Below are 63,580 nucleotides of genomic sequence, written 5' to 3'. Positions count from 1 at the left end.
CTTTTACAGCGAAGCTGTTAAAGGTTACTTTCCCCGCCATCGTGTCCGCGCGCAGGAAAAAAAAAATACCGAAAAATACCGAAGATAGTGCAATGCCTGGCCGACCCGCGGCGGAGATGGCGCAGGCGTTAAGCACTGCCCATACGTGCGCCGATCCAGAAGATAGTGCAATGCCGGGCCGACCCGTGGCGGAGTTCGCCATTAAGAGGCCCACGTATACAGCTTCGAGCAAAGCCTTGGGAGCTATGCAAAGGGGGAAGGCAGCTGGAGGGATCAGGTAACAGAAGATTTGTTGAAGGTTGGTGGGCAGATTGTTCTAGAGAAACTGGCCACCCTGTATACGCAATGCCTCATAACCTCGAGCGTACCGGAATCTTGGAAGAACGCTAACATAATCCTAATCCATAAGAAAGGGGACGCCAAAGACTTGAAAAATTATAGACCGATCAGCTTACTGTCCGTCGCCTACAAAGTATTTACTAAGGTAATCGCAAATAGAATCAGGAACACCTTAGACTTCTGTCAACCAAAGGACCAGGCAGGATTCCGTAAAGGCTACTCAACAATAGACCATATTCACACTATCAATCAGGTGATAGAAAAATGTGCAGAATATAACCAACCCTTATATATAGCTTTCATTGATTACGAGAAAGCGTTTGATTCAGTCAAAACCTCAGCAGTCATGGAGGCATTACGGAATCAGGGTGTAGATGAGCCATACGTAAAAATACTGGAAGATATCTATAGCGGCTCCACAGCCACCGTAGTCCTCCATAAAGAAAGCAACAAAATCCCATAAAGAAAGGCGTCAGGCAGGGAGATACGATCTCTCCAATGCTATTCACAGCGTGTTTAGAGGAGGTATTCAGAGACCTGGATTGGGAAGAATTGGGGATGAGAGTTAATGGAGAATACCTTAGTAACTTGCGATTCGCTGATGGTATTGCCTTGCTTAGTAACTCAGGGGACCAATTGCAATGCATGCTCACTGACCTGGAGAGGCAAAGCAGAAGAGTGGGTCTAAAATTAATCTGCAGAAAACTAAAGTAATGTTTAACAGTCTCGGAATAAAACATCAATTTACAATAGGTAGCGAGGCACTGGAAGTGGTAAGCGAATACATCTGCTTAGGGCAGGTAGTGACCGCGGATCCAGATCATGAGACGGAAATAATCAGAAGAATAAGAATGGGCTGGGGTGCGTTTGGCAGGCATTCTCAAATCATGAACAGCAGGTTGCCACTATCCCTCAAAAGGAAAGTGTATAACAGCTGTGTGTTACCAGTACTCACATATGGGGCAGAAACCTGGAGGCTTACGAAAAGGGTTCTGCTGAAATTGAGGACGACGCAACGAGCTATGGAAAGAAGAATGATCGGTGTAACGTTAAGGGATAAGAAAAGAGCAGATTGGGTGAGGCAACAAACGCGGGTAAATGACATCTTAGTTGAAATCAAGAAAAAGAAATGGGCATGGGCCGGACATGTAATGAGGAGGGAAGATAACCGATGGTCATTAAGGGTTACGGACTGGATTCCAAGGGAAGGGAAGCGTAACAGGGGGCGGCAGAAAGATAGGTGGGCGGATGAGATTAAGAAGTTTGCAGGGACGACATGGCCAGAATTGTACATGACCGGGGTAGTTGGAGAAGTATGGGAGAGGCTTTTGCCCTGCAGTGGGCGTAATAATTATGATGATGATGATGATGTTTACAGCTTCGCTGGTCTCCCTTCTTCACAGAGTAGAAGGGCACTGGGTGTTTTCTTTCTTTATTTATATTTTTTTCAGGAGCGATTAGTTAGCTAATTTGCCAAGTGCAATTACGCAAATGTTTAAATATTCCTTTTAAGGCATAACCGTGATCGTAAAAGATGTAGAACGTGCTCAATTGCACCCAATGAAATTGCTTTCGTTGTGTTATCATTTACCTGGGTCTTCGTTCCGGGCTCTGAAGAATACCTGAGAAACATGGGAAAAAAAGTATTACTGTGAGCTTGCTTGTCTAGTTTGCGCCACCCTCCGTCGTGTTTCCAAGCAACGAAGGTCACGTGTTCCTTTGTAAAAAAGAACGCCCCGGCATCAAGGCAGCCACGTCGGCGCGGTCCAAAATTATAAGTGATAGGCCTGCCCAGAAAGCGGCTCAAATACCCCCATCGGCCACACTTAAAGCACGAGGGCGTCGTTCTTTGGAAAAACCGTTGAGAACTTTCTTGAGAGTCCGTGAAAAAAAGAACGCGGAAAAGACACTGTTGCCGAATAAATTTCATTGGGTGTTTCTGAACACGCTCTGCAACTTTTACAATGACACTTATGCCCTAAAATTAACATTCAATTGAACATAGTTAAATAGCTTGCTAATCTCACGTCAAGATATCACCGTTGGTCTCAATCGCCTAAGGTGTACGATTTTATTTATTCTTAATCCTGGCTCCAGTAGCACGAAACACTCGCTATATGCATATATTTTCACTAGCACTGGTACCCCGGCACTCGTAGTAAACAAATGCCACGTCTTTCTTATTTTTTTATTTTTTTTTGCCCCAGCGAATATTTGTACACTGTGAACGTAAACTCTTCGAAACGGAAGCGATTCTATTAGCCAAGGGTATTTAATTTTAATTGAAAATATTAATTATTCACTGATCAAATAAAACATGGGCCGCATATTATTATACACAGCGCTGCCAAGCCTCTGCCCCTAATTCAAATGATCATAGGATTTCCAGTGTTCTTACTGTGCAAGGCAGACCTGTTTCAAGGTAAATACCGCTCTACATGTTGGCCTTCCGAACAGCTTGTATTTAGCATGAAATCCACCAGGTTAATACTGTCAGTACAAACTGTTAAGAATCTAATCGGACGTTCATTTTTTTTTCGTAACGTTAACGAAAGTAATGTTAACGAGATGGCTTGTGCAAATCCGGATTACCCTGCGCTCGGTTAACATAACGGTACTATTTCAATCCTGTTCCTTTTCTCGCTTCGTTAGTGGTTCGAGCGGCGCTCCGCCTACGTTATCACCACAATCGGCCGGCCTTGAAGGGTAGATGATGACGAATAAAATAGAGTGAAAGGAATCCTTACATTATACCAGCCCTGTACTCCGTTACGGTGACCTCGATGACGTGTTTGGATATATACGCTCCACAAAAGTTGGAGAGACAAAAAAAGTTTACGTCGAAGCGCGGCCTGTAGAGGCCTGAATTTAATCCGATTTCTGTCACAGTCCCGCGTTTTGTCTCTGCCCGATCTTTCAGTGCTTCTTCTTCTTCTTCTTCTTTTTCTTCTTCTTCTTGCCGTCCGGTGAGCCTTTCTTCTTCTTTTTCTTCTTCTTCTTTTTCTTTTTCTTCTTGCCTCCTTCGTCCGGCGACGGAGAAGCGTTCGGGTCCACGGGCGGAGGCGGAGGAGGTGGCGGAGGAGGCGGTGGCGGCGGCGGCGACTTGGGCATCTCCACAACCACCTTGGTCTCTTCCTTTTTCTTGGACAACGAGTCCGATGAGCCGGACGAAGCGGAGCTCGACGAGGTGAAGCTCGTGCACGTACACTCGGGAGACTCGATGCTGATGCGCATCATACCCGGATACATGCCAGGCCCTGGGAACTGCTGCTGCTGCATCATCTGGCCCCCCATCATGGGCGGCGGCGGCGGCGGCGGCATGGGCGGCATCATCGGCATGACCGGCATCGGATACATGGGAGGCATGGGACTCGACGGTGGGCTGTACGAGGAAATGGTGGTCGAAGTGAACGACGACGCCGGCGTGATGCTTCGGCGCGGGCTGATCACCTTGTAGCTCTCCTGCTTGAAGCTCTCCTTCTTGAAGCGGCGCATGTCGCGCGCCACGTCGTTCTCCGCGCTGATCAAGCGCCGCAGCTTGTCCTCCGTCTGCGCCAGCGTCGCGAGGAAGTCGGGGTCGCGCACGCGCCCCGAGTTTCGGTAGTTCGCGATCTCGTTGGCCAGCTGGCTCTCCAGGCTCATGAGGTTGTGCAGCCTGTTCTCGGCCGAGTACACGCGGCTCAGGGGCGCCGGACGGCGGTACCGCAGCCGGTCTCGGGCGCGGCCCACGCGGCGCGACTCGCGCATCACCTGGTCGGTCAGGTCGCGGATGCGGGACGTGATGTTGACGGTGGCCATCGGCTGCGCCCCCGAGGTCGTCTGTTGCACGTGCGATATGGTCTGCGGTTGCGGCATCATGGACGTCTGCGGCGGGGACACCTGGACCGGTCCGACGGACGGGATGGTGATCTGCTGCGTCGTCATTCGCTGACCAGTTGGAGGCAGCGTTATCGTCGCCATGGGGGACGCCGCCAGGTTGGTGGCGCTGCTTCCGCGACGAACGATGATGTTCCCCGGGCTGCCCGGCGAGCACTCGTTGAGGATTATGGTGGTCTGTGCGACCATCGATGCGTTGCCGAGGAAGTCATCCTCGTCCATTGATCCGCAGCCTATCGCCCTCACCGACGGCTCGCGCCGCGGGGGAGCCGGAAATTTGATGTCGTACTCGTTCTCGAGAGTGACGACCGCGCGTTGCGCCTCGCCGACCGCCGCAGTCTCGACCACGGGAGGCGGCGTAACGATCCTGAAGTTGTGCGTCGGGGCAACGGTCGACTCGTGGACGATGCTGTTCTGCCGCTGCCTCTGCATCGAAGCCGGCATATAGATGGGTGTGAACGGGATGCCGGTGATGTTATTAGCAGTATCGACGGTCTGAGTCTCCAAGGAGGCCCTGAAATGAACCGGACACTCGGTTTGGACGCTGCGACTGAATCTCTGAGCGGCCTCAGCTGCCGACGCGCGGCGATATCCACCCGGTATCACCGGTGGCGGGCACAGTGTCGCTGGCGGAGGTATGGGCCTGTTGAAAGGCACGAGAGCATGCGCAGGCACTGGCCGCACACGGAGGCAGTGCCGGTGGACCTGCGGCGGCGGAGTTGGGGGTCGTGCCTCGACGACGAGCGTCTCGACATTGGGCTTAATGGGGTACGTCTCCCTCTTTTGGCTGATGACGATGCCGTCCGGAGTCACATGCCTCTTGGTGGTGACTTCAGGTTTGCCCGTGCTCTTCCCGACGTCAATGGTTAGTGGCGGCTTGATGAATACGTTCGGGGTGATGTCGATGGGCGTGGCCGCTGGCTTACCCTGTTCGCCTGGTGGGTAGTACGCCGCGGTTACCTTTGCGGCCTGATCTGACATCGGAGCCTACATGGTGAAAATTTCGTTCGGCCTAATCCTGCGGACCGGCCTGACCCGCGCCCGACGCTGCGCTCGAAGCCGTCGCGCGAGCGGCTCTCGAGCGCTGTGCGCGTGTACACGCCGCTTCGTCTTCCTCTCCTCGAACCAAGGACATACACAACCACGACGATTCAACAAAGGCTACCTTATAAAAAAAATACAAAAAACAAGCGGTAGACGTGGCGCTGTATTCTTCTCCCTACAACACTAAGGACACAATGCATGCATACGTCGTCTGAAGGCAATTAACAGGGGAACGACAGCATTATCCCTTGGTTCCGCCAGTTCTGGAGCCAGATTCACAGGAAACTTGGTTATACGATGACGAAGACGTGCTTTCTTTTTTTTTTTCGTTTTTATTCTCTGCTGTCAGTATAGGACATTTCTCTCTCTCTCTCTTACCAATGTCGTAGATTCTAATTCGATTTTGACACTCCTTATGATTTCTATGAGCACGCCAGGGACGTCACCAGATTCTTAGCCGACTCCTAAGAGAGTAGTACGGCTACTTACTGTACCAGAGGGCAATGATTATCATCATGTTGAGAAGACACAGAAAGTCGGTGCAACAGCATATACGCCTACTTAAAGAACGTTGTGAAACGTGAGTACAGCCAATAACCTCTACCTATATGGACTCCACATCTACGGCATTCTAAAGGAGGGCGGCGTTGCTCTGCGAATTGGAGATATTGCGAAAAGCCCCTCTCCAACCTTGCGCGGGGAACCCTAATCCAGCAAGGTGAGGAGTAGCGTCACACAAATGGTAAATCCTGGAGGCTGTGGCTGCAGGATGCTGCAGTGTCGCCGATTTGTTCTGCAAGGCGCTGGGAGTGCTATTCTGCACACTATCAAATTCCGCAATGTTGTCAAATTTTGCAGTGGCGGGATTTAGTGGTATTCAATGTAAACAAAGAGCAGACAGTCGCAATACAGAACCGGGAAATACCTCTGGTAAAGTGTACAAATAACTTGGTGTACGGTGTTGGATCTGGAGGACAATCCCAATTGCTGTCCCCCAGATTTTGGACCTTGCCGTTGGGTGCGGGAGTTGGCCGAGGTTGAGGAGGACTTTGAGAAGAAAACTGGAGATTTATTTACGTTATTTACAGTGAGGGTACAAAGAACTTAACAGTCATAAAGTCATTACTGGCCGGCAGCAACTCGGCCCGTGGCAAGAAGCTCGAAAGAGATGAATGAAGGAATGCTCTCTTGCTGCTCCCGGTCTCTGGCTTTTAACCCCTTCGGTGTCTCGAAGCCACGTGACGTTCGGCCAATAGGCGAGCCCGCTCAGGTGGCGTCATTTTCGACCAATGGCAGGCGCCCGTGCGAATGTAAGTCACACCCGGCGCAGAGGGTCGCTCCTTGGGCTCCAATTGTCCGAGGGATTACTTGTCTGCGGTATTGCCTTCCTGGTCTGCAACTGCCGTCACAATAGGCGGATGGGGGGAGACGGGTTGTCTTCGAGCGACCTTTCAGAGCTGCAAAGCAGCTTGGCTCGGGACCCACGTTACCTAGAACCGTGCCAGGCTCCCGCTACACTTTAGGGAAGAGTCAAGCAGTGGGACAACACCTCCACATGCGGCGCACGAGGTGGGGGACGCCAACTTGTTTGGACGTGCCGCGCCTCGGGAACGTGGTAGATGTGCTTCTGCGCTCCTTAATTAGGGTGTGACGCGATTCGATGTGGTCTGGTGAACTCGAAGTAGGCTCAGGAAAAGGTCCCGTATCTAACAACGGATAAACGAAGGCAATATATATATGGAAACACAGGAAAACACAATAACAGCAAAGAGGAAGCGAATTGCGGCCACAATGAAACACAGAGCGCTATGGCGATACAACAGGTGCGAAGTGCTTCCAGGTGTGAGGAGAGGTGCAATGGTTCCAGTACTTAGATTTGGAAATGTGGTTGTTTGCTTAAAGTCAGAGGCACAATCTGGACTCGATGGCAACGAAAGGACAGTGGAATGCATTGCATTGGGTGCCCACGGGAAGACTACACACGAAGCTGTGCATGGTGATATAGGCTCGACAAATAATGAAGTGAGGGAAGTTCAGAGTAAAATTGGTCTTAAAAGACGACTGAGGAATGTGAAAGAAAGTAAATGGGTTGCGAGAGTGTTCAGGTATGTGTACAAAAAAAAAACAGACTCAGAGTGGAGGAAAAGAACTAGGAAGCTTACCAGCAAGTAAGCAACCGGTGTGGTAAGCAACACGAAAACAAAGAACGGCAAACGCAAAGTCAGAGAGGCTGATACGATCTCATGGGTTGTGGCAATGGAAAAGAAACCTGCTGAGAGTAACTACCTAAGAGAAAAAAAACGAAATCGGAAAAGAAACAATTTATGATCATTCAAAGGCAGGCTCCTTTTCGAAGCGAGATCAGGAGGCTTTAGAACGCGTATTTATAAAGTGAGGTACACCAAGGAAGAGGAGCATTTGCTCTGGCCTCCTTGAATCGCTTGGGTTCTAGGACAGCAGGGGGAAAGTAATCATCTCCGCAACAGAGATCAGTAAAAGGCAATTGGAGGTTTCGTGGCAGAAAAGAAGGGAGACCACAAACAACGGCGGCGTACAAAAAAAGGTTCCCCGTATAGTGTATATAGTGTCACGGTGTTTCACTGCGCACAGTAATCACTTCCTTCCTCTTTTCTTCTTTCTATTCCCCCTTTCCCTCACCCCCAGTGCAGGGCAGCAAACCGGACGCTCGTCTGGTTGACCTCCCTGCCTTTCCTCTCTTTGCTCTCTCTCTTTCTTACTCTGATCAGAAAGTGTGTGTGTGCGTGTTTTACAATTAACGGCGATGCGTTCAATTTGCTTTACTTCCATTCTGGGTAACGGGTAATGTCATCCAATCTTTATAGGTTTCTCCACTACAAAGGTCAAAACTTCATTGTCTTGAAATTTTTGTAATGTTTATGCAGTACATCGCTCGCAAGTTATGCCGAAATGCATATACTGCAGTTCAGGCGGATGCACAACGCGAGACGTACACGCAGCGATCGATGTCACAAGGATGAATATCAATGTATGGTGCTTCTCGAAGGAAGAATAGTGATGACAGGTGTGCGCGCAGAAAAGTGCGACCCGTATCAAGCAAGCAACAGTTAGGGATTATGTACCTGTTGTGTCACAGTGGGACGTACCCATTTTGAAGGAGTGGCCAAGAGTGGACACACCCCCCAGGACATACCAAATGGCTAAATCACATGAAATTGAGTCAATCAAACATTCCCTGGAGTATAACTCACCATTTTATTAACGTATCGGCGTGTTTGAGAGATACATTTTAGAGGGAGCTAACTTTTTGTTACGCAGAACAGAGGGGCGCACACCTGGTCCACCATACAGCAGGGTATTACATGCCAGTTCGCTGGTACTTTCATTCGTGCTCACGTATAACCTTTGTATACATATCCTGAAATATATCCGTCGAGATACTGACCGACCAAACAGCTACCAGCAGCCAGGCAGCCATGGTTAAACACGGGAAATTAAACAAAGAGAGCTTCGCTTTAAAACAATGGACGGCGCGCTTGGGTAAGATTCGTGTCTGCTTTGGGCTGCTTTACCAGGAAACCAATAAACACCAGTGCAATCCAGAAACAATCCAGAAACAATCCAGAGGGCCTCGCCTCCCCGAAACGCCCGGTCGACCTACGCGCTGCGCATGTTCGACACGTAAAAAGGCGAGACGGCTGATAAACGCGCCCGAGTTCACAGCGCAGTAAATATGAAAGATTGCGTGTGCTTCGCAGGATGTGCACCGGGACGTGGCTTTGCTGGTGCGCCACAACCGGTGGTCGCTCATCGTGGGGCTTATATATCAATGATCAGTAACGAGTGAACATAGACAAATGACGAGGAAAACCAATTAGCAGAGCAGGAAGAAACGATTCACATATCGCCGATTAGAGAGACTCCACATATACCAGGTGTTCTTTTTTTAAAATATTTTTTAAGATGCACCAAATTTCTTAAAATTGCTTCTGGTATATAGCAAAATATTGTAACCCTTGAGCTAAATTGCTCAATGAGGCGACCATTTCATCTGCAATCGAAATGCCTGATCGAATAATTAACATAATTGCACTAATTAATTTATTTAATTATTTACTTTGCGGCACATATTTTAATGTACGAATCAATTGTAGCCGGTGGGTTCGCAGGGCGTATCCACTTGAAACTAATCCGCAGGACTATACCAGTTTCCGTATATTAATTTTCAGTGTCCGACGAAATGCATTGGTGTTCCAATTGCTTTTGTGCTTCAATGCACAAAACAGCGTTTTCCTAAGAAAGCAAGTGGAACAGCGCGTCTTTACCGCAAGTTTGACGGCGCATATCTCAAAACCGTTCCAAGTGGATATATCTTGTGATTTTACTAACTACAATTCGTGGAATGAAATATGCGTTATAAATTAATTAATTGAAACGCAATTCGTGTAATTACGTTAATTAGTCCGTTAAGCGTTTTTGCTTCTTCAGAAATAATGCTCACCTCATCGAGTAATTTAGGTCAATGATTAGAATCGTGCTATTTACCACAGGACACTTTTAAAAATTTTGGCGCTGCTAAAAAAAATTATGACACTCTGTATATGCTTTCGCATATCTCAAAATGTAGCATCAGGAGCGCCCAAAATTTTCAGCCTTTTAATGGAGGGATTTGCATATTGTTCAAGTACACTTATGAGCAGTCAACAATGATGCGCAAACCTGTAAATATTGTGACGCAGCAGTATATATATATATATATATATATATATATATATATATATATATATATATATATATATATATATATATATATATATATATATATATATATATATATATATATATATATAACCCAACAAACAAACCTGAAAGGAATGGTTCGACGATAGAAGAATTACTCCGAAACTATGCATGGTATTGAGAAACTGCTGAGGTGAACTATCGTCACAAAGACGATTACATAGTTTAGGATACTGGAGGGAGGGATACATAGGGCTACACATCAATAAAGGGAGGGCTACAACGCCGTAATAGCATTGAGAGTATTTCAAACAAACAAACAATAAACAAACATACACACATGCACGCACACACATGCACGCACACACACGCACGTTCATGCATTTGCATGAATGGCGGTTGGGTGCTCAAGAATTCATATTCGACCGTGTGCAACACAGAAGCTTCACGTTTATGCGTGATTCTCTGTTCTTTGTGATAAAATACGCTTCCAATGCAAGCATTGGAGCTTTTTATCGCTGCTACCCATGGCACAAATAATTAAGGTAAGACGTTAATGGTAGCATTTAAGAAGTACTGTGTCGCACACTGCATTTAGTGTAGAAATTATTTAATTACTCTAAGCTGCATTGGGCACAGGTCACGAAAAGGGGGGCTTCATTTTTGGGCCATTCCACGTCGACATGCTTTAAAACGGAAGGATTTAGCAAAATGAGACGGCTATTTATTTATTTTGTCTTTCCTCAGGAAACACAGCGTTTAAACGTGTGCTATTTTCGAAGTCGCTCATCAGAAACAATTGACCACACGCTTCTCGCATTTATGCAAGTGATGACATTTAGCAATTAAGACAATTTAAATTTTTACGCTGAGAAATGTCTCGAAATGCCATATCTGGCATCATCAACGCTGTGTTAACATGTGACAACGACACGATATAAAAAAAAAAAAATGTTAGTCGTCGTGAAGCAATAAAACCAGGCACGACGACCCTGTCCATAAAAAAGGCAAACGAAAGTTCTGTATGCATTTCTTCCGGCTTCTTTCGCACGTGACAGCCGTGATGATTAATTTGTAGAAACAAGTATTATAGTAAATTATTGTGGTGCTCTAACCATCTAATGCAGTATTTTTTTCTTCCCAGGGTATGATGGCCAGGTGGAGAAAAAAAGTTTTTTAGCCATACATTATGAAAAGCTTGCACATTTTTGGGCTTATCTTGTCTCCAAACGTGACATGGTATTATTAACAGGAAAGTAGCGAGCCTGGAGTTTTGAAGAAAGGAAATGTATCTGAGCTTCTGAGGATATATGCGAGATTCCTGTTTATTTCTGTAGGAAACTCCGTGTACGATATGACAGATTTCGCAATGCCGCAATGCCACGCAGTATTGATGGAGGAGTGCGCGAAAACAGACATCTCGAGCGAAATATGCGTGTGCCTGTTGCCTGATAAATCCATTAAATCGCGAGTCGATTACCTAAGGTGAATCACAAACCATGAGCAACCAACGACCTCCTATGTGTTGTCTCTACCATGATCAACGTTTACCATGAGTGCACTAACAAAATTTAGCGGTTACTCGTTCGCAAGCTGGCAACCACTTTCAACATGGCGCCTCCCTGAGTAGGGAAGTTCCCTACGAGAAAAGTGCATAAGAAAATGTGATACCTAGTTTATTCAGCGAGAAACAGTTGTACAAAAACGCGTAAAACATGGCAATTATAGCGCGAGTCATCTGCTACAAGCTATTTAAGGGCGGGAGTGGTAAGCTGAGCTGTGACACTTGTGTGCTTTGTACAATCGCGCTATGATGCGGTTTCATTTTCAGGTGCTCACTTGCGTCTGAAGCTCGTTCTTGCCATCTCCGTGCTGTACTTACTTTTTAGACCCTGGATATCCTGGAAAGGTAAGCCTTCTCAAATGTTGCTGAATATTAGTACAGATACCGAAGTTGCCTTTTTGTTCCCTCAGGTTATAGCGGCGGTAACGGTGATTATGCACTGGGGTTGAACTCCACTGGTGAGTTGCCAACTATCGCCGTTTTATTTCCATCTCTGTAAAGTACAGGCGAATAAACTGTACAAATATTCTCAAATAACTTATTCTTATCTGTAAGCTGCCCTTTGTTTCGCTTTACGTGACTTGTTATGCAAAAGCACGTAAGCGTATCACTTTTAGCTGGCTTACCTGCACATCACGGCTGCCGTGTGGCATAACCAACCAAGTCGCGCCTGTGTTTGTAAGGAAGTTTGTGCGCTGGAGAGGTTGGTAAGAGCAGGCGCCGGACGATTGTGGCAGCTAATACATTTTTAGCAAATCCGGCCAGCCAGTAATAAACAGTTCTTAGCTATGAAATGTTTTCTGAGCTCAAGTCTCGAAATCTCTGTTTGTGCTTGCTTTCCATGCATGGTTGCTGCAAATTATGAAAACATCTTTGAGGTATGCTGTTATCTTGAGCTCAATGTTATTGAGTGTTCGTAGGAGCAGTAATCTTATGGGTTGTTTCCGACCTAATTCAACGTATAAAATCAAATTGATCGGTGAGGCTCTGACTTAACTTCTGATTTGCACGTTTTTCAGCAGGTTCTGTCTACGAGGACATACACATGAGTATGACGAGCTTAACAGGATTCTTGAATGCATTGAAGGTGGACACGGAATCGGAGTAAGTTGCCCTCTACATGAGCACTTACTTCCTTTGCTTAACTGACACAGCATGTGGAAAGTAGCACTACCAACTGAACTAATATCTTGTCATGTATGACATTACATATAGATTCGTGAAATAAAATGGCACAGAAAGGTTCTTCAAATGTTATTTTCCCTCAGTTATTGATTGTACGTCTGATATGCATATTCATAGTTTCTTGGTGAATCTATAATGTGCGTACTCATTATTTTATTGAAGCTGGTTTTTTCTCACTTGTAATTTTTGTATATTTTGTGATCCCCCTCTGCTGTAATGCCTTAAGGTTCCCCAGATATGGTAAATAAATAAATAAATTTTTCTTTTGCGCTTTTGGCATATTCACCCAGTACCCGTGTTTTCTCTCATTCACAACTTCACTTTCACAAAGATGCCTGCATTTTCAGTTAGGATTCATATCTGTCTTACCACTCAGTCTTCTTAAAAGCCAATTTTGTGTATCTTCTTCTTCACAATATTTATTTACAGTTAGTAGTTCTCTCATCATCAGTTGAATGCATTGGTCAGATCAGCAAAATAGCTTTCATTTTTCCACTTTGTAACTAACATGCTGTTGTATTTAGTGGCTCAGTGACCGTTTTACACTTGTACAAGTAACTGTGTATTTAATAGCTAAACTTCCATTTATAACCTTTATGACATCAGTGTGTGCTTTTAGATTAAGTTGTCAGTGAGGGCTGAATTTCAATGCCTCTAAATTGGACTCCTGCAGATTTAGTTTATGTTTGTTTCATTAGCACTTTTATACATGAGCTCAGTTATTGTACTGTTGATCTTCAACTTTTCCCATGCCACTGTTATCATCTTTGCTTCCACTGCACTGTTTAGTGCTCAGTCTGTGCTCTTGAGCCAGAGGTGCTTCTGATATCCGGTTATTGTGTCAAGAATGTTACAGCTTTCAGAATAACAGTGGCGTATGCAACACATTCAAAGCATGGTGAAATTGTTGCTACAACCACCACTGACTTGGTCAAACTACATTTCAATTTGGTAAGCCACAATAGTGTTCGAATAAACAGTTTTGTTCTTCAATGTAAAATATAAATGGAACTGAAAATTTCAACATGTCCAAAGCATATATCTATGAATAAAAAAATTTTGCTTAGTCGATGGTTCTCCATGTGACTTACACATTTATTACCCATATATCCCCAGATGTACCTATTGCATTCTTTTGGAGTTTTGATGAGCTGATTGGGTTTATAATAAATGCAAATGACATACTTTTCACATTTTAAGATAGTCCATAGGAGGAAAAGAAAAAGAAAGAAGGAAGGAAAGAAAGAAAGAACTATGGGTCTATACAAACTTGCTTTCAACCTCTTGTTCTCTTCAGGATCATACATGTTGTACCAGCAGTACTAATCGGTGAGCGTGTTCCCAACTGTGGTTTACCCGAACCATGCGCCAATGACTCCTTTGCGGTCCACATCTTTACTGGCAAGGACCACCATGACCAGCCAAGGTTGTGCATCGATGGAAAATAGTATGAAAACTTGGAGATTTCCTTATGACTTTGGAAGACAGAGTGGGATCATTGTCACAGTTATACATGCCATTAGCATACAGTTTCTGTGTACCTATTTTTTCAAGAGCCACGGAGAGGTATTAGAAAATATGAAGAGTTTTTGGTCTTGGAAGCTTCGAATAAGTTGTAAACAATAATGACAAGTGCTCAATTCCTAGTCTCCTTTTCTTTTTTGATATATCTAATGAGTAGCATTGTTTTGCTCGACGGAGAATATGCAGTAACACATCACTGTTTGTATTTTATCTGAAACTACACCTACTTTATGTGTAAGTGGATTGCAATGTGGTCATTGTGCTCACACTGTAATTTATAACCTACGAGCGTGATATCATTGCTTGTGGGCTTACGATCCTTGTGGGCAGATATTGTTCTCTATATCTGAAGAGTAGTATATAAACTTTTCAAAAACCTTAGCAATAGAGTTCTTTACTAGTTTGCTTGCTCTTTTTTTTCTTCTTGTTGTAATACTAATATTTCTGCATGGCAGCATCCTTGGAGCCAACCTAAACAGTGGTGGACGTGGCATGAATGTGGCAGTCATCGATAGCATCACACGATTTGTGCAGCATGTCAGCCATTTTGACACTTACGAAGAAGGTATGATTCCCAATGTTCCTCTTTGCAGTGCATAGGTGTTCAATGTGCTGAATTCTTTGAAGCCAGCCTTCAGTCAGTGTAGCGGCATAATGGGCTGTGCTTATTTCACCACAGCAGGTTTAAAGCCAGCAGGTTCGCTGAGCAGCATAGCCTCCCATCGCTCGGGCGTAGTGATTCTGAATGTAGGACTGGTGCTGTGTTTAGGGGAGTGATGAAAGTCTGAGGGAGCCAAACCTGGCGAGTAGGGAAAATCTGGAGGCAGTTTGAAGCCACACAACTCTGTGACAGGCATTGCAATGATGGACTTGTGCAGCGGTGCGGTGTGGAAAAGGACACACTTCTTCAACGTGCCAATCCATTTCGCCTTGATGGCCTCTCGAAAGTGCTTCACTATGGCAGCGTAATGTGCTGCTTTCACTGTCTTACCCTTTTTGGGGTACTCAGTCAGGATGACACCTCTCGCATCTGAAAAAACAAGGACCATCACCTTGCCAGCTGATGGGACTGATTGAAATTTATGTAGGGTTGGGGAGGAGAGGTATTTAAACTGCTTTAGTTGCACTTTGGACTGTGACTGAAAGTGGCGTACACATGCTTCTTGCTTGGTCATAAAAAGTTTGAGAAAAGTCGCAGGATCTGCCTCAAGGAGGGTCAAGTTTGCGGCAGACATGGTGTGCCTCAGGTGTTTGTTTTCAGATGTCAATATCTTGAGGACCAACAGACTTTACACCTTGTGTGTGTTGAGTACAACTGTTAAGATGTGTCCAACCTGTTCCTGGGACATTCCCACTTTCTCTGCGATGAAACATTCTGTCGAGCACTTGTCTGCCGTTACAATATCGTGGATTGCTGTGATGTTTTCTTTTGTGCCGGCAGTTGCTGGTCTTTCACTGCAAGGGGCTTTTTGGACTGAGTAATGAATTCAGCCACACACTTTTTCACAATGGAATAAGATGAGGCATACTCCCCGTATGCTTCCATCCTATCCTTGTGAATGTCCTGGTCAGTCATGCACTCTTTCAACAGGTATTCAATAACTGCACATTCTCTCACATTATCGATCTTTCAGACAGTGATCACCTTCTGCCCCTCTTTCAATATCTGAAACAAAGAATAAGCTATTAGTGAGAAATTTTATATGGGGCCTTGCAAGGACATCTACTTACTATGAGTTGCAAGACTAACTTTCAGCTGAGGCAAATGTATCATGGTTAGGTTGAGAAGTCACCTCTTGTATAGTAGAAATTACTTCCAGAGGTTTGTCATTCAAGATGAAATCTTACGTACATGTGTTGCAGCATGGTCTACTTTCATTGAAAAGCTGGTTTCTATTACATTATGGGACCATTGAAACGTACAAATCGCAACCATGTTCTTTTGTGCACTTTACACTGCAAGTACTTCATGTTTAGTTGAAGGTTTTTGGTTAAATATTGTAATTCCAGACTCATCTCAACTTGAGACACTCCTTCTAAACCTGAGGCAAGGAGATATCCTGATTCTTCTCACGTTTGATGAACCCACGCGCAAGTGAGTTGATTCTGTTGAAGTGTCGTTTGCTGTCACATGCTAAAAGGATAATTTTGTACTTGAATTTATATTTTTGGTAACCATTGAAGGCGCACTGCTTAAGTCACTGATGACTCAATAAGCCTATAGCTTCCTGTACTTTCATGACCCCCCATCCATGCCAGTACTGCAGGGCACCGGCCATTGCGCCTAGTGCCGGCACTTGTCGGCAATGCCAGCCCAGAATAGGACAGACAATGCAATAGCATGATGCACGCTGTAGCTGTACTTTTTTTCTGCACAGATTTTATTGCTTGATGAATCTAAGGGCCAGTAACATGTGCACTGACACAAACAAACAGTCTGCTGCAAATAATGTGTGTCTACGAGAAATGAACAAGCCTAAGAAATTGCTCTAATTTATTTGAACATGCTTCCTTGTGCTTTTGTTTATAATTGAAGATGTATTGCATGCTAGTGTAACAAAAGAAAGCGATGTAGAGTTTTAAAAGTACAACATAAACATATTTATTGCCGTCATTTGCAGCTAAAGTTTGTGGACCATCCACAGTGGCTTCTGTTCAAAAGGTTTAGCAATGCTCCATCTCATAAGTAGTTATCAGCGCTATGGAAGCTGCAGGCCTCCTTTACAATAGGAAGAATGCCCCTTATGATGTGTTCAGCTGCACCGTGCCATCTGCTCAGCAGCTGCTGAATTCACGATATACAACGTGCATGTGCAAAGGTCCCAATATGTAATGTGTCGCAGTGACATATCATGTACCAAGCAAAAAAAAAATAAATCCTGTATTGGTGTCATTAATGAGGCAGTTATACATGAAACTATATTCCACTGTACAAGGATATTGCCTGTGTATGCGTCATACCTTCAGCAGCGACGCAAATTACTTGCGAGATATGAAGTACAGTAGGCATCATAGGTGAAATGCAAGGAGGTCTAGTGAGGAGGTTTAACGGCATTGCTGGATGGATTGTGTGGGCACGAAAGTATATAGGAACCTATGGAATGAGTCAAGCATGTTATGGTCATGGTTTGGACTATTTGGTATGAACTGATTAAATGTGAGAAAGGTGGCCACCGATTCGCATTTCATGAAACCAGTGTAAACCGAATGAGGCCTACTATTTTCAGTGCAACCAAAAGTTAAGAAAGATGGCCAGAGAAATGCAGGATTAATGCTAGCACTATAGAAGATGCACTGAAGCTAGCCCTTCCTGCCTGCATAAGTTAAAGCTACCAGTTGCTTGTGTCATTGTCTGTTAGTAATGTGGAATCAAGCTTTTCGCAAATCAGAGTTATAAACGGAAAACACGACTGCTGTTTGTATGATGAAAAATCTTGAGATGTTCACTTGCATGTAGAGCAACAACCTCAAGCTGAATGGTTTCGCTTGCTTCATTCATCTGTGCCTTCATGTGGTTGTGACTTAGAGAAAATGGAACCCCTTGGATTCTCTTATTCTTCAAGTAGGATTTTAGTTATTTCCAGAAGTAAGCATCGATGAGGCACTGTTACCTATGCACATGTGCCTTTCTGTATTATGTACTGAGCAGCATACCTTAAGATTGAGACACACTGTCAAACACTGTCAAAGCCCTGTCAAAGCACTTCAAACATTGCAGAACTGGTATTGTTCAGTGGTTCATGTTGCACTTATAAACTTAAGCACTTGACTGTACTATTTACCTACTGATGTCTCATCTCTGCGCCACGTAGTGAAAGACGTTCTGCAAGTCACCATATATTATAATGATTGCATTTGTTGTATCATCATCTGTGCGCAATAGCACCTCAGGCGTGACAGTTCCCTTTTGCCGATTACAGGCTTTCGCAGATTGCCAGGCTGCTCCTTCATGAGCTTGGCAGTGCAATGGCACAGAACCTGCATTACCGCTCCTCGTGGTACTTCATCACTCAGAAAGGCATATCCGGGTTCTCACCTTACGAAGATGTAAGTGTGGTTGCAAGCGGTTTGTGCCTCAAAGCAGAATTCAAACTAGTTCACATCATAAAGACTATCATGTTTTCCGAACTGTAGTCAGTGGACTGTAGGTGTTGAAGTTGAAATTTTGCGTGATGCTAACCATCTATGGGCACTGACTATACACAGTTAATTTTTTTAAAGATCATAGGTGCACGCAAAAAAAAAAAATACCCAACTGCGCCTGCAGCCTTTTATTGTGCTAAATAACAGTGAAATTGGCTGTACAGATTGCAGACACTATAAAAAAAAAAACTTATTTTTAGACCGAATTTGCACCTGCGGACTGGACACCTAGTGTGGACTATTTACTGGAAAATATAGTAGTTAATCTAAAAAAAAACACATTTATGGAAAAAAATTTTACCATGTTTGTGTACATTCACAGCTGATGAATGTACACTGATATTTCTTGCCTGATTGTGAGCACTGCTTGCTCACAATCATGGTAACTTGGCTAATTTTCTCTTATGGTTTGGTCAAACAGGTTTGATATTTTGAATGGTCAGCTTCATCTGGTGTATTGTTATGTCATGAAATTCATTCAGCACTTTCAGTTGATTTTTCTGAAAACGTTTACTGCTTTGTGCAGTTGATTGTCCAGACACCAAATCCTGCATGGTCAAATTCACCTCAACACAGAAACTTAGAGCAATGCTTAATCAGAATATGGCCATTCTTAATACTCAAATGTGAAAGGTTATTTGAAAGCGTAAGGAAAATGGCAGTTGGAGCCACAATTCCACAGTCAAGACTGGCCATGTCGTCAAGGTGACAATGTAGTTTGGCATCACAGTGGCTGCCAGACCTGCATACATTACCCCATCAAAACTAGCCATTTGATCTTCTATTTGTGACCTGGCGTAATATGCCCTCCGAAAAATGATCAAGCACTCTCTGTGAACGCGAAAGTGGCCTCTATAGCCAAAGTTGAAGTATGCTGCTGTGGAGAAGAGTACAGTGTCACTGGATTAGTAAATAAGGTATCATCATATGCATGCTCCTTTGATGATAAAGGATAAAAAATAAACACCGATAGCTTTTGGGGACAGCTATGACGTCTGCTTTGTTTGCATGTCTGCTCATACACCAACTCAAGGATTTGTGTTGTTGCAAGCATCATTTGGTTTCTAATAACTCAAACATTTGGTGATTTAGATAAAATTCTTTGTCACTGGGAAGTTTAAGTTCATATTTTATGTGCACAAGCTTATGTGTGATCTTTTGTTTGATTGTCATTCCAGATCTGTTTGCTTTGTGGGTAGTAGCTGTGCCTAGGTTTGTATGTTGAGTTGTTTTTGCATGAAGCATGCGAAAATTGTGTTTCTCTTATGTTGCATGCCGTTACACCCTCATTAGATGACGATGGCACAAAATGTTGTGCATTTTACAGCCTCTTGGACACAATCTCGCTTTTCTCCCTCACAACTATCTTTCTTTTCTTTCTATTTGTCACCTACCTACTGAAAAACATTCTTAGTTTAATACATTATCTTAATTCAGTTACAAAAAACCAACAAGCATGACACAGTGCACAAGTACAAACTAGGATTCATTTTTATCTACAGCCTCATTGCCGATAAGTATTTAATTTGCACTACATAATGCAAAGAAATTGAGGATAGGCATTCTAGTTACTTGGAAAGTCATGCTTATTCTTTGCAAACAATATAAGAGATGTAGGTTTTAAAGTTTCACTCGCTCACTGGTACCTTTTGACTTATGACTTCTATGGTACCATACCCTCCTCAATTTGGTTTTTTGCTTAGGTAGTTTCGTAGTGGAAGGGTGGTGACTGAGTGTGTATTTGCCACTCTGTTGTTTAACATTCAACCACTCAATGCACTACCTTGACTTCCAAGAGTGGAGAGAGCTGCTCACTTGAGTAATCCTGCTGTGATTCTTGCACTGAGAAATTGCTTCAGAAAAACCTCTCCACTGCCTTTGAGTAGGTGTTAAAAGTACCTGCTTTAAAATTGTAGCCCAGAAATCAGTGAGAAGTTTTCCTGAAGTGTAGTGACTACTTCAATCGACAGATCACCCTACCCTTCTCCACTCAGTGGAGTTGAGTTTGTAGTAGCATGAAGGTGAGGTTGATTTGTAAATATGGGTCTCGATCTATTGTGCTGTTTGATGCTGTGAAACTTGTTATGTGCAATCAGGTTAACGGCTGCATTGTACTTTGGAAGTCACAAAAAGTTTAATTCCTCCTTTTCTCCCTTGTAACTACAATAGATAGGTAGATGTCAGTGCCAAGAGTGAGAAATTATCACAGACATTGAGCTGGTCTGCAAACATCCACAGTCAATGCAGATTGTCTTTCAAAGTGCTTGCATTACAGTCTCCTATCAGACAGACCATTGTGATTTCACACTTAAATTATGGGGTTTTACCTGCTAAAACCATGATATGATTATGAGTCATGCCGTAGTGAGGAACTCCAGATTAATTTTGACCGACTGAGGTTCTTTAACGTGCACCTAAATCTAAATACTAGGGTGAATCAGAAAGTCCTTGCCCCTATTTTTTATTAGCCAAAATAAGGTATATACAGGCAGTTACAAGTATGCGTGCTATTCTACGTACCTTACACTATTCTTCCACATAGTGCCCACAACGGTTCAGACATTTGCCCCATTGCAGCACTAAATTTGGAAAATGTTGTCACCAGTCAGCGACACACGTCGCCTCCCCGAACACTCCCTCTCATGCAAGCCTTCACGGCCCTTTGCAAACTCACAACACCACCACGTGACACTTTTCAAGGCAAGACACCTCTCCCCATATGCGGGCTGCATTTCCTTGTGGATTTCGATGGGCATTCGTCCCTTGCTCCATAGAAAACGGGTCACACTTTGTTGCTTGTAGGCCATGGACGTGTGAAGCACAACGGCTATCAACAACTGACAGCGGTGCTGTGCTGCAGGGCTACCAGCAGATAATGCTGGGCCGGTCCAAGAGAAGTCCACTCCTGGGAATGGATATGTTGACTTTGCATTTACAGACATAATTTCGCTAAAGAAAAGATATGGACAAAGACTTTCTGATTTTCCCTTATACATGAATGTTTTTGGATGTTGCCCCCACTGAAATGTGGCTGCCGCAGCAGGGAATCAAGCCCGCGACCTCACGCTTAGCAGTGAAATGCCATAGTCACTAATCACTATGCCACCGTATGCATTTGTTGCATCTTCTGGCTTTTGATGAGGTGAATGAAGTGTTGCTAGACTTTTCTTGTATATCTTTTGCATGACATCTCTTGTGCAAGTGTCATTAGACCATTGCCAAGGCAACCGTCTCATTTTCACACTGCATGATCACTATCATAAACAGTGAGTGTAAGAATGCTGACCATTGAACCAGCACTCTTAGCACTCTTACATAAAAAAAAAGGTTTTTGTGGAGTCTGGCTTTGGTTTTTTGTCTGGGAACTTGCGATGACACACAGGTTACCTGCAATGTTCAATTGTGTTGAAATGGTATTTTTTGCTCCTTGTAAGCACTTGAACTGCTAGGGGTAACGTCAAAGAACTTGAAACAGGCCGAGTTAGGTGCCGAACACTTGCCCTCGATTCCAAGTCCTGTTCCCATCGGCTCATAGACAGTCCAAAGCCACTAACCACTCTGCTCAGATAATTTTCATTTGAGAGAATGGCACGTTTAATTCTTTCTTTGCTGACAGTGCCCATGTACCCTACTATGTGTTTGTGGTAGATACAAACTAATTTTTGCATGTTCAGGTGAGCAAGACTTGAAGTAACAGTACATTTGGTGTATTCTCTCCTGACAGCTACACTTTGTAGAAGCGAAAGGCTGGGCCATCCCCCATGACATTCGTTTCTGCATACCGTTTCAGAGTGAGTATATATCAAATCAATGCATAAGTGCTTGTCAGTGTTGCATATGAATGCGAATTGTTGTTTGAACGCCCACATGCTAATATCAATTCTCTGAAGTGTCAGGGAGAAGCATTCACCCTGACCCCAGGCCTCAGGAGAACTTGGCAAGAAGACATTTTTGTAAAAAGTACCAACACTTCCCTTCGTTCTGTTCAGGTGTGTAATTCCGTGTCGCTCATGTTCTGTTAGTACACAACCGTTTACATTTTGATGAAGGGGAAATGCAACAAGCTTCATGGACCGTATCTACTTGCATAATGATCGCACTCGTGTAATGATCGCACCCCTGAATTGTCATTAAAATTCAATCTTTTTTCTTTCCCGTATCATGATTGCACCGCGACCTTGCCACAGCAATATGTCGTGTGCCAAGTCTAGCTAATGATGATTGCACTTACGATCTGTCAAATGCTGCCGAATGCTGTGCAAACGACACTTCAAGACATACCAAGCAGCCTGCACCAAACATTCCTAACATTCTTAAGCAGATGCCCCTTTTCATTCCTTTCATCACTTTCTGCACTTCCATGAAAAAAAAGAAACTACAACCAAACTTGCCTTGGCTTTATTACTTGTAGGCCTTAGAATGGTTGTGGTCAACAAGAACAACAAAAAAGGCGCCTTTCGATTCTTCTCTTCTGCACTCTAGGCACACAACAAATCGCGGGCGGCAACGACAGTAGCCGCATTTACACTGATACGTGAGAAGTGTACCTTATTCATACGCCGGTACTTGTAACACAGCTAAGATATTCGCCCACCCTAAGCGGAAACAGGCCATATTAGGATAGTAGTGAAGACAAATGCTACAGTTTCCACAGCATGCCTGCCATGTGTTTCTATGTCACTGGCAGCTCCGTTTCCGTCCCCTCACAGTGGACATGGCCACGTTACTGCCGCAAACTTGCCGATATTAACAATATTATTCATTACAGAAGAAACTGTTTAAATGCCCATAATTTACTCATAGAAAAGAAGAAAAAAATCTCGTTCGGCGCATTCGGTTTGCCCCGCCGGCCGCCATTTTTGTTTTGGTGTCCTACACTGTTACAGCGGCAGCCACCTGTTTGTTGACCTGTTGTCATCCTGCAGCGAACGCGGAATGAAAAATTTTTTGTTTCTTTTCGTGGGAAATTTAACCCACGTAATGATCTCACCCCGGAATTTGTGTCAATATTTTTGACGAAAAAGTGCGATCATTATGCGAAAAAATACAGTATTTAGATTTAGGTACATGTCAAAGTATCCCAGATGGTAAAAGTTAACCCAAAGTCCTCTACCATGGTGTGCCTCATTATCGTATCCTGGTTTTGGCATGTAATGCCAAAAAGTTAAATATTCAAATTCTTTTTCCTTTTTATCCCACATATTTAGGAGACGTAGTGGACAACCCCCTTTCTCCCAATCCTAGTGTGAGGTCCCCAAGCAGCAAGATCTTTTCGACACCTGTCATTGTAATGAGTGGTGCGTTGCTCACTTAACAGCCTTTCATTAAAGTGTCTTTCTTTTTTCTCTCAGATCATTATTTGACTGTCCTACTGCTGTCGACTCTATACAAGTCTTTCTTCCCTCTACCTTTTAGGAGAAGACATTCGTCACTTGCCGTTAACGCTAGAGACTCTTGTGATGCAGCCTGGGATAAATCCACATCGTGTCGTGGTAAGTGATGTGAACAATATTTTAATCAATTGGTGGGGCCTTCTACAGTTCGTTTAAAGAAACACTGTAAGGAAAAATGTTTACTTGAGCTGAATTGGTAAACTGGATTTCTGGAATATCAGACCTTCCTGGAATACAAGGTATTTTCGGAATACGAGAAATGTCACTATATACGAGTAATGCCAAACCACCAGAATACCACAAATGTTGGTTTCTGGAACACCAGAAATGTCAGCCTTATGGCTGGCAGAGTGCCAGACCAGAAATAATGTAAAAGTGGAAAGATTGGCTCGAAGTTGTCAAACTAGTTCCTTGTGATGTCATGAGATTTGGACAGCATTTGCTTGGGATTGGTTTGTAGTTTCTTTACAAACAAGAATAATATTGCAGTCTAAAAGCTCTGCCCATAGAGTTTCTCATTATATCACCTACAGGGAAATCTGGTGCCACTGTCTATGGGAGTTTTCTAACGAGTGATGTGCCATCTTGGGAATGACGGTGTATAGGTGTGCGAGGCTTGTGTTGGCTGGTGTTTTGCGAGGCTTCGTCTAAAACAGGGATGTGGCTACACAGATAATGCATTAGTGAAATAAAATCTTGATAAAAGGTTTTAATTCACCCATATTACATTTTTCAATAAGGTTTACTCACCTAAAATGCATAATCAACTGAAAAAAAGCAAGAATAGACGACAAACTGTTCAAAAGCAAGCGTAGATCTTGTTGTCTGTCCTCAAACTTTAGTCACCTGCTGATGCTTTTTGCATTTGATACACCGTATTTACTCGCATAATGATCGCACTTTTTTGTCAAAAAAATTGACGCAAATTCAGGGGCGCAATCATTGCGCGTGTTAAATTTCCCACAAAAATAAACATTTTCTTTTTTCATCCTGCATTTTCTGCGGGATGACAAGCAGGTGGCTGCCGCTGTCAGTGCGGCATACCAAAACAAAAATGGCGGCAGGAGGTGCAAGCCAAACGTGCCGAACGCAATTATCTTTTTTTCTCGGGAGTACATTACGCGCATTGAAACAGTTTCTTCCGCATCAGTAATGAATATTATCGTTAATATTGGCAAGTGTGCGACAATAACATAGCCATGTCCACTTTGAGGAGACGGAAACAGAGATGGGCACGCTTAGCTGCAAGTGACATAGAAACACATGGCGGGCATGCTGCGGAAACTGCGGCATTTGTTTTCACTGCTATCCTAATGTGGCATGTTTCCGCTAAGGGTGAGTGAATATCTTAGCTGCGTTACAAGCGTCGGCGTATGAATAGGGTACACTTCTAATGTATTGGTGTAAACGTGGCCACTATTGTTGCCGATTGCAATTTATTGCATGCCTACGAGTGCAGACGAGAAGAATCGAAAGGCGCCCTTTATGCTGTTGTTGTTGACCAAAACCATTATGAAGCCTACAAATAATAAAGCTGAGGCAAGTTTGGTTGTAGCTTTTTTTTTATGGAAGTGCAGAAGGAGATGAAAGGAATGAAATGGGGCATATGCTTAAGAATGTTGGGTGCGTGCAGACCGCTTGGTATGTGTTCAAGAGTCATTCGTATAGCATTTGACAGATGGTAAGTGCGATCATCATTAGCTAGACTTGGCACACAACATATTGCTGCGACAAGTGCATGGTGCGATCATTACACGGGAAGGAGGAAAAATATCGAATTTTGACGACAAAATTCAGGGGTGCAATCATTATGTGAGTGCAATCATTATGCAAGTAAATACGGTATTTGTACATCCAATCATATGTCCTCATAATTAAAAAAGCATGGTTTTGTTTAATAATAAAGCTAAAACAGCTCTTTACATGCTGTTTTAGTAGGAAATGAATCATTGTGACAGACAGAACGGCACTAGCCTGTCTGGTCTTCAATGTGTCCTGGCTTTCCGAGAACGATGCCAATCTGAAGTCATCATGTACCGTCATCCCCATGCATACAAAAGCACGACAATGCCAGATTTCCCTCTAGGTAATATAGTGAGAAACTCTATGGCTCCACCTAATGAGTCCTAAGGCCTTTTTCTGAAGAAAAATGACCAAAACTTGCAAGAATACTTGGAAATTCAGGACATCACACTAGCATACCAGTGCTCTGCTTTGGGCACCAATTAATTTCTCAGTTTCTTCGATTTCTTTGCTAACAACCATTCTATTTTATGCCAAATCGAGTCTTGAAGAAATACTTCACCAGACTGAACCAAACTAACTGAATCTCGCTCCTTAGTGTCTCTTTAACACAGTAATTAATGAGAGAACAAAAGAGAGAAAGAAGTAACATTATTTAATGTCTAGTGGTTTAGGGCGCTAAGTCCCCCCCTAAACGGCGGCCAGTAGCCCTTCCATGAAAAAGAGTTGGGGAAAATCAATTTGAGGTGTATTAGTAATTTACCCGGCAATACCTAAAAAGCGTTTATTACCTTGAGAAGAGATCTGCTAAGCCAGAAAAGACACAAAAGGGAAAGATGAGTGGCACTGCTGCATTGATGTTCCCGCACCAGCTTGCCACAATGTTGCCGATTTGGCAATGTCTGCTCAGGCCTAGCTAAGCATTTGTCAACAAAGACGGACTACATTATATTCCAAAAGAGCCAAAAGCTGTACTCAGAAAGTTCCAAGAACTTTCTGAGTACAGCTTTTGCAGTTCTCGGAACTCAAGTTCCAAGTTCCACGTTGGCCCAAATTAACGAAATACCCAAGTTTTGAAAGAATACCAGTTTAATCTGATTTTGTGTTTCTCTTGGGTGTCTCTTTAAAATGAAGGACACACAGCCGAGACAAGGATAGAAAGCTTTATGTAATATATGTTAGTAAGTGATCAGGCACCTTAGTCCAGAGGGTCGCTGTCTACTCGCACCATTGCTGATTCGACGTAAGCAGCCAGACAGTGTTGATGGGCAGTGGATGCGGCCTGAGTCAGCCATTTGGCAGAGTGAGATATTCTGAGCTCTGTTACCAAGGGGAGTGACGGCGATTGGGCTCATGTTCCCATAAAATGCATGCTAAACACTGCAATTGTAACCCTTATAAAGACTAAAAGGGATTGACAGAATGCCTATGTCCATCTTGCTTCCTTGTCCCATTTGTATGAGCTGTTTCTTCATTTTAATGAGTGCATATCAGCTAGCCCAACATTAGTGTCCTGCGTTGCTTGACCTAGGCTGTGACTCAGGTATTTGGCAAATTTTTCGCCGGAATAATTTGAAATTCAGGTTGTAAAATGTAGTAATGTACATTTGAGACTATAAAATTGAATTTCTTTCTACTTTAAGATATGTATATGAAGATGTGTCTAGGTTTTAATTGCTTTTTCAGTGAGAACGCAGTGCCGTAATTATGTGGAAACGCAGGATCCCGAATAAATGCATGTCTTGCCAGCTGTTGAAGGAGCATGATGATGAAAAGTTCACAATAGCTGAAGTTCGTGACACGTGATGCAGAATTTCTAATGGTGTATTGTGTGCCTTACACAACAAAAATGTTTACACATTATCCTACAAGGCTCATAATGCCAATAGATCGCCGCATCTAAAGCAGAAGATCAAGTGTGCATATTTTCTCCTGGTAGTGTTAAGGTTTTCTTTTCTTTTCGAAAGTACACAACACAAAGAAAAGATTTTTTTTAAACATGCATTTGAATTATTTGCTTTGTTTTGCAATTTACAGGTGTTCTACCTTCCTGAGAACCCAGAAGTGAAAGAACTCTGTGATCTGTTTGAGTTTGCAGCAGAGCAGATAGATACTGCCAAAATCGGCAAACCATGCGGTGTGTGGCTTTATAGTACTTACTTTTATGCACATTTGAACAAGTGACATTCATCAAGGTTAGCCTTTTTAAGACTTTGTCTTGTAGCACAGTGAACTTCTAGGTTCTACGCATCTTGTGTGAGCACAGTGTTTCATTACTTAATTTGTCCTCAATCAATTTTTACCCTTGCTAAGCACAGCTGTTCACTGTCTCACTAGTAAAAAGAAAGTTTTGTTTGATGGAGACTACCCTTAATGGCCCAAGGTCAAAGGAAAAAAAAAACAAAGGAAACCTCATTAAAGCGACATGATGTACAACGAACATGTAGACATAACGAGGCATAATAATTCTTGTAATTCCCATAGAAATGCATGCACTTATCTTGCTTCAACAAGCAAAAAATTTTCTATAAATCGATGTAGTAATTCCAGTAAGGTAGAAGCACTGGCCAGTTGGCGTAGCATGGTTGAAATTCTAGAAGACCAGCGTTCACACTCTCGCTCCTTTCTCTGTACTTTGTCTGAGAGCTGGTCCTCCAGAATTTCAAGATATAGGCAACCTTTTCTTAGTTCATATAAAGATTTAGTGATCATTTTGGGTCGATTCGAAAAGTGGCAGCACGCGACGCTGCTGGTAACTCATCTGATGCAGCAGTTCAATACTCCCCCGAGCTGGTAGCCGCGTACGAGGTGCCAAACTGGGCATGCTGTTGTATCATTGGCCAAGCCCATGCCCTTCTGCTGCTACTGCGCCACTGCAATTTACTAATGCCACCGACTCACTCATTCTCCCGCTCTCTGTGCCCATAACATGCTGCACATTGATCGAGCATTGCGTAATGACAAAGACAGAACAAAGCAAATATAATGTGTTGTGGCAGCTTAGTCACCCAAATTAAGATGTTTTCATCTGCCATCTTTAAGAAAGATCGGCAATTATGCTATGCCCTCACATAATTTGTCTTTCCATTTTTCTTTTATAGATCAGTTCACTGAAGCATTCGAGTTTGCAAAGCACCAGTTTTCAGATGCCGTAAGTGAGCACTTGTAGTGTTAAACCGTGCACAAACTTTCCTGCTAAAAATCGGTTACGTTTGTTGTTCTTGGGTTGATCATGTTCAAAGAACAAACATCAGGTGCAGTAGCAAGGCCTCGTTTACTACTTTCAGGCACATTTTGTGGTGATTGAAGAAGGTGTTTTGCTGGGACCTGACTTTCTGGCTTACCTCGGTCAGCTTCTTCCACTGCTGGATATGGATTCTACCATAAGCAGCATTTCAGCGTGGAATGACAACGGTAAGACACCTTAAGTATTGTGTTATAGAAAAGCTGATTTTGCTCAACTGAAACCTTGGCCATGTTACATGCAGCACGACCCTTATATTTAGGAAGGTGTATTTGCTCTTGTTAAGAGACAGGAAGAGAGTAGTGTGGATCAGAGAGCTAACTGGGATAGCCAATATTCTAATTAACATTAAAGGAAAAAAAAAATGGAGCTGGGCAGGCCATGTCATGCGTAGGATGTATAACCGGTCGACCATTAGAGTTACATAATGGGTGCCAAGAGAAGGGAAGCACAGTTGAGGACGGCAGAAAACTAGGGGGGGGGGGTGATGAAATCATGAAATTTGCAGGCGCAAGTTGGAGTCGGTTGGCACTGGACAGGGGTAATTAGAGATCGCAGGGAGGGCCTTCGCCCTGCAGAGGACGTAAAAGTAGGCCGAGGATTATTATTTTTTTATTCTTTACTTCTTTGTTAGTATTACGATGATTATGATGATAATGATTTGCTCCAGTATGTTATAATGCGCAAACTTTTTACTTCATCTGCACATGTTTGATAGAGGAGAAGAATATTGAGAGCTGACCAGCTGGGTTTGCTCACTCTCAGTGGCTGTGGTGTTCTACTGTTGAACACAATGTCACAGCTTCGATTCCTGGCCAGCACTATGGCATTTTGATGGGGGTGAAATGCTAAAATGCTTTTTTACTTAGATTTAGCCTCCAACTACAGCATCATTCATAACACCACTGTTGCTTTGGAGTGTCAACCCAATCAATCAATCAATCAATCAATCAATCAATCAATCAATCAATCAATCAATCAATCAATCAATCAATCAATCAATCAGTGAGGTCAACATTTAGAAGTACAGACACACCTAGCCCTGCAAAGATGTTCATGCTTAAGTCTTATTGCACTGTGATACAACTACATTACCAACATCCTGATGCATTCATTCATTCATTCTGCTTGGCTTTCAGGTTTTCAGGGTGTGTCTGCAAATAACAAAAGACTGTTTCGCATTGAGAGTCTGACCGGCATGGGCTTCCTAGTGCGAAGAGGCTTTACTGCCCAGACTTGGTGTGAGCGGCGCTTTGTGCCCGACGGGTCACCGAGCGGCGGCGATACAATTTCACCAGACGTCTCCAGAGTGATGCGAATCTCGGATCTCATTTATGATGATGAGACTCCATTCTCAGAAGCAATTGGAGCCCTGCTGTCACGTGAGAGAGTCACAGATATGTGAGGGTCTTTTCGTTCATGGTCTCACTTTTTTTGCATTATTGTGGCATGCAATGTGATGCGTGCATGATATTGTCGCAGTTCACTGAGAATGGGAGCATTAATTGCAAGAGGTCATCCTGTCGCACTATATTGGCACACCCGAGTATAGGGAACGCAGTCTTCTTCTATTGAGCTTGCGCGCACTCTCGAGCAGATCGTCTTTGTCGTCACCATCGTGGCTCAATGTAGACTGGTGTAAAGCATTGGCCTCTCTCCAGAGCGAGTGTTGTCCCGATGCACGGCAAATGGTAGTCAGTGCACAAATGCAGACTGCCCATGTCACTCGGAGAGATAAGGCTTCATGCGAGCAACATGGGGTATCAGGAACGATAAGGCTTCAATATGCTTCTTAACAGGGCACATTTAAGCTCTGTATGCTTCCAGTAATGGCGCAAACATGCACTTCCCTTGGAATGCTGTAATGCAGCTAAATATTAAAGAATGACAAATTCTAGGCATTTGAAGGACATACATAAATTGAAGAAATCGTGGAATATCACGTGTGAAAATCTTCAACAAGGAAACCAAGGAAAACATAGAGGAAATTGTGTTTTTAGTTAAAGTGTCAAATTAATAATTCACAGCAAAGCCAACTAAAGCTGGAAACTGAGTTTATTGTGTCTGCCTGTCTTACCTTTACATTGAACCATCATCGCCATGCAGCCAACACATTGTGGTGTTGTCATCATCATGCATGGAGGAAAAAAAATAAGAACTACGACAGAGCATAAAATCAGGCAGACTGGCTTCCAGAGTTGCCAGTGCTGATTGTTTTCGCTCACCACATTTAATGTATTTAGTTCTTGTCCTTGACACCTTGTTGCTTTGAAGCATTGTTGCAGTTGCAATGGCAACACTAGCTCTGGAGCATCCACACAATTAGGCACTCATTACAACTTTCAAGCGGCTGCACAAGCGTTGCAGCAGACAAGCAGACGATAAACCCAGCGCAGCTACATGGGGTGACTAAAATGTGCCGATTCCCATCACATGCTTGGGTACTTTTCCCATGATTCCTCCTTTTTATTTATTTTTATGACTAGGCTTGAAGATTGCTATGTGATGCTCCTCCTATTTTAAAAACCAATTTTTTTCTTCCTCTATGTCATCAAGCCACCTCTTCTTCCTAAGCCTCACCCTCACCAAATGGCAAATAAAAACAAAAGTTTGCTGGCTGTCACCATTGGGGATCAAGCTCATGTCCCTGTGGCAATCTTCATTTTGGAGTCAGATGCACTAACCACTGAGCTATTGCACAACATTCACGCTTTGCAGTTTGTGTGGGGCTTTTGCATCATGCAGAATACTCTGAGCAGTGGCATCTGTTCACGTATTTCGGAGACCAGAGCAGGCAATACTGTAGCGTTCAAAGATGCCAAAGTGTCCATTGCAGTGAAGTTTTTCTTGAGCGAATGATGGTGTCTACTGCGAGAGCGTGTTGCTGTCACAGTAGATAAGCTTATAGATGGAGGGAGTGCTGAAATCTGCTGATTTTTTTAGAACCATCGCCAGTAATGTCATTCATAGATAATGCAGAACTTCAGGAACAAGTCACGCATTAAGCAATTAATGCTATGGCACTGTGGTGTTTGTTGTGTTAGATAGCACTCAAGTTCTCTAGTCACTCAGATTATGCATGTACAGTGCTCATGAACTGAAAGTATCAAATCAGGGTCAACTAATGCGTGCAGTTTCACTTCCACCATTTGCAGTTTGTGTGACATTGGCACAATTTTGGCTTGTTCACTTAGACCACAGTCCGCATCACCTTTAGTGACCTGATTCATAGCAACACAACATGGCACTCCCAAGTATAATTGCATATATGAAGTGTTCTGCACTCCATTTCACACGTAGCAGGCAGCACTAGGAAGGCTTCTCTAACTGTTCGCATCTGCAACCAAAAAGTAGTGTGTCACGTGTGAAAGAAAGGTATTAAGTATGACGTAATAGTTCTGTGGAAACCCTCAAGGTGGAGTGGAGTAACTAATTAAGGTATTAGGTACACACCATGTAGTTGGATGTAAAATTAAGTCTTGTACTTGTACCCTGCTAAATATGGCGTGCTTATTACACAAAAGGTGTCGTAGCCATAAGCCTATTTCCCACCAAATGAGCAGAGTACATAACCTGTTTTTGCGACCAGCGGCTACGGCGCATCACTTGCACTTACAACCAAGTATATGTGGTATGTTGCCTATTAGAAGTGCAAATATGCACAAGTAATGTATGATTTGAGGTGAACTTGCATCCACAAGTAGCAGTTGTAAATTGTGACATAGCTATTCAACAATAAACATTGCAGATGAAGAACAACTGTATTGCGAAATGTGCAGAGTGATATTTCTATGGCCGCACTACTAGTGTAGCCTCTACAGTGTTGCCTGCTAAGTATGAACCAGAGTACACTTAAAGCTTACCTGCCACATTTCATTCCACGAGCACTGTGCACCATATACAAACAAGACAAAGGAGTCATAGAACGATGGAGACTTCAGGGAATCAACAGCGGATGCACAACACTTATATTGTTGGGGGGGCTTGTCTTCTCAGAGAAGTACTGACACGAAAATTTTGTTTCCTACTCTTTACTTTTTTTTTAGCTAGCTGTAGACTCCATAATTACAATATGAAACCTCAATTCCTTGAGAGTGCCACAAACAATGACAAATTACAGCACCTTTCAGGCAAACCATTCAGAATGCATGCCAAGTGCAGCATAACTTGAAACATGAGAAAGGAGAATATTCACGCCACCCAAAAGCAAAGGACGCGCTCATGGGGTATCACAAGCAAATCAAGAGTGCGCCAGCCGGTATGGTGCAGTGGCTGAAGGTAATGCGATGGCCATGTCACCGAAGGCTCCAGATTAACCTTTCTAATTGTGAACTTCTCTTGGAAATGCAGGGGGACTCGCTCTCCCCTCTTGTCCCATCAAGTGCTGAATGGGCTCAGCTTTCGGCAGCATGGTCTTAATTTGTGTGTATGCGTCACTGGCTTCCAATACCATGAGAATGCCGCAACAGGTTTCGGTGACGTTAACAGTCTCCTCTTTAACGTCTGAAGCTATGCTGCACGTGGTGCATGTTTTGAACTGGTCACATTAAAAGGTAATGTAAATCATTATTTTTTGTGCTCTCAAGGAATTGAGGCTCCATGGCGTAATTACAGAATCTACAGCTGTCCAATAAAGAAGTAAAAATAGACAGAAATTTTTTGTCAGTACTCCTTAAAGATGAAGATCTGTTTTCTTTTCAGAACATTGGCTCTCTGTTGATCCCTACGTAGTATGGAGTGACATTAGGAATTGCTAGTGTAATATTGTAACACTCATCGTGGAACTCCTGTTGTACAGTATGCAGCAATCCATAATGTGCATGTTATGTTTCTAACATCTCTGATGTTTAGGGAGCTTGGAGTTACCATTGAAGGCGTGGAGACTCTTGAGCGTTCACACTACGAGAAGGTCGTGCATAATATGCTGAGCACCAGTGAGACGTGGGCACTCATCCAGCGATACCTTGCACTCTGCAGTGCTGGATCATGGCTTCCACACCTGTCTAGCTCAACGGCATCAAACAGGTACTTGTTTCTTAAACACGTGCATTTCAAAGCTGTAGTGATTTTCTTTCCTTTCTGCTTCTGAGGTGCTGTGAGCATTTTATTAGAACAGTAGCAATATGAGGCAACAGACAATGTTTGAAACATGGTAGCCATGTTTTTTCTACCAGCATCTGCAGTATGCAAAAGCATGGTCATTGAGATTGATGTATGTTAGGCCACATTTACATTGGCGATCGAGTCAAAGACGTCACACTACTAAGTTAGTCTCAAATGGTCACTTTTTTACTAAAGTGACCATTTTGGGACACTCGCTGTCCAGTCTTTCAGCTCTGCAAATCTCATTGCAAAGCTGTTAAACAAATAAGCTGCACAGGAGCAGGACATCGGTGCAACTCACATTTGCTGGTGGGAACATTAGTCACCATGAGTTGCTCTTTGGTCGTCAGTCACAGTCATCCACGTGACCTCTGTCAATTCCTGGTGTGAATGCAACCTTACTCTAAAGGGGCCATTGCTGGAGGCTGCCGTGTGGGCACCATCTTTAGTAAAAAGATGTTTATTTCAAAATTTAAGAGAAAAGTACTCAAAGGTCATTGCTGCAAAAATATATATGCATATGTGTATGTAAGAAAAGAAAATCTTCAAAGAACTTATTGGAGAATACGTTGGAAACTCAGCCTCACCTATTCAGTCGATGCTAACTGCGGTAGTTTCCGTCACCTACAAAAGTGTGAAATTAGCCATCAACAGATGTCATAACAAAGAGAAGAGTGATAGCCTTGTACCCATACACTCTAAAGAAAGTTTGAGTCTTTTGTGGCTTACCTTGTCCCCAAGCAATAATCGTCGTCTGTCTGGCATACCTCTTCTTTTTTTAGTGCTGCACACCCGGTATTTTAAAGTCACGAAGGGGGTGTGCGTAATCAGCATGACATTCATGACAGTAAGAAGCGAGTGCAGTTTTCAAGAAAGGAAACACAAGCAAAGCAGATTGCGATTATTGTTTAGCAACACGATATGTCTCAAAGGGTGTAAAAATTTTTAAAGTGTAGCTGTGGTAATGTTAATTTTACCAGCTTTCTATTTTCTTAAATAATAAATATATGCAACATTTTTTGCATGTTGCTCTAGCCCATGTCAATGAATTTGATATTGAAATGTTTCAAGAAAATCAAAGATAGGCTTTGTTATTAAATTCATTTTTTTTTTTTCAATGAGGAATATTCAGCAACATGTCTGCATTTGAGTGCACAGGTAAGCACAGGGATCACGGGCAAGATTTTTTCTCACCAGAATAAGATTGGCTATATTGTTCAGGCATTCAGTCAGGAAATGCAATTTTTTATTAAAATCAAGAAAATTCACACACCCAGTACAAGTTATTTCAGCGCTTTAGCAAAAACTTATAGCTGCATTTCAATTTATGTTTTGAGAAATTAGTTGGTTGCTGGAATTCAGTCTAGATTGCCTGTAACATTTGCCAACTGCATCCTTTCCAGGCCTGCAATCAGCATCTTCTTCTACCAAGCATCAAAAGATGACTTTGAAACTTTGCGTGCGCTTTGCTCTTGTTTTGGCCTTTACCATCATCCAAAATTTTCGCCAAGGGGACTGTATCGTGGAATGCTGAGGTACGCACCAAAAATTTTAAAAGTATCAATAATATATCGATGCTATTGTTTCATTGCTTTTCTTCTAAACACTTTGTATGCCATTTTCAGGTTCACTTGGAAGGGGCGTGACATGTTCCTAATTGGACGTTACTCACCATACTACAAGTACAAGCCAAAAAATATGAGCCCTGTATCACTGCGCATTGCTACCTCGGGATAATATACTGTTTGTGAAGCCTGTTGAATGGATGATGTATGAAACAAAGAATGTTTCACTGAAAATAAAATTTATATGATTATTATACACCTTTGTCTTTGTCTCATCTGCATAGGTCATTGCGAGTTCTATTCAGTTTGTTATACCAGTTTTGCATACTACAGCTGTAGCCTTGTTGAGTATCCACCTTGGCTGCAGGAGGATGTGGGTTGAAAGCCGCACTGCCGCCAGTTATTTAGAAGTTATTCAAATAGCCACAGGTGTCCCTCGACGTGACACTCGGCTTTCTATAGGGGTGAACTGATCTAGCCAGGGAATTAACCGGCACCATGTGAATCTTGTTGCACCCAGTGGACGCAATAAAATCACTGTAAGAGGTTACTCTGGGCTACTTATATGGCAGCGCTTTCCCATGTGGTATCCCAAAGCATGATAGAATGCATAAGCATGGCTGAACGAAGACGTACAAAGAAAGAGATACACAAAATCGGTGCGTCCTCGTTCAGTCGCGCTTACGCATTCTATCATGGATTCTAACCAACTAGCCCACCGTGTTTTAATCCCAAAGCACATATATTAGGTGGGGATGCCTTCAGGTTGGAAAGCTGCTCTTCCCAGCACTAAGGTCTCATAATGACTGAGCAGCTGGCCGGGGCAAGCATGCGGCTCACGGCTGTCCTACTTCATGCAGGTGTCACGTTTTTTCTCACTGTAAAACTTGTACCACTTGTACCTGCTTTGGCTCTAGTCTGCCTTCCCACAGCTGTGATGGATGCATTGGGATGCTTGAATATCAATAAGTTGTCTGTGGTGAAGTGCAATTTTACCTCTTTAGCTAGAGTGCACATGTGACTCAAACAATTCTTGCAACAAATTTTCTGGTGCAACTACAGCTAAGAAGGTTCTGCCATATTACCTGTTATTAAACTTATAATCAATTACTTCAGGACAAATGTTTCAGCAGTGAAACTGAAGCCAATCAGCTGTTGCTTTAAGGACCAGCTTAATGTGCTTGCCTTCCTAGTCATTTAGGCAACAGCGCTTAATTAAGAAAGTCTATTGAGAAAATAAAGTGAGAGCTGAGTCGGTTGGCACTTTCGTGCATGGCTTGATAATAGAAAAAAAAAGAAACAGCAGCAGCAACAACAATAACAAAAATCAATTTGGATCATTTGCAAAGTGCTGTAAGTCTGCTTTACTATATATATATGGCTATCTTTCAAAAAAAAAAAAAAAACTCTCTTTCACAGATTGCATTACTTGCGCTGGTGCGGTTCTCTAAGGAAAAAAGTTCAACCACGAAGGCTTTTCGTATTCTGAAAATTTAATAGCGATCACAGTTCGCGCAAATGTGTTCCCCACATGTGTTCCCCGTCGAGTCTCATGAATCGGGAATCCATTTTTACTTTTTTATGTGTTACTTTTACTACCAACATCACCCAGATAATCGAAAATACTGACATCCACCTGCTCCATGCCTAATTTGTATAGTTCATAACGCAACAGGGACAACAGGGAACAGAGGATCAAACTGCTCTGATTTACGTAATACATCCGAAATAAAACAAACAAGAAATGCTTTCAGCCGTTTAGTTAAGTTGTATTAGTGATAAGCTGGCAGTTTAGTGTGAGAGAATTTACATTTTTTCGAAAATAGCTTCGTTTTTTACATGCCGAAACCGAAACTTTTCCAAGCGTCACGCGCGTTTTCGTCGTTGAGAGGCGCTAGATGTCTCCCTCGTGCATCGCTTTTTTGCGAGTTTTGAACATCTGTCGCTGCCTCTGAGCGCAATGTACTACGGCTTATTTATATTTCGTGTATCAGGTGCGAGCTTCTGATGAACGCTTTTGTTGTACGCAAGTGGGCACAGACCGTCGTCAGCACCTCCGGTGAATTTCCCACAAGTCTTTTGTATCGGGCTTCCGATGCCGTTACAGATCAAAGAGACCGCCAGCCTTCACGGCACGAAAGGCGACGGTAAGGCATGTTTGTGTTGTGGCTTGACCGAAACTTATCGTAAACTTGTAATTTACAGCAGTGATACATTCACTCGCCAAGCTATTGGAAAAGGTCCACCGCCTTGAGGCGAAGAAGCGCGCGGCTCACGGCTGTCCATCAGGCAGGTGTCACGTTTTTTTCTCGCCTTAAAGTTTCAAAATTTTCCACCCTTGTCGCTTATCCTGTTTTCGCTTTTCCTATCTTCGTGTGTATGTAGAGCTCGGAGAGCACATCGCGCTGGTGGAAGCGCAGTGTGCCTTGCTTGAGGAACAACTGCGGTACGCGCGACAAGTTCTGGTTTTCTCCACTAAACCGAGGAGCACTCCCGACGCATTTCCGGAAGGCCCGTTTGCCAAGTCGCCCAGCTACGACAACGACGATGTCTTTGACGAACCAGAAGGCGCTCGGGCCCCTGGGCCCGAGCAGCGACCTGCAGCCCAAAAGTCGGTCCCAGAGATGAACACGGAAGACAGGAAAAGGACGTCGAGAAAAACGACTTCAAAGGTGCGTCGGGTTCACTTGTATTAGGCTGTGTGTTCACTGCAGTGTGCACACAGCCACGAGAGTGGTTAATGTCGGAGGCAGCGCAATAAATGGTGTGCCACCACATTTAAGCATTATGGTATAAGATCTTGTGTAATGCACGTTTGTATTGTTTTTAGTGCTTAAGTGATGCTTTGCAGTAAAGCTCTGTTTAGCAGCAGAGCTCTCTGATTTTGTTTATCTACGAAAGTCAATTCCGTTTGTTTCCCTTTCCTTGGGCAAATGTGCACCTTTCTTATCTACTGTTGCAGAACCATATGTAGCAAGGTGCATGGCCAATAAAGAGCAGAGCAGTGAGATTATCGAAATGTGTTGAGCACCTGGTGATCAAGCTTTAAAGCTGCTCATTTGCAAGTCTCGCTGATGGCTTCAAGCTGCTTTGTACACTGGTGATTGTGTTCAAATCAGACATTTTTATTTTACATGACCATCATGGTGAGGAATATGTTTTGTTTGCAAGATTTGCCTTACCAGAATGAATGAGTCTGTTTTTAGACATATGCAAGGATTACTCTTATACTGTATAAACACTATTTGTAAAGTACTGCCTGGCGCAAGTGTATAACAGTGTATTAATGTGTTCATTGCTTTTTATGCCTCGCCTTAGGTGCCTGAAGCTGCAGTGCCTGGGAAGCACTCGAGCCAGACTCGTCGAGCAAGGTCAACATCTGCTGTTCCACACACTGTTCGTTTTCCTGACCAAGTTTACCAGTGCAGACTCAATGTTGGAGATGTGCCATTCATCCTCAGCAAAGTAAGTGCACTTCTTTAAATATGGTTAGTCTCTTAGTACTTAGCCAATCACGACCATAGAATTGTTTGAACACGCAGATGGTCACTCAGCGCTGTTGAACAGCAATGGCTTATACTACCTTAGGGTAGCAAGGATATATCAAGACAGAAAGTTGCAGTGATGATGCTAGTACACTGGGTCATCGCCTTCTTTAGTCTTTCTATTTATGGCATCTTTCATGATGTTAACCAGTGTTATGTGCTACACGACAGATTGCTGCAGTGGAATAGGCGAGAGCTTGTGCATGTGCTCTAAACTAATGCCTCTGTATCAATAGTTTGCCAGGCTAGAATCTTGAGATTTGGGAAACATTGTTGCAAGTGGATTGGTCTGTAGAAAGGTTGACTGGGTGCACTTTTGTTCATGAATGTGTGCATGTTCATAAGTGTGTGCATGTTTCTTGATTTCAGTGCTTGTTATTAAAGGGTCCATGAAGCTTGGGCACTGGTCATGCAGTAAAATATAGATGGAAAACTTAAATGAAAGCTTTTGTGCCTGTCTTCTAAGAGAGGTGACTCTCACCACCAGCAGAGATGGCGTCACACACTTTCCACTTGCAGCATACAGATCGCCGGTAGTAATGCAAATGGCCTGTTTAGCAGCGGAGAGAATCTCATTTATCTGTGAAGGTCCACTCAGGGGCGGATCCAGGTGCCTACTACACCTCTGTAACCAAATGGTCATGATTAGTTCTCATTTGCATCCATTAGTGCTTCTTTCATCGACACCTTGCAGGCAACCATGTGACCAGCTTGAAAACGATTTGACACCGCTGGGCACGGTCAAACCTTGTAACAGCACTGAAACCTGTAAGAAGATAGAAAAGGGAGCTACAAATCACACTTAACCTCGTCACTATTGAAAGAAATGTAGGCAAGCAAACAGAAACATTTCCAACATTTCCTTTGAAATGGATTCAGAAGTGCAGAGAAAGAAATAGTGAGAAAATTTTCATTTTCAAACTATACAAATGAGTGCCCACCGACATGGACATTAGTTGGATGCGGGTAAAAATGAAAGAAGCAATTTTGCACAAAACTCTCGAATTTCCTTTGCAAACTTTGTTCCTGCATCATATTGGATTTTCAATTTCACAAAATTCTGGGTAGTGGTCAAAACCATTTTCTTGTGTTGCCATCAGGCAGCTAGGCTGGTCTAGTCTCTGGAGCTGCTGGTCTAATTTTGCACTTATGTTTCCTGGCACTATCTTGATTTGGGTTATGTCTGGTTAATGTTTCGGCTACATCTTTCTCCAATGCGGTAATATATCGATTCATGAAAATATGTGACTACTGCACAGTTGTCTCCACAAGCTCTATTAGCACTGCTCTGCCTAGGCCACTGGCTTTTATGTCATCAGCGAGGACTGTACATTTTAGTGTATATTTAAAAAAAAATCAAGCACTAACCCATCTGAGGAGCTTGAAACAATATCCATGAGATAACCTGCTGCAAAACACGGCAAAAGACACACCAAGTCAACACACCCACAACTTGTGCCCACAAATGGGGCACCGAGTGCTCTACATTCACAACTGTCTACAAATGTGGACACGATTTGAACACGTATGATAAATGCCAATTTTGGCTTTCAGTGTGGTGGAATTTTGTCAAGTGATTCAAAAAGGAGAGTGGCATAAATTTTACCCACTGTATTCCATGTACAAGAAATATTATTTGCAAGAATTGGAAAAGCTTATGCATTGGTCGCCATGCATTGCATTAGTTGGTTGCCGCCAATTTGTTTGTTTTATATCAGCCGCTGAAGGCCACTTGTGCTGACCTCTTTTGAAGCATGAGTAAAGCATACCCTTTGCGATAAAAGGCGCGAGTTTAAATGATGCTGAATGGTTTCGAGATCTATTGATACTGAAAGGTGACTCATACGAGTACAGATTCCTAACGTAGCAGTGCGGAGTAAGGGAGCATGTGTCTCTGAGTAAAGTAGGGAGAAGGGAAGGCTCCCTCCTTGCTGCCACGCTGATGGCCTCGCTTGCATGAACAACCTTCTGCTCTCTGAAAGGGCAAAATGGGAGGTGGGGAGGAAGTGATTAGCTTGCTTCCACAAAGGCGACAGTTGCGTTACCCAGTTTCGTGCCCAACAAAAAGTAGGAGTGAGGGGTGCTTTGCTTGCCGCAGACAGAAGTGGTTGCTTCTGTGGCTTAAAAAATTTCATGTGCTGAAAAATTGCAGTCAAGGGAGGTGGAAGGGGTGGGGTGTGTATTAGTTAGTGGCTTTGTGGAGGGGGAGGGGGTCCCTTCCTGAGGTCCTCCACAGGGTCCACTGATGGCTTTGGTTGTTTCTGCTGTATTTACTTGGCAGTATGCATAAAGCTGCTTCCAAAATTGCTATGCACAGCAAGAAGAAAGGATGCAAAAATAGGAAAGCAGGAGGTAGGTTTGTGGTGTAAATTTGATGGCCCTTCAGCTCTGGTATGAGAGTAGGCAAGCAAGCGATGTTGCCTGTGTGCACTGGTTCAGGTAGTGAGCTGGGGTGAGAATAGCTTAGCTCCTTGCATCATCATCTTGCAGCATTGCATTTGCTCCTATTGCGGTTATTACTAAACCCTTTTTAAAAAATCCGGTAGTAGTGTGCTCCCTGTAACAGTATAATGTAAAGGTTGTTTGCTTGATTATATTCCTTTCTCATTATCTACAATTTACGGCTCATAGAGCCAATGATAGCATGGGTGGAACAGCACATGGATCACTGACAAAGTTGAAGTATGAAACGGAATACCATCAGAATAGAATCATTACATTATCTCGACCATGGATGGCATTTTACAACATCTAGTAAACAAACACGATTTATAGCAGGGCCTGGTGAGAGGCCCTCTAAAGATTGACATGTTTCATGTTTGAGACTAAACTGTGGCAAGTACATAGCAGTACAATTGAAATGTGCTGAGGAGAACAAGTCGTACGTAGGACATCACTGTTGCACACAGCTGCCATAGGCCAAGGAGCAGGTGTCTCTTGAACCATGAAAATGTTCATAAAGTTCAGCATATTGCCAGAACATGCACACTTTTGTTGCATAAAAATCAAACTATGAAATTTTTCTTGACAGTGCCAGTCAAACAATGTACTGCATTACTTTTGCCTTGTTTCAGAGCACTTCAGCGAGTCACTCACTCCCTGCGAATCTTCAGAACCTCGTGTCTCTGCTGAAGAAGGCCAAGCCACAGAGTGTGGGGCAGGACTTTGCAGATGGCACACATCGAAATGTTTGTGTAGTAGGGAAAGCGGGCTTGCCCAGGAGCAACAGTGAGATTGACTTGCGTGCGGCATCTCAACCTGATGCTGCTAGCAGAGACCTTGTGCAACTAATGCAGTGAGTTTGCTTCTTTTTCACTTGAGCTATTAGGGATGGCCAGAAATTATTGAACTTGAAAAAAAAAAGGCTTTATCGGAGAAGTTCTTAAAATATTTTCTAAATTGACCAGAGGAACAATATGTAAAGGACACACGGATACACAAATAGTCCCACACATTCTGGAAGAGATATGAGGTAGCGGTGTGTGCTGTTGCGAGGTGTACTCTGATACTGCGACATATGGTGCTCTGTGTTAGGATCTTCCATAATGTTGTTGCATAGAAAGCGTCAAGGGAAAGACTTCGTATTAGTGAGTGCATGCAAGGTTATGTCACAGTCATCTTCACCACTATATACTCAAGCCTACTAGTATACTAAGCTGGGCTTCCCCACATTCCAGTAAAAGTGACATCTACTTTCATCATAAAAAGCCCAGACTTGGAGCTGCAGCCGACGCTATGACGAGGTTTGCAACATGCTCAGCGGTAAAATTGGGCAGTGGTGAAACGTACAGCTGCAGAGCGTCGAATGTCACTATTGCCTCTCACGTCAAAATTCTTAACTAGTCAGCAGATTCTTCATCACTGCTACTGTCGTCGACCTTCATCTCCACCTCCTCCTTGATGGCCTCAACAATGTTGTCAGTTTCAAGCACAGATCATCATGTTGGTTGAAAGTGGGGGGACGGTTGCCGTAGCTACTGTGATGTCTGTACCCTCTGGCATGGTGGCGGTGCCGCTATGTGCGTTTGCCATAGATCAACCAATCAGCTTGTAGATGCTTATATTCCTTTGTTATACAGGTTATTTTATTGTAAAGGCATTCGTCTGTATCAATGAATGGTTTAATGAGCATGTGACGAGCTGAAAAGATACTGCAGCCGGTGGGAGTGCTTTCGTAAGAAGCATTCTGTCTGTGTAGTGACAGTGCCATGCCGTAGTGTTAGGATTTGGAGAGAAAGTACCCTGGGCATAAACTTACTACAAAAATTACTAGAGGAAAATCTAGCGCTGCAAATCATTTAGCTACCATGGAAACTATGGTTATAACCTGGGGTGGCTTAATCTTCATGCTTGTTGCTTCAAACATTCTTGTGGCATTATTCATTGCACTTTATCTTTCTAATTTCCAAGCAATCATATATTTCTTTGCACATGCACATTCATTACGAATTGCTGTATATATAACACAATATTTTGCTTAAAATTATCAATTTGCAGTCACATATCCATTTGAAGCCAGAAGGACAAAGTATAGGCAAATTCATGTACAGTACTGCCCATTGTATTGCCATGCTGACCAAACTGCCATGCTTGCAGTTCCTGTAGGCACCAGCGCCAGAGTTGCTGCTAGTACATTCTTGTAGTAAACTCCATAGCCTCTCAAAAATAATGTCCAGGCATGTTAAGGCCGTCTAGCAATTCCAAGTTTTCTCTGCTCTATATTTTTATTCACGGCCATTGATGAATGTTTGGGGACAATAGCTTACAATCAGAAGCAGCAGAGTTGTGAAGGTACTATACCTAGCTCTCTCAACTTGTGGCCTCACTATTATCAATGTTGTGTAAGCACATTAACAGTCTTCAAATGATGATTGCATTGCACACATAAGGTGTTAATTGTGCTGCCTACCTTTGTTTCTGATTGCTGCTTTTGGTTCTTGCAGCCAAGGGGAGCAGCTGTTGAAGCAGTTGAATCAAGCCCAAATGCCTGGCACGCGACACTCTCTAAAGTGCCAGTGCCGGCGGCTAATCAGCCGCATTCAGGCCAGAATGGCAGACATTGGAAAACCAGAGGTATGTTGAGCATTACTGGACACATTTTGCTTTGTTCTCTTTATTGTTAGTGATGGTGTTTATATAAGTGAAAGTGTTACTGGTAGGGCTATAAACAAAACTTCCTTGTACTATTTGTACGTGACTGGAATTTAAATGCTGGCAGAGCATCGGATGTAGAGCCCTACACAGCTGAATCAAATAACTGAGAGTTAGGAATGATTGATAGGTTGTTCATTAATTCGAGTTAATCAAACAACTATGAGAAGTTTGATTGGCTCACCGTGGTTCTGATGCAGTGTAACACTGCCTAATTCAATTGTCCAAGGATGCCATGGTCGCAGTCTTTGTTCTGGCGTGATTTTATGTCATGCTACTGAAATTTTTGAACTCACGAGTCTTAGCATTGTATAGTGAATTAGATTTGAGTAATTTGTTCATTAATCGATAAGCTAAGAGTTTTTATTGTGCTTCATATATTGCCTCTGGTCATGACTCCACCTTTTTCATTACGCAGAACATTGTGTCTGTGCCTTTTTCTTAAAGCCTACCGCAATGATCTACATATATACAGCAGAACCTTGTTGATAAAATCCTGCTTCGTAAGATTTCCTGGCACCAATGTTTGCGATTGAGAACACAAAAATGACCCAATACAGTTAAGCTCCCTTTTTGCCATTTCCTATGTTCCCGGAAGATACGGCAAACTGCGATCGTTAGATACATTTTCCAGTTGCTAGATCTCATGTAAACAAGAAAAGGCGTGAGGCACGTGCGATCGAGAACAGTAGTCGCCTGCTGTAGCAGCGGCGCTCTCTGTTTCTTATTATGGTACGTACCAGCAAATTTCCTCCCTGATGGTCACACTCGGCTATCGCCACCAACCCTACTGCGATAAGCATCTTCATATATATGTGTCACAGTGCGTGGAGCTTAGTGCCATTGAAAGCGTACTGCGCGCTTTTAATAGGCGGTAACGTGAACACATTGCCGTTACTTGCTGCAGGCGGCGGGAAGTGAGTGTCGTGTTTCACTCTCGTGGCATCGCAGGCATCGTATTCTGGCGCTCTCCACTAGCCTATTTCATTACGGTGTCTCGTTGCCATCTTACAACACTACACAATAGGAAAGTGACAATGTGCGTCTCGGGTTACTCGGGCACCACCAGTTCGACACATGTTGGCGTTTCACGCCACCTACAACGATTTGCACAGAGTGGGTATGTCAATACTTCCAGCCAAACTGCTCCGCTAGAAGAAGCTGCTGACCCAGGCCAAATTCAAAGAGCGCAAACGTAAACTTGCCAAAGCCGGAAAAATGATGTGTGTCTCTCGCCACTTGGGACTCCACCAGCTCGGCACGCGTCAGCGACTCACAATGCTTCACATTACGTAGGTGTCAACTACAGTTGAAACTGCCAAATTTTCTTGTAACTTTGGGTCGTACATTTGCACGGTTAGTATGTTTCTTTTTTTTCTCTCATTGCTTCTTTTTCAATATGTACGGACAAGGTTGTTCTGTACAAGTCGCCTTCAGACTTGTATATCACTCAGTAGTGATCGTTGCCACCAAGTTTGCAGCCCAGTTATAAAATGCACACTTGGTGTGCACGGCAATCTGTAGAAGTGCTAGCACTATGTACACATTGTTGCTGCGCCACACTATTCGACAGTGGAACCCACATTATGCACAAACATAACATGATGCAGTGGTTAATTTTTCAGAGTAATTACTGCTACCTCTGCCTTTGTGGCTCATACTACTGAGAATCTGCAAGGTCTGCTGTCTAAACCTAACTTAGTTTACTGTGTGTACTTGAATATAACACGCACTTTCTTTCCGATAAAACAGGTCCATAAATGACATTAGAATCGAGTACGACCCTAAATCTGTGTTACCATGTCGCCATCGGCATTTCAAAATGGCTGCTCGTATGGCATGGCATGGCAAGAACATTTATTTTAGTCCAGAGAAACTAGGGTCCGAGGGCACAAGACCCCAGTCTAAGTCGGTGGCTCCGCCCACGTAGGCACCGGTAGGCCAAAGGCTTTCCCGATGTCGTGAGCTCTCCGGACGGCCAGGAGTTGATCTTGGAGGACTTCGCTGGATATGCGCCGACTCCAGTCCTCCTCACTGTTGAGATCCGAAGCCCTTTGGTTGGGGCACAGCCAGAACATATGATCAAATAGACACGGAGTGTGTCCACAACTTTTACATTCCGCGGGAAAATCCTGGTCAATCTTGTTAAGCACAAAAGGTGTGGGATAAGATTTAGTTTGAATCATTCTTAATGTGACTGCCTGAGCTCGGTTGAGCTTCTGATGAGAAGGAAAAAACCTCCTGCCGTCTTTATAGTGTGAGGTGATCTCGTGAAAAGTAGTAAGTGGGTCTTTGTAGGAGCCGCAGTCATCCTGGAGCAGTTCCTGATCTGATGCGCGGCATGTGAGATCTCACACAGCAGAGTGAGCTTGCTCGTTAGGATTGCAGCTATTGGGGCTGACCGAGTGGCCCTGATGAGCCGGAAAACAGACTAGGTGTGAGCAATCCAGTTGGTCGTAATTATGAGTATTAATACTGTGTATAAATAACTTGTGTGCTTCCACTGAGACGAAGCCGGCTGAGTAATTCCTAATAGCTGTACGGGAATCGGAGAAAATCGTGGAGCCTCTCCTCATTATAATTGCAAGTGCTATGCTTGCTTCTTCGGCGGCATGAATGGAGCTCGTTCTTAGTGACGCCGCGCTTATTAATTTACCGGTCTCATCGACCACGGCAATAGCGTAGCGGTTGCCCGATCCGTAACTAGTTGCATAGACAAAAAGAGTTGAGCTGTGTTGTTGGTGCAGTTTACCCAGAATGCATTTGGCCCTGGCGTCCCTTCTGCCCTTGTTGTGGACAGGATGAATATTTCTAGGTATGGGGTCTACAACTAATTGTGTCTCCACCTCCTTGGGTATTTTGAACTTAGAGACGTCTCCTCCTCGAGGCAGTATTCCGACTTCATCTAGAATTTTACACCCTGGCTTAGTGTTGCGCCTCGTATGTGCTTCGAGTCTAGCTGCCGTAGCTTCTTCCATGTGCTGCAGTAGGTATGCTTAGACAGTGCTTTCTTTTGCTTAGGTTAGTGTACTGTCCATCTTCCCATTTCTGTGTTTGCTCTATCACCATGGAAGTTCCAACTGCAAGGATATGCAGAGTTCATCACGATGCCACAATTAAAAGAAAAGCGATCACATGTGCGGAAATGGACAGAAGTCAGGCCTCATCACGGGCGTTTGGAGTTCCCAAAACTTGCTTGCAGGACTGGCGCAAACAGGAGAGGCGTTCTACATCGGCGGCTGTTACGTATGGCGCAGCTGCGCGGCCCGTATCTTGAAAGCAATCTGCGACAGAGACATGAGTCTACGTATCTAGGTGCACTGCGCCATGTTCTTGTTGCTTAGTTCGCATTGAAGCGAGAGGCCGCACAAAGGTCAATTCCCTCGCTCCTGCATACCACACTTCCTCGCTCCAGCGTTTTCATAGTTTCCACGGTCGTTGAGTGAGAAGTATTCTTGTTTGCTTGTGTGCGCGTGACACTATGCTTGTTAATTTAGCTAGTAAGCGAATGTTAAAAATTTTATAGGGCCGATAAAACTACTTTCCTTACTTTTTGTATAGCTGTCTACTAATTTGCTGTCATAATCGATGCTTCGCCTTCTGGGCGAAACTGCGACTTATTTTTATGCGAAGCATATTACGAGGGCTCAACCCAGCTCCTCAGGCGCGGCGGTGACCATGAAATCACGTGACACCGTGACGTCACGACAGAGGAGAAGTGGCTTTGGCTCAACTCTTGCAAGACGGGCTGGGTGGGAATCGAACCAGGGTCTCCGGAGTGTGGGACGGAGACGCTACCACTGAGCCACGAGTACAACGCTTCAAAGCGGTACAAAAGCGCCTCTAGTGAATGCGGTGTTGCCTTAGAAACGCGCTGTTTCTAAGGCGTGCGTCTCTTGCTCAGGCGCACATTTCGTTGCCGCGCCGAACGCTGCTTTGCTCGACGCTCACCGCGTCCAATGCGGGGCGCGTAGTCGCTGCCCTGTAGCCCATTGTCTTACACCCCTTGGCGGGTCGACGGGAACGCTGTCGCGTTCCACTCTTGAAGGCGAAGAAGTAATGCATGAGTTGTTTCTTCGTCTAGCCGAACCAAATATAGCCAAGCAACAGCAGTTCACCAGGCTAAACAGTGGTTCAACAACTAAAATAAAGGCTAGTGTGCTTCGCATCCTGGGCTTAACCTTACCTAAGCCACAGCCATTTTTATTTATTGCAACCTTACTGCATTGGGAGTAAATCTTTGTTTTTTCGAAATGAGAGAAAGTTGTATCTCTGTATGAAAGAATGAGGTGCGCGGTACTGTAAAGGACTTTTCTTTTTTCTAAGTCAGGGCAAACGGGTGCGCATTAAAATCGAGAGCTTTTTTTTTTGTAGCGGAAAACAAGTGCATGTTACAATCGAGGGGGTGCATTAGAACCAAGTAAATACGGTAAGTCTTTTTAATGTTAACACACCTGCCTCCCAATAATACTTTGACATGTGAGTAGGGTGTGTTGAAAAACCCCCAAAATAGCTTCTGTTGTTGCCGAAAGCATGTGAAAGTTATTCATCAAAAAAGCTAGTTACAAAGTTCCCAATAAATAAACATGTGGTAATGATGTAAGGTCCCATGCAATATTCTCTGTCCTACCGAAATAACCCATAAGGTTCCTTGTGATGATATGGTATTATTTTATATACAGCATATGGGGCTTGCATGGACCTCTTTTATGTATTGGGGAGTGCTCTTAGCTTAGCATTTGAGGTCTTGATCTATGCCCCCGTGTTTCCTCTCATTAATGTCCCACTCACGGCTTTAAAGGGACGCAAAGTGTCCACTGAAAGAATGTTAAGCTAGGCCGTATTCACATAACATTTCTAGAATGCCCATAAGCTTGCTCTTGTCCTGAGTAAAAGCTGTTTACATTAGGAAACACGGAAACGGTTGGCGAAACCACTTTGAAGTTTCTGCACCAGCTTCGCACGACATCATAAATTTTGACAGCATTTCCTTGTGCTTTTTTAGGTAATTGTTTATCGATAAAGAAAGCTTACGTTGCATTTTGAACAAAACCAAGACGAAACCTAGAAAGTGTGGGAAACTTTCTCTACCCTAAAATGGGCCCAAGTATGAGAAAATACAGTAGACGTCCTTTAAACGGAACATTAAGGGACAAGGGAAATTGGTTTTACATATCAGGAGTTCCATTTGCAGAGAGACAAAGCTGAATACAATTGCACCAATACAAAACCAACCATACATGAAGATGGTGTTCTGTTTAAGAGGCAGTTCCGTTTAAGCGATTTCCATTTATCGAGATTCCACTGTATACTGTGAAATTTGTGACATGACACCAATGTACCGGCATTGCAGCTCGAGTGTGAAATTCAAAAATGGGAAGCTGTGCCTTCATTTTCTGCCTTAGTGATAAACTTTGTGTGCCATGGGCATGAAAATAGTTTTGAAAGGGTACCTTAACTGTCTAAACTGATTTCGTGTTGTTCATTGCAGTTTAAAAAACTGTCATTTTTTTTCTGTTTAGCTATATAACCTGCATTACCCATGCTTTGATCTTTTACAGACTGGTTTCTCAAATAGCACGGGAGCGAAGTTGACACACAAAAGAAAGGGCACTGTAAAGCCAAGATCGGCTTCTACATCCTCTCACGTTGGCGACGCTTTCAATCGCGTTTTTATGCGAGAGTTGAGGAGGATTCAGAGCCACCTTGAAGAACAGATATGAACCGCATCTGAGACAAAAACCACGAAACCATACCTTTTGACAGTGATTCTCTGATCTCACATTCAGAGCTCGTGATTTGTGCCATTGCTTTTGTATATTTCTAGGCTTGTACAGGCTTGTCAAATCTGTACACCCATGGTCATAAGTATGTGAACCAGGCTTTCTGTCCAAAAAAGCGTAATTCTTTTGGTGCCTTGGGACTTGAAACTGAAGGCTGCAGTTCAGGCTTGGCATTGCAAACATCGTAGTGCATTTGTCAATTTCAGATCGTCGATCCGAGTTGGCAGGAAAGTTTTTTTTTTCACCACAGATGTGGTCCACGTACTTATGGTCATGGGTGTACATACTGCTGGCCCTGTGATCACTAGTGAGAATGTCAGCTGATTTGCCTGGACCTGTCAAAATGCCCTGCTATTGGATGGCGAGTAAATGATCCGCTACTTTTCTAAGTGCCATATTATCATACTGTTTAGTAACTCACACTTGTGTGCTGCGCTGTCACGTTCTTTGATATTTGAAAAGGGCACAGACATGAAAAGATGAGAACATTGTTTTCTTTCTGGGAATAATAAATATTCTGTTGCTTGTGTAGTGCTGTTAATTTAGTTTCTGAGGACATGTCCTATATTTTATTGCGCCAAGCTTTCTCCCTGTGTTGTAGTTCTAATTTCTGGAAGTCGTGAGATGGAATGAGATGATGCATGAGTAAATGAGCTTTGTTAGCTATAGCTTTGGAAAGTTAAAAGGTAATCCTTTGATAACTTGATCATCTAGAAAATGGGTGGCTTTTCTAGACTGCAGCAGCCTGTGAAGCCAAAACTGCATTGGAGAAAAATTGTTAACAGAGCTTCGTTATAAACTGCATTAGAAAAAATTGTTAACAAAGCTTAGTTATTGCTCACTGGCAAATTTTGTAAAGTAAATCGCAGTGAATGCTCCCATAGGCAGTGTTCTCAGGAAGAAAGTGGTACTCTACTTTGAATGTCTTGGCACCCTTATTTTTTTTGGTTGCTCCTTTCCTCATCTGCCTGGAAAGTGTGAGCCACTTGTGCTGTTATCTATCTCAGTTGACTCTGATTCGCTCAATCAAATGAAATGGAAAGTGTTAGATTGAAACGTAGGGTGCATTAATTCCATTGATGGTATTTTCACATGTAGTTGGTCGAGTGCAAACACAATATGGCCAGTAGAAATGTTGTGGTGCTGTTGAACACTTACTGCTACTGTGAAGTGTTATGCTGAACTGTGATGCTGAGTGTGCTCAAGAGCACAGTCTCTGATTGGCTTGTTATGGGCAGTCTGCACTATTATGTGCTCTTTGGGGTCATAGAATGTACTTGCCGACATAAAAAAAAAATGTTTGTTTGTTAGAGCTTTCTTTAGTGTTCTAACATGCCAGAATGAAATGCAAATGGCAAGAAACAAAGTACTGTAGCATTAGTAAATGCTTGATCACTTGAAACTGCAATGTGTGGCAGAACCGTGCGTGGGCGCTGAAAGCCCTGAGGCTCCGGAACTAAGCATCTGTGAACAGATTGTTCCAGTGTCGCTGACATTGGTGAATGTATGCACGAAAGTGCAACTTCGTGATAGTTCTGTCATATTTGCATTTCATTCCAGCATGACAGCAAAATGTGCCTGCCATATTTCTGCATGTCACTGGCAGATTGTCTTTCAATGTGAATGCTTTAGTTGACTCTGTGACTAAAAATCTGCAAGTAAAACTGCATCCATATGACAGGCAGTTCCTTAAGGCTCATTTACACCGGCAACTGACAGTGGTTGCAAATGGTCGCTTTTCTCAAAAAGCGACCATTTTGGGCTAGTCGCTCGCTGCTCGATTTTTCCATCGCGCGACCGTGGTCGCAAAACTGAAACCGATCAGCAGTGCATCGGAAGTGATCTTTCATGTGTCTACATCCGGCTTGCATGGCCGGCCGCTTCTCGCGAACGGAGGCACGGGCGCACCTACCAGCGTTGCTGTTTTTTTTTTTCCGGAGGCTTCCGTGCTGCCAGGGCTGATACCACGGCAGAGCACTTCAGCACACTGATGACATCTTCATCTTCGCTAGAATCTAAATCCATGGCTATTGCCGGAAGGCGAGCGAAGTGCGCGCGAGCTGCATAGATTCCGAGAGTTCTCGCTGAGAGCGATAACCTACGGGATTGCGACTTGCGGGTCACGCTCAGCCGGGCTTGCCAGTGTGAACATCAGTCGCCTTCGGTTGATTTTTGGTTGCGAGTCGCAAATGGTCACGCGACCTTCTGAAGTCGCCGGTGTGAATGAGCCATCAGACAGCTGTTCCGCAGACAATGATTCTGCAGCTCATCTGGTGGGGAAGAGCATTCACAAGACGAATGAGGCAAGCAGAGGTTGCAGCCAGAAAACTCTACAACTCTAGACCCCACATCCTCCACAAATGCCAGTAGCAGAGCCACAGAATACCTTTACTGAGTGTGGCAAGAACCTAGTCAAAACAAATTAATGTCAAATTCAATTAGGCTGTCAGAAGATCTTGGAAAGGAGAAAGAACAGTGCTTCGATCCAGATTTGCAGAACATTCTAGGTCACCATATACAACAGAGTAAAGGCCACATTTGTATAGGAGCTGCACCCCCAACCAGGCAGCCCAAAATTAAAAAAATAAAGGTTGACAAACATTTGGAGAACAAAACAAAGTATGTTTGCTCTTAAATTTAGAGCACGTAGTGTGTCTGGATATTGCAGTGAAAAGCTTTAAAGCAGCAGATGGATCGTACGGAGGACGAGTGTACTATACCCAAAGGTGTACTGCAAAATTGAGCCTGTGCGACAGCGACATTAGCAGTGGTGATAACTAGGCAGGCACCAGGTGCGCTGTGTGCATTGGTGAACAAACAAATGCATAATGAAAACAAGAGCATTTTGTGTTAAGGTGATAAGTGATCACTCATGGACAGAAAATGGTGCTAGAATGGCCTGACCTGATGCAAGAGCCATACCTCTTCAAAATTGGGGGGGGGGGGGGGGGGGGAGTATGGCCCTTAGGTGAGTGTATACAATACATTCACTGTGTTTGATGACCAGAATCTGAATGTGGAAAATAGTCTGGCATCATCCGTCCATGCGAGTTTTGGATGAAAGCAGTTTGCAACATATAGTCACATGGTGCGTCATCTGGCACAAAAATATCTGGGTTTTTGATGTGACCTGCATGCATTGTAAATTTTATTATACCAGTTGTTTCCACAATGACTAAGTAATATAATAGCCATATTGAAATAAAAGGACTGTTCCTTTGGAGACATGCCGTCACTTGCAGCGACACAGGGTGACAGGTGATACGGGGTAATTAGTCGCTAACAAAATCCATTAAAGAACTTTAACACTTTTAGTTCGGCGGGCTCATTGCAATTGGGATCGAAGCAAGCTCTCCGTACAAGTCACATTTACTTTTGGATCTGGAAAAATCTGATTATCGACGAAACTGTGGCGTGACTAATTTCGGCTATCAGAATGTGTGAAACCAAAACTGGGAGGCTGCAGCGAGCGCAAAGCCATGCCTCTTGCAGCGACATTCTGTTTACATCAGCAGTGGGAAATCAGTGTGCTGTGACAATGAGGACACTTCCATATGACATTTACAAACATGACATTTCCAAATGCTTGAGTCTTGCATTTTGTTGCAATTTATTTTGTGAAAATATGATGTCAAAATAAAGAAATTCGAATGAAAAAATTCACTAGAATTTGAGATCAACACATTTTGTCTGAATAGAGCACCACAATTGCCTAGTAAGAGCTTTGCATTTTCCACGCGCTTAACAATGGAAACCAAACATAACCATGATGAACTGCTGCCTTCAAAATATTCGTCTTGCGACAGTTCATATTAGCTGTCATAGAAATTTTACTTCACCTTGCATTTGTTTAGTTCCTACAGTAAAATCAACTCTCAGAAAATAATTATGGCTGAGGTTTGTCCTTATATGCAGCACTCTGTAATGTACAGTATCGTGCCGAATTTTCAAGTGCTTGCGTGCAATATCTTGGAGCAGCTGTACTCCTCTGACATTTGGGTTACCACACGCGTTGTGGCCTTTTGCTTTCTCCCAAGTGAATTTGACGTGGATTTTCAGATTCAGTGTCTGTCATGATTATGGAACTCATAGGTGTGACATGTACGTCTGTACTTTATGGACAATTCAAATTGGGACAAATTTTCAGGCAACAGCTGTTCTGCATTCAAATGTGTCAGCCAAGATCAGTCAATAGTGTCCTGTAGCTCCCATACTTGTCCTTTTTTTAAACTCATTTATGCTAGGAGGTGCCTGAGGCATGCTCAGAAATCTTGAAAGCGACATGCTCGGTAACCACCTAACCACCAGGTGCAGGCATGGTCTATTTGCGTGCTATTTAATGACTGCTAATAAGAAGGAAAGACAATTACCAGTACTGCACCTATGCCAAGATTGCTTCATCAGTATGTAATAATTTAAATAGATTTATTCATAGTGAGATTTAATTGCAGTTTGCCTTTAAAGTGAGAGCCACTGTAGCGTAACCTTGAATGCAGGTGCATGATAATGCTCACAGTTGCATCTCTGTGTTTTGACATCACTTACGATTACATTCAGTAACTGGTCTTGCATAAAGCAGCACAAATCTTGCCTGCTGTGACGACTCAGTGGCTGCGACATTCTGCTGCTCAGCAAAAAGTTTCGGGTTAAATTTTCGACTGAGGTGAAATACAAAGATGCTCAAGCACTTCGATTTAGGTGCACAGTAAACATACCCAGGTGGCCGAAATTAATCCGGATCCCCTCCACTACAATGTCTCTCATCGCTATAGTGTTCTTTTGGGATGTTAATCCCAATTAATCCATAAACCATCAATGTTATCAGTGTTCTGACCACCATACTTAATGGTGGCCTGTTGTGTTTGACGTGTGATTGGATAGACCTGAAATGCTTGTCCTGCCATGTTTGCAGGTCACCTGGGGGGATTCTGAAATAGAGAAGGCAATGTTTTTTGTCGTTGGTAAAGGGCATAAAAGTGTGTGTGTTTCAGTTGCCATTGTTTACCATGTTTGTTGGATGACCCGTGCCTTGAACGACTGCTAATGCAAAGATGTTTTTCGCTACTGCAAAGAAATTTTATTTGTGTCGTATAATACATCCTAAAGCCCCAGCAGGGGAATAAAAACATTCCGTGACAGAAATATTCGTCTAACATATTTGTCATGACTGCTTAATCTGCATTTATACACGATGAGCAACTCGTGAACATTCCCTGCATGTACTTCTGTAAGTAGAAGCCCAAAATTACGCGATTTTGAGTTACGGTTTCTGGGGCTTGTGGACAGGAGGTTCTTGCTCAACAACCGAGATCACTATCTTTCCCCTGGCGTGGCCTTCCTTTATCTTGTGGTAGGCTGCTGGAATTTCAAGAAAAGGATAGGTGCTGCTCACGACAGGTGTCACCTGAAAAAAAAAAATTGTATTCTATTCACTCTAGATTTCTTACCATCACTGAACTACAAACAATTGTGAAACAAGCACCACGTCTGTCTAGGCAAAGGTCCGCACAGTGTGATGAATGGCATGACAGGAAGTCGCCAAGCCTGACATCTTGTCCAGTGTGATAGCTTAGTTCAACAAAAACTAAGCGCAAACGTCAGCACAAGTCCTCTTAAACCTACTCTGGAGGTTTTTTTCAATTTAGAGTTTAGCTGATGTTAGTACTGGTGGTGCTACTGGTAATGCAACAGCAGTTTGACCCGATCAAGTAAGGAAGCTGTCCACAAATGCTTTTAAGAAAGCACTGGCCAGCAATATTTACTAGTTCTTGCAACAAAGTCAACACAGGCATCTAGTATATATTTACAATCACTTACATACATATTGGCACATAGAATAAACCTCCTAACCAAAAAGAAATCTGAAGAAAATTGAGTCTCAAGCTGATTCAATTGTTCACAGTATGCTCTTATCATTTTCCACCTTCAGTCCACTTCCTTGCTCATGTTCTGCTGCAGCACCAAGAAATAATAGCTAAATAATTAATATGGCAGACAGAATGGGATAAGCTCAATGAAAGCAAGCTGCACTTGATTATACCAATACTTCGAGCATGTAGAAGTTGCAGACACCGCGAAAGGCTTTATGAGGTGGTACTGTGTCGACTTCAAGTTAGCCATGGCAAATCAGTCCTGCAGAAGCACGCAACGTGACAAAAGGTTCATGAAAGGGAAACTTGCTATTCACTTGGCTTGAAGTTACAAAAGAAACCCATACGTGTTTCTCGTACAGGAAACGTTTCACCTAAAGAAAAGTTTGTCCAGGTCCAGCTATCGAACTCGGGACAAACACTTTTCCTGGGCAATCATGCTGCCATCTGAGCTAACCTGATGGGGTGTGCACAGATACTTGAAACACTTGAAATTGAAAACTATGTTTTCAAGGCCCTTGAAAGTTCAGGAGCTCTTTTTTCCCTAGAAAGCCCTTAAATTTCCTAAGTAATACAGTCTAAGGTCAATGTCAAGACGCACTTTCTTGGCAAATCGGCATCGGTCCAGCGAACTTCCCATTTTAGAAACAATGGCACAGTAAAATAAAAATGGAAAAATTTTAAGTGAAAATAGGCTATTTCAGAAATACTTTGCTGCAAAAAGTACTTCAATGTGTTCAGCAGAAGCAGAGTTATTGGGAATCGAACATGACCTCTGCTGTGCTCCCATTCCTTCTTCAATGCTTTGCACTGTGAAGGCTAGGGCGCCATGGGGCATGACCACAATGCTCCGCCTTCTAAATGTCACTGTGGCACACAGTTCAGATCTCATTTTAGATGTTAATGTAGACTCCACGACTTCCGCCTTTGGTACCTACGACATGCTAGACATAATCCAAACGCGGTTGTCCTCAGCGACCACAGTGCGCTTAGCCAGTGGACTCGTGATGGCACCCTGCAGCGGCCGCGGTATCTACGCCATGTAGCCAACCATAGCTTGATGTCGGCTATCGGCCAATAGCTACCGTCTAAGGGAATGACGAAATAGTGCATCAAGGAGATAGCAAGGACAGGGCTTTCTGTTGTAAAGAGAGAGTTTGTGAGAAGATGCCTTCGCGATTTGCTTACGAGCTCCACACACTCCATATGGCAGCAACACTTGGCCGAGATGTTCACAGCAGTGTATGCTACCCCTGGACTATGTTATTTCACCAAGCCCAAGGGGTGGTTCTTGGCTTTCGGTTGCGTAGATTCCAGTGGACAAGCAGAGACGAAAAGAGAGAGAAAGCTGGGTAACGGTGGGATAATTTATATTTAGGTGGAGGATTTGAAAAATGTTTGCGGCCTGAAATTTGTGAGATGGCGTTCTCTAATAGTGAGGCCATACTATGATCAGTAAAGAAAAGGTGTTTCAGGGCCCCTTCTGGGATGTATGTGGAGCGGCTTTAACTGAGAACCATTTATTAACATATCTTGTAATTTTTGTGAAAACAGCTGCAAGAAGTGTTTTGCTGTATTTTACAGCTACAAATCTTATTCATCTTCTAGGAGAAGCACGAGTTGGAATGAAAAGCACAGTTTATTTCTGAAGGCTGCCAATAGCCTTACACCAATTAAATTTCACTCAAGTATCCACAAATTACAACCACCGAATTTGCACATTCATAATGAAGGCATGGCTGCTGTGCCGTGCCAAAAATATTCTAATAATACAGCTACAACAAAATATGCTGGTAATGTACATGTCAATATATTGTTGCACTTTGCAGCTGCTTTGTCTGCAGGGGCCCTGTTCCACAAAAAAATTAGATAAATGACCAACTGGGTTCAGTGGGACTTACCTTGCCGAGGTCAACAAGCTCGGCAATCTCCTTCAATGCATCGGCATTGGTGCAGAAGAAAGCCCAGCGAGCACTGCGGCCATCAACAAGCTCCTGCACATTATATAGAAACACGTTTCCTAATCAGATTCTATTGGTAAACACCACGAGGAAGTGCCAGCATAAAATGGAAATACTCTAATCTCGAGTGCATAGCAGAATTTGTAAGGAAAGATGCCACATGTGACTGCTGCCACAACTAGAAGGGCTTGCTAAATAAATAACGTATAAATACACAGCCTAAATCCCACTTGTCTATACAGGTCAATCAGCCGATTTCGCTGCCATCTTTTGCAAATAAAAAGCACAGGCCGATGCTGCGGTGAGACCATGCATGGTCAAGCTGCATGCCGAGACCATGTACTATAGGACAAATTTGGAACCTAGCTACCTCGAGGTAGAAGCTGCAGGCGCTGGTGCAGTCCACAGCTGGCCACTCGACCGCTCTAGACAAGTGTGATTCAGACTGGCATTTAAATCTGGCCTGTTAGAGCACTGCTTGCAACGAAGCAAATTCGTCATCCCCAAATTAAAAAAAAAAAAATGCACAATTGTACTGGTGTCGCTACTGACGAAGTCCTTAAGAAAAAGCTTTAGTTCGAGAGCTCCTATCTAAATATACATGGAAACAGAGAAATCATTTTGCTCTGGCAGGCATACTAACATGGGGCTTGTAGGTAGGCTGTTACATATGTGTACAGAGCTACAGTACCAAAAAAAGAAAAGCAGTTCACCATGTGTATTGGTTGCCTGCTTTCTTTTAAATGTTTGTTATTTAGCTTCATTTCAAAAGCTCTTCTGTGTCAACTTCAACTGAACCCACACCATAACTACAACTTTATCTCTGCCACCCTAAACTCTATTCCCCTCCCCTTCAAACTTATTTGGGTCATGGGTCACCTGGTCTAGGTATTACATGACCTGTGCAGATTTTTATAGCTTTGCGCTGTGCTGTCAGGTGGGTGACAATTTTTTTTTCTTTTCGACCTGTGCACGTCCATTTCTTACTGTTAATCTGAACAAGAGTACCATCTACTTGCATTTGGTCCCTAATTTAGAGTGTTGTAATTTTATCTCTTAAATGACTGCTAAATGACTCAACAAAAAAATGTCATTTATCACCAGCTGTTTGCAGTCTACAATAAACATACAGCCACAAGAATTTTTCCAAGTGATGCTGCAATAGTAAAGTTACAGGCATTTGACGAACGACTATGTGGCGCGCCTCCTTTTTTTACCCTCCCCACAGGCACTCTCCTAACAACATACTGTCACCAACACCATACAGTGTGGCAAAGGCTATGTGTCACATCAACACACAAGAAGAAAGGCTCCTCCATTGTCTGCCTCTGATCTCTCTCAGCACGACGCCGTGCTGAATGGAAGCTTCAGGGAAGGATCAGTGGCACACAATGGGCGAGCCCCCTCTTTTCTTAAAACACACAGCCGGCTCTCTCGTCATGTTGACGCTCTCGTTCCTCGCTGACTGACCAATCAACAGTTTTTATCCTGGTGCTGGCATGCACATGGCCCTACTGGCATAATGCAATCTGTAAAGGAGACCATAAATATCCTGAGAGGAGCACAGGATTGCTTTTTTTACTTTGTGGCTTCCTCGTGGTACATAGCGCTGCCATGTTCCGCAGGTTCAGCGAGATGATTGATGTAGCATTCTGTACACAATGCACGTGTTTACTTAAAATGTGTTGAAAGTGTCAGAGGTGATTTAGATGGCTTTTAATTGCTGGATTTTCCGTCTTATCACTTATTCCTGTTGTGAACGTGACTGCGCTCAGGACTATAATACTTAAAGTACTATTTAGTTTAGCCATTATCTGTCTTGTTTTTCAAACGCTATCATGTTAGTAAGCGGAAAATGAGAATGTGCAAATCTTTGCCACTCTGAAAACAAAATCAACGTCCTCACCTTAACAGTAACCTGCAAGGCCTGGCAAGCAGACAGCGCCATTCCGGACAAAAGCCCCATGTCATCTGTGTTTCTTAACACAGGTGACACGACGGTAACATAGGTCGAAAGGCGCCCTTTGTGAAGCAACTTAGTTGGTGACAAGCCTTGATGAGCACCAACGCAATCTAGAATAAAGTCAAACCTGTAAAAAAAAAAAAAAAAAGGTATGTGCAAATTGCGCGAAGCGTCACGAATGCAAAGGCAGGGTGCTATAGACCCATTTTAGAGCTGTTTAGGCTGGCATTCCTACATTGCAGCTTTGCCTTCACTACGTTGGTCAACATATTGTTAAAATTATGATTAGTGAGCATCTCTTGCACTGGTGCTGCTTTATATGCATCCCTGTTAGTTAGACCAATTACATAAGCACCAAGCAACTAGGTTTATTAGTTCAGCCCAATATTATGGAGTCATTCTGAATATACTTCAATCAATAATGACTTTATGAAGCTGCAGCAGCTTTATATATGCCCAGCATGCAAACCTGGTGGCTGGCGGTAGGTGTTATGGAGATGTGCAGTAGATGTTTATATTTACGTAGATGTTTATGTAATGTTTACATTATATGTATTAGATTTTTGTGTAGATGGAGTTTCCTAACCAGAATGATTTGCATGCAATGCTCACTTTCACTTCCAGTCAGTAATCTTTTATCCACAAATGTGTGACACACATTATCATTATTGATGTGCTCACCACCACATCCTTGGCAGAGGTGCATGGCAGAAAAGCCAACATAATAGTTTTCAGTTAACACAAACTATTCAAGTTATGTTCACATTTCAATGTTTGTTTAGTGACTTAAAAATCTAATGACTAAACATAGATGAGTAAAACTGCCTGATTGCAGTTTCCTGCTAGCATCACTGCACAATTTATAAATACTCTTGACTCTAGTCTTTCTAGCCTTGTGTTGAGTGAACAGAAATAAATGCTGGGATTGTAATTTTTGGAAGTGACATTTTCAGTGCAGACCAACTGGCAAGACATGCGAGAGAAACGCTTATTCTGTGACAGAAAGACATTGACGGATGTGGCACAGAAAAATGTTTGTGTGTTAGATCATCAAGTTAACGGAAAAATAAAATAAAGGTGCTTTTCTTTGCCCTTTTGACATGGTTGCCGTTGTGGTCAGCAGCTGAGTATCCGGCGCTTCTTGCGAGATGCAGTTCTGCTACAAACACGTGCCATGACTGGCCTCAACCAAGCTACTTATTATATACTGTCAACCGTTGCTTAGCTCTCTCCAAATAGCGTAGCATGCTGTAATGACACTATAAGCAAGCACTTCTGAAGCAAAAGTATAAAAAGCCGTGCCGACAATAATATAAATGAGAATAAATCATGCAGTCAGCAAGCTTTTAAAATTGACGATACCTACCTTGGGCCGTGCAGTAGCTGCGCCTCAAAATCGGGTGCAGTGTAATCCACAACTGTGTCTGCCCCGAGTTTTGAAACCAGCTCTACCGCTCCACTGCTGCATGTGGCTGTGACGAATCCGTTCCAAGCTTTTAAGAGCTGTGTAAGCACAAGCACTTTTATAATTTAACCAAGGGACCACTACCAAAAGAATGGAAGTAACTGCATTTAAGACATTATTACGAAATCAAATGTTACATAAATAACATAGCCAAGGGGTCCTTTCAGCTAAGCGACAGGCTTTTTCGTGCTCAAATTTCAAACAGAGGTGCCGTTTTTCAATACATGTTGTATAATGTTTTTTTTTTTTTTTTTAAGCAGTACTTTCATGTTTCATCTGGGGTAAGTTGTAACTATATGTTGTTTGCCGATATGAGGGATTTAAAAGTATTTGTTACACTGAAAAGAATGGTTGCCCTTTGTAATGCACTTTTTTTGTTGTCTGTTTCATACCAAAATTATTGAAACCACACGTGAGTGGCAACGAGAGGCTGAAACACTAAATGCCTCTGTAAAAGGAACAGTTGTGTCATCTGTGGCTGTTACAGTGAGACATGGCACTCACTGTGCTTCAGCATAATCCTGACGGAGGGCACCACTGCTTTGTTGCTGAGAAAATCTACTTATGTCTGTTATTATCTAACGAGAGGCAATGTCTACTTCTGATTCATTAAAGATGAAACAGGCAAATACTGTGCGAGTGGGTGATGGAACGTCTTTATTAAAAATGAAATGAAAATAAAAAACACTTACGTGACCTCAGTGCCTAGCCTAAACGAATTTATAAAGGTGGCTGCTCTTAATGTGTCAAAAAACAGCATTAGACGATGTGCACTGTTGCACCTTTTCTCTGCACATCACCAAGCGTCTGACATAGCCATGAAGCAAGCGAAGCAAAGCTGAGGTGAGAATTAAGACAATATTGGGCACATCACCAAAGAAAGGGCACTATGTCTTCAGCTAATCATTGATCCGCCTTGTTGTTAAAGTAGTGACCCCATCACTGCCTGTGTCTTCGTTTTTTGTTGCCTGTTACGGTCAGCGAGTGTGCCACATTAATAAAAGCTTCTTCATGTTCCCGGAGTTGTCTTATGATCCAGTCTATAGCCTTGCTCAGCCAAAACAAAACAGCACCATGAAATTACACCTCCATGTGAAACTTCAGCAGAAGAGAGCTACAGGTTTAGCGTTAGTTCAGTTGGATAAATTAATTAATAACACTGAAAGAAAGTAACAAAATATACACCTCCCGTACCACTAAGTATAATGAGAAGTGGTTTAGCAGGAAGAATCGTATATACCTGATGACCTTATTTGTGAAATGATTGGTAATGAGTCATGTGCCCGTGTCACATTGTAACAGTGGCCAGCACAGTGTTGAACTGAGCGAAAATAATGCAATGTTTTGTAGAGAAGGAGAGAAGTTTGGTTTAACTCTCAAATGGAAACAGTCATGCAAAGCCAGTCTAGGGACAAGTATGATATTCGGACCAAGGTGTCTGTAAGGGTCGTTGAAATTCATTTAGTAATGTTTACGACAAGCAGTATGTGGGAATAAAACACACCTGTACTGCAAACGTTCCCACGCCACCAGAGGCCCCTAAAACTAAGCACCTACAACGAGGGAAAAAAAGAAAAAAAGATAAATACAATAAAGCACAACAGACAAAGTTGATGCTGGCCCTTTCTCTGCAGAAAGTATATAGTTTTCATTGCACTGACCACTCGTTAAACAGTTGGCATGAAAACGACAAGCACTTTGTTCAGGTGGAGAAGAGGCAGCTATAACTAACTTTGTCAAAGGTGGCGAAGTACAAGCGAGATGCTATATTAAACGCCACATTTAGTCTTCCAGGTCTGTCGAAAATGATTATAGCTACTATTGTGTATGAAGCTACTAAATTCGATTCGCTTTGGCCACTGTTCAATTCAGTCTCAAAAACTATTATTCGCACACCCCTGTGGCCATCCTACAGCTACTTCATTACAAACAAAAGCTATGGTTTGGACGCCTTCCTCACCTTTTATTTCGAGTTGTGTACCTGCTGAGGTTGCCCACAGTGCGGATTCCAGCCCAAGCGGTTAAACCTGCATACGGCAATGCTGCCGATTCCAAGTGGGACTTTGTTCTTGGCTTTTTCGATATCTGCAGAGTAGGTAGGATGCGAAAGTTTCCGTCATAATGTAGCTTCTTGTACTGCTACTTGAAACGAATTTGCATATAAAATCATTAAGAGCCTCTTACAACGCTTGCAGGTACTGCAATATACTCTGCGTGAGATCCTTGTCGGCCAGCCATGGTAGCACCCCAGACCTACAAAGAAAACAAAGTCGCAAATTGAGTGACGAGGTCAAAAATTAAGATGTGTAGCGAAAAGAGGAAGGGTGCAGTTATCTGTTCACGAGCGATATCGCACGTAAATTCCAGAAATGTTTAGAGAAAAATGTAATCGTCATTCTT

The 63,580-nt window shown here is 43.2% G+C and overlaps 4 protein-coding genes across 8 annotated transcripts in view; 2 read left to right on the top strand and 2 right to left on the bottom strand.

Moving 5' to 3' along the window:
* Positions 1–3,255: 3,255 nt before the first annotated feature.
* On the bottom strand, positions 3,256–5,196 carry LOC139060340 (proline-rich protein 36-like). The gene has a single exon (XM_070539452.1). The coding sequence runs from the start codon at positions 5,194–5,196 to the stop codon at positions 3,256–3,258; it is 1,941 nt and encodes a 646-aa protein (XP_070395553.1).
* A 572-nt stretch (positions 5,197–5,768) lies between these two features.
* LOC135913918 (protein O-linked-mannose beta-1,2-N-acetylglucosaminyltransferase 1-like) lies at positions 5,769–35,700 on the top strand. 3 transcript variants are annotated; one of them, XM_065446610.1, is made up of 19 exons: positions 5,769–5,839; positions 11,810–11,887; positions 11,953–12,000; positions 12,562–12,646; positions 14,025–14,174; positions 14,707–14,816; positions 16,262–16,346; positions 18,172–18,298; positions 22,119–22,185; positions 22,285–22,383; positions 23,602–23,691; positions 23,810–23,886; positions 27,568–27,667; positions 28,632–28,681; positions 28,818–28,944; positions 29,914–30,175; positions 33,626–33,799; positions 35,281–35,412; positions 35,503–35,700. In XM_065446610.1, the coding sequence occupies exons 4-19, from the start codon at positions 12,588–12,590 to the stop codon at positions 35,612–35,614; spliced, it is 1,821 nt and encodes a 606-aa protein (XP_065302682.1). In that variant the 5' UTR covers positions 5,769–5,839; positions 11,810–11,887; positions 11,953–12,000; positions 12,562–12,587; the 3' UTR covers positions 35,615–35,700. The 3 variants fall into 3 exon arrangements, with proteins under 3 accessions (XP_065302682.1, XP_065302681.1, XP_065302680.1); XM_065446609.1 differs by lacking the exon at positions 5,769–5,839 and adding an exon at positions 11,607–11,745 and having other exon boundaries at positions 12,565–12,646; XM_065446608.1 differs by lacking the exon at positions 5,769–5,839 and adding an exon at positions 11,607–11,745.
* Positions 35,701–37,330: 1,630 nt separating this feature from the next.
* Positions 37,331–50,452, top strand: LOC135913956 (centrosomal protein of 57 kDa-like). Of its 2 annotated transcripts, none has more exons than XM_065446667.2 (7): positions 37,331–37,589; positions 37,648–37,731; positions 37,828–38,114; positions 38,761–38,907; positions 42,062–42,282; positions 43,931–44,060; positions 45,277–45,423. In XM_065446667.2, exons 1-7 carry the CDS (start codon positions 37,538–37,540, stop codon positions 45,304–45,306), a joined length of 951 nt encoding a protein of 316 aa, XP_065302739.1. In that variant the 5' UTR covers positions 37,331–37,537; the 3' UTR covers positions 45,307–45,423. The 2 variants fall into 2 exon arrangements, with proteins under 2 accessions (XP_065302739.1, XP_065302737.1); XM_065446665.2 differs by lacking the exon at positions 45,277–45,423 and adding an exon at positions 49,700–50,452 and having other exon boundaries at positions 37,333–37,589.
* A 4,523-nt stretch (positions 50,453–54,975) lies between these two features.
* Positions 54,976–63,580, bottom strand: part of LOC135913957 (reticulon-4-interacting protein 1, mitochondrial-like) — a 9,355-nt gene continuing 750 nt past the window's right edge. For both annotated transcript variants that reach the window (XM_065446668.2, XM_065446669.2), the window contains 7 exons: positions 63,365–63,433; positions 63,141–63,265; positions 62,685–62,733; positions 61,082–61,218; positions 59,659–59,842; positions 57,693–57,785; positions 54,976–55,325 (listed from right to left, as the gene is read on the bottom strand). In XM_065446668.2, coding sequence (XP_065302740.1) covers positions 55,182–55,325; positions 57,693–57,785; positions 59,659–59,842; positions 61,082–61,218; positions 62,685–62,733; positions 63,141–63,265; positions 63,365–63,433 — 801 coding nt within the window. In that variant the 3' untranslated portion in view covers positions 54,976–55,181. The remainder of the gene's footprint in view (positions 55,326–57,692; positions 57,786–59,658; positions 59,843–61,081; positions 61,219–62,684; positions 62,734–63,140; positions 63,266–63,364; positions 63,434–63,580) is intronic.

This window comes from Dermacentor albipictus, chromosome 5 (genome assembly GCF_038994185.2).
Source record: "Dermacentor albipictus isolate Rhodes 1998 colony chromosome 5, USDA_Dalb.pri_finalv2, whole genome shotgun sequence".
Lineage (NCBI taxonomy): Eukaryota > Metazoa > Arthropoda > Arachnida > Ixodida > Ixodidae > Dermacentor > Dermacentor albipictus.
The sequence above is the reverse complement of the archived record's forward strand: the minus strand, read 5'-3'. Positions and strand labels throughout refer to the sequence as shown.

Bases quoted from the DNA above. Each gene is read 5' to 3' on its own strand.
- LOC139060340 (XM_070539452.1), bottom strand. From the start codon at position 5,196: ATGTCAGATCAGGCCGCAAAGGTAACCGCGGCGTACTACCCACCAGGC.
- LOC135913918 (XM_065446608.1), top strand. From the start codon at position 11,694: ATGGCAATTATAGCGCGAGTCATCTGCTACAAGCTATTTAAGGGCGGG. The intron at 16,347-18,171 runs GTGAGTTGATTC...TGCCGATTACAG, and splicing joins TTTGATGAACCCACGCGCAA to GCTTTCGCAGATTGCCAGGC. The intron at 33,800-35,280 runs GTACTTGTTTCT...CATCCTTTCCAG, and splicing joins AGCTCAACGGCATCAAACAG to GCCTGCAATCAGCATCTTCT.
- LOC135913956 (XM_065446665.2), top strand. From the start codon at position 37,538: ATGCCGTTACAGATCAAAGAGACCGCCAGCCTTCACGGCACGAAAGGC. The intron at 37,590-37,647 runs GTAAGGCATGTT...TGTAATTTACAG, and splicing joins TCACGGCACGAAAGGCGACG to CAGTGATACATTCACTCGCC. The intron at 37,732-37,827 runs GCAGGTGTCACG...GTGTGTATGTAG, and splicing joins GGCTCACGGCTGTCCATCAG to AGCTCGGAGAGCACATCGCG.